At 45.4% G+C, this 62,066-nt stretch overlaps 1 protein-coding gene across 1 annotated transcript; it reads left to right on the top strand.

Moving 5' to 3' along the window:
- The first annotated feature begins 11,688 nt into the window (after positions 1-11,688).
- On the top strand, positions 11,689-47,738 carry LOC145352297 (fibulin-7-like). Its single transcript, XM_080202049.1, has 8 exons — positions 11,689-11,754; positions 31,164-31,320; positions 33,659-33,829; positions 37,902-38,027; positions 41,861-41,989; positions 44,065-44,202; positions 44,549-44,687; positions 47,378-47,738. The coding sequence occupies exons 1-8, from the start codon at positions 11,689-11,691 to the stop codon at positions 47,736-47,738; spliced, it is 1,287 nt and encodes a 428-aa protein (XP_080058175.1).
- Positions 47,739-62,066: the final 14,328 nt, after the last annotated feature.

Consider the following 62,066-nt stretch of genomic DNA (forward strand, 5'->3'; position numbering starts at 1 on the left):
AAAGATGTGCAGGTTTGGGGGAATTGGCCGTGATAAATTGCTCCTCAATGTCCCAAGATGTGCAGGTTAGGTGGATTAGCCATAGTAAATGTATGGGGGTACAGGGATAGGGCAGGAAGGTTTGCCTGGGTAAGATTCTCTTTCAGACAGTCGATGCACTCGATGGGCCAAATGGCCTGTGGGAATTCTATGGTGTTCAACAGTCGAAAGTTTGGGGGCCTTGTTGACTGAGGAGGTCAGAGCTAAAAAAGTAAGATAACAAAAAAGCAGGGGGCTTGATCTTGGCTTCATAATGGTGCAAGTAATCCCAGGATGCATTGTACTGTTTTCGGGATTATAAATTATACATACAACTTCTCAGAACCACAAAAACCTTGGAATTCAAAAGGTAGCTAATTTACATTTCTGCTAGGGAATAGGCTGTGTGGTCACATGACAAAAGAATGAATAATTCAAGTGGAGCTTTGGTTATGCTTTTGTTAATTTATCAGTGTGAGTTTGTTGACAGAAGCATGCAATTCAATGTGGAAACAGGCAAAGACCATTTGGAGCTTTGGTCAAAGTGTGGACTGAAACACTCTGAGGGGGGAGAGGCAAAGGAAATGTTGGCCAGGCAAAATACTATCTTTATCCCTCACCATACAGAATGTAGACAGGGGTTCAACAGTAGAGGATTTTTTGAGGGGAAAAGCAGCTGGAAAATTTGTCTAGTTTAAAGCCAAGGGAAGACATCTACAGTGGTCCTCATAGAGCCTTGTAGCAGAAAGTGGCCAGCTCAAATATTTAGCTTGCCAGGATCCATAACAAAGCTGTGGGAATGGACTGGAAAGAAATCAGTCAATGTACATCCAAAGTCAGGACAAGGACCTGAAGAGTCTGTCGTCACGATGTCTGCAAAGAAAAAATGGAGAATAATACAATCATAGAATCCGTACAGTACAGAAGAGGCCATTCAGCCCATCAAGTCGCATCAACTCCTGGGTGTATCTTGCCCAAGCTCATTCCCTTGCCCAATCCCCATAGCCCCACATATTTCCCACGGCCAATCTATCTAAACTGCACATTTTTGGACTATGAGAAGAAACCGGAGCACCCAGAGGAAACCCACGTAGACACGAGGAGAATGTGCAGTCATCTATAGCCTGAATTGAAGCCGGGTCCCTGGAGCTATGAGGCAGCAGTACTAATCACTTTCACAAAAAATTAATGGGAGGATCTCCGCAATTGCACCTTGAGGAGTAGCTAGAGCACTGAGAAGAATGAAAGTAAATTCCAGGGGGCTGTGGCATACCTTTTGGGTTGGTCTCATGCAAAGTGTTCAAACTTTCGAGATTTTGTAAATGAACCTTGAAGATATTGTTAATTTGGGAATTATTTGATGGGGTACAAGTAAAAAATAAAACTGAGTTTGTAGCATGTGTTTTTCAAATCTATAGTATTAGATTAGTAGCCCTTGCTTTGTTTAGTAGTTTTTATACAGTTAATAACGTTTGTTTCTGTTTAAAAATGTGAAATCTTGTGGCAGAGTTTTGTTGACTTCTGCTATAAACATGAATGGTTTGTAACAGGATCATAACACAATGCTTTAATTCTCTGTCTCCAATGAATGAAGCTTTGCTGTCAACCAATATGTCAAGAGTCATTTTAATTTTAATATGTAACATTTTAATATTCATTGGAGTTTAGAAGCATGAGGGGTATCTCAGAGAAACTTATAAAATTCTAACCAGGTTAGACAGGGTAGATTCAGAAAGCAAAAGAGATAATGCTGGAAAATCTCAGCAGGTCTGGCAGCATCTGTAAGGAGAGAAAGGGGCTGACGTTACGGGTCCAGACAACCCTTTGTCAAAGATTCGGAAAGAATGTCCCTGGGAGTCCAGAACTAGGGGTCATAGTTTGAGGATAAGGGGTAAACCTTTTAGAACTGAGGTGAGGAGATATTTCTTCACCCAGAGGGTGGTGAATGTGTGGAATTCACTACCACAGAAAGTAGTTGAGGATAAAATGTTGCATGATTTCAAGAAGAAATTAAATATAGCTCTTGGCGCTAAAGGGACTAAGGGATATGGGAATAAGGAGGGGATCAGGATATTGAATTTAATGATCAGTCATGATCAGAATGAATGGCGGTGCAGGCTCGAAGGGCCAAATGATCTCCTCCTGCTTGTAGTTTCTATGTTAATTGCAACTCTCAGGAATTCAGGTTCAGCACCTGAAACTTAGTAGCAAACAGAATCCCAATACTTTAAGAGAAGGCTGTCCATTCATTTTTTGATGGGGGAAGAGGTGGACCACACTGGAGAGAAGCAGAAACCTCTGGAGAGGCTGGGCGCTGTCAGGGCACAGAAAACTCACTGAGCTCCAGAGAGTCTAGGAATCCTGGCATGAAGCTACCAGCTAGCTACCCATCACCTCCCGCAGAACAACCCTGATCAGATACAAAGAACAATTTCAAATGTTGGGAGTGAAACTTTGAGGAGAAGATTGCCTTTAGAGGCGGACAGGAGGAAACAAAAGGTGGGGGGGAAATTAGAACCTCAGATCCCCGATTGGAGCCGATGAGGGAGTATTACTTTCTCCCTCCGCCCTGAAGGTGATGACTCCTTGCTGCAGTGGAGGCCTGGTTTTTGAGTGTAATTAAGACAGAGGTAGATATGTTCTGGACTGGTAAAGGGATCAAGGACAATGGGGAAAAGGCGGGAGAATGGAATTGAGAAACATATCAGCCATGATTGAATAGCAGAGTAGACTCGATGGGCTGAATGGCCTATGTCTGCTCCTATATCTTATTGTCTTATGGTCCTCCATCCCGTGCTGTTCCTCCTTCTCCAATATAATGGCTTCCAAGAGTATTCATAGAAACATAGCAGTAGTAGGCCATTTGGCCTTTCGAGCCTGCTCCACCATTCATTTTGATCATGGCTGATCATCGAATTCAATATTCTGATCCCCCATTCCCCATTTCTCTTGATTCCTTTAGCAATATCTAATTTCTTCTTGAAATCAGACGTTTTGGCCTCAACTACTTTCTATGGTAATGAATTCCACACATTCACCACTCTCTGGGTGAAAAAATTTTTCCTCACCTCAGTCCTAAAAGGTTTACCCCTTATTCTCAAACTATGACCCCTAGTTCTGGACTCTCACACCAATGGGAACATTCTTTCTGAATCTACCCTGTCTAACACTGTTATAAGTTTCTGTGAGATCCCCTCTCACTCTTCTAAACTCCAATGAACCTAATCCTAACCGATTTAATGTCTCCGCATATGACAGACCTGCCATCCCAGGAATCAGCCTGGTAAACCTTTGCTGTCCTCCCTCTTTAGCAAGGACATCCTTCCTCAGATAAGGAGACTAAAACTACACACAGTGCTCCAGGTGAGGCCTCACCAACGCCCTGTACAATTGCAGTCAAACATCCCTATGACTATACTCCTATATTCCCATTGCCTCTAGGTAAAGGGTCAGGGATCCCTACATCTGGTGATCCTCTGGGAAGCAAGCCTGGATATGTGCAAGCAGAAATGGTCCCAAAAAAAGCACACTTTAAATAGGCAAGTCCGAGCTACAGAAAGCTTCCTTTCTTGATGCTTGTGATACATTGCTAATGTATGGTAACTGGCGAGATTTGCCCTCCAATTTAAAATTCAAATTTGCACAAATCTGAAGGGGACCATGTCCTCAGATTAAGTTCACCTAAAAGTAAAATTGACCTTGCCTTTCAGCTCTGTGTACTCAAATCCGAAGAGAACTTTGCTTTTAAATTTAACGTCTACCAAATTAAAGTGGACAGTGCTTGGCGAGTGCAACTAAAAGGGACTGCGCCTTTAATTTGAGCTAATGTGGACTATGCCTTTAAACTCAGGGTTCCGAAAGTTGCTAAAAATAAATGGGCTGCATTTTCTTTGAGGAAAATGTCGTGTTTGTTTTGGCCGTGCGGCAGATTGAAAGTTATTCATGAAAGGCTCCTAATGTTAGGTCCGCAGCATATTTTTCCGGAGGTTCATTTTCACTCTGAACATTTCAGAACTGGGAATTATTGTATTTATAACCCACGGACCAAAGCAAAGGTGTAAGCCCCAGCTTAAAACTGTGGTGTACCAGACATCTTACATCTGATGAAAGATAAAATGACCATCTGAGGCTAAGAGCTCAAACAAAAGGAGAAAAAAAAAATCGATTGGCTCATTAAGCTCACTTGTTTCGCAATCTTGGGTTCAAGCTATGTTGGGTTCTCTGCCACCTATCTAATCGGTGCCAGCGTGCTGTAGGTGGCAGTCATGGGTAAGATTCTTACCTCAGACTCAGAAAGTTACATGTTCCATCCCCACTTCAGTGACCTGAGCAGGGAGGTGTTGCACTGGAGTGTTAGTCAGGGTTAGGTGTCCTGGTGTAGCCCTTGAACAGGCAGCCACCTGATACACAGGCAAAAGCAAGGGCAACTAAGCCACTGCCACTGAGCCCTGACCCACAAAGGTCATGACATAACAAGTTTGTCCAAACCCCATGACCTACAGGCCAGTTGAGGTCCACAAAGCTAACTTTTCATGGCTCCTGCAGCCAATGTTCAAAGTGCAGGTAAGACGGGTGAGTGAAATTGCAGCTAAGATAAGGGGTAAGTAAAAAGTCTCACAACACCAGGTCAAAGTCCAACAGGTTTATTTGGTATCATGAGCTTTCGGAGTGCTGCTCCTTCCTCAACTGATGAATGAGCAGCGCTCCAAAAGCTCGTGATACCAAATAAACCTCCTGTTGGACCTTAACCTGGTATTTAGAAATTTCTTACCATGCCCACCTCAGTCCAATATCGACATCTCCACATCAGGAGAAATGTCTTCACCCAGAGAGTGGTAATGTGTGAAGTTCACTACCACAGAACGTAATTGAGGCCAAAATGTTATGATTCCCAGATGGAATTAGCTATAGCTCTTGGGATAAAGGGATAAAGGGATATTGGGAGTCGGTTGGATCAGGGTATTATATAGAACATTGAAGCAGGAGTAAGCCATTCGAGCTTGCTCCGCCATTCATTTTGATCATCAAATTCAACATCCTGATAACACATTCTCTAACCTACTTCAATTCCTTCAGAATAAAATTAACGCTGTACAATTAAAAGTAAAAATTAATATAATTTTCTGTCTGTTTCTTTTACCTCTCTCCTACAGGTGGCACAGTGGCACAGTAATTAGCACTGCTACCTCACAGCATCAGGGACAAGGGTTCGATTCCTGGCTTGGGTCACTGTCTGTGTAGAGTTTGCACTTTTTCCCTGTGTCTGCTTGAGTTTCCTCTGAGCACTTTGGTTTCCTCCCATAGTCCAAAGATGTGCGGGTTAGGTGGTTTGGCCATGGTAAATTCTATTTATTGACTAATAGCTCAGTCTACAACACTATTATTCCCACAAAACTCATCTCCAAACTCCGTGGCCTGGGCTTCAGCACCTCTGCGACTGGATCCTGAACTTCCTAATCCACAGACCACAATCAGTAAGGATAGGCAATAACACCTCCTCCACGATCATCGTCAACACTGGTGCCCCACAAGGCTGTGTTCTCAGCTCCCCACTAGGCTCCTTATACACCTAGGATTATATGGCCAAATCCCCCTCCAATTCAATTTTCAAGTTTGCTGATGACACCACCACAGAGGGTTGGATCTCAAACAATGATGAGACAGAGTACAGGAATGAGATAGAGAATCTGGTGAGCTGGTGCAGCAACAATAATCTCTCCCTCAATGTCAACAAAACAAAAGAGATTGTCATTGAGTTCAGGAAGTGCAAAGGAGAACAGGCCCCTGTCTACACCAATGGGACAAAGTAGAAAGTCGAAAGCTTCAAGTTTTTTGGTGTCCAGATCACCAACAACCTGTCTTGGTCACCCCATGCCGACACAATAGTTAAGAAAGCCCACCAACACTTGTACTTTCTCAGAAGACTAAGGAAATTTGGCATGTCAGCCAAGACTGTCACCAACTTTTACAGATGCATTCTTTCTTATTGTATCACAGCTTGGTATGGCTCCTGCTCTGTCCAAGACTGCAAGGAACTACAAAAGGTTGTGAATGTAGCCCAGTCCATCACGCAAACCAGCTTTCCATCCATTGACTCTGTCTACACTTCCCTCTGCCTCGGCAAAGCAGCCAGCATAATTAACAATCTCACGCACCCCGGACATTCTCTCTTACACCTTTTTCCTTCCAGAAATAGATCCAAAAATCTGAGGTCACGTACAAGTGACTCAAGAACAGTTTCTTCCTTGCTGCTGTCAGATTTTTGAATGGACCTATCTCGCATTAAAGTTGATCTCTCTCTGCACCCTAGCTATGACTGTAACACTACATTCTGCACTCTCTCATTTCCTTCTCTGTGAACGGGATATTTTGTCTTTATAGTGTGCAAGAAACAATACTTTTTACTATATGTTAATACACGTGACAATAATAAATCAAATCAGATCAAATCAAATTGCCCCTTAGTGTTCCCCATAAGGGGGATTAGCTGGTTACATACTTGGGGCTATGGGGTTAGGGCCAGGGTGGGATTGTGGGCAGTGCAGACCCGATGGGCCAAATGGCCTCCTTCTGCACTTCAGGGATTCTATGATCTGTATTTCCTTATCTTTATTTCATTTCCTGTTTTAGATTGTTTGACTCTGTGAGGTAACTTCAGTTAGGTTGGTTGCTAAGCTATTGTGTTGCTTGCCCTGTTTTTGGATGCCACAGATCCCCTGTTGGAAGGTGTTTCTCTGAATCAGATACCCACAGACTGAGAGCCTTCCTGCTGACAGGAAGTGAATTAAAGATAAGGAAATACAGATCATAGAGTTCCTATGGTGCTGAAGGAGGCCATTCAGTCCATCGAACCTGCACCAACCACAATCCCACTCAGGCTGGTTAGATGCATTGGCCATGCTAAATTGTCCCTCAGGGTACCCAAACAGGCATTGAAGTGTGGCGACTGGGGGATTTTCATTGTAACTTCATCGCTGTGTTAATGTAGGCCCTACTTGTGACACTAACTCAACATCCCGACTTTTGGAAACCTTCAGGAAAGTCTTCCTTCCGATTCCTTGTCCACCACCTACAGCAATAAACAGTCCCAAAATCTCTGACTTTACACCCTTTCACTGGGGGGAATGCCTGGATGAATTACTGCCCTCTGGTCTGAGAAAGATTTACTTTATTTCAAAATGTCTTACGGAGGAGCATCTAAGTCTTTGTCGAAATGTTGGGTTAAACACTTTGCCTTTTCACATCAGCCACACGCCATTACGCTTTGGGCTACATTCACAACCTTTTGTAGTTTCATGCAGGAACCAGGACAGGTTGTTGGTGATCTGGACACTGAAAAACTTGAAGCTCTTGACCCTTTCTACTTTGTCCTGTTGGTGTAGACAGGGGCATGTTCTCCTTTGCACTTCCTGAAGTCAATGACAAATATCATATGGCCTTAATCTTCCATTTATACCTCAATTCTTCCTTAGCACCTTTCAAGCTGTCCGTTGCAGATGATTTCCATACTCCCTTTTATTCAATTATCAGCTATTTGTGCCTAGGGCAGTGTGTGGAATCAATACAGTGCAGAAGGAGGACATTTGGCCCATCAGGTCTGCATTGAATCTCTGAAAGAGCGTCTTAGCCAGGCCTGCCTTTCCTATCCCCATAACCCTGTGCACTTAACATGGCCAATCCATCTCATCAATACATCTTTGACTGTATGAGGAAACCGAAGCACCCAGAGGAAACCCACACAGACACAGGGAGAATGTACAAACTCTACGCAGGTAGTTACCCAACGCTGGAATTGAACCTGGGTCCCTGGCGCTGTGAGGCAGCAGTGCTAACCACTGCGCCACTGTGCCACCTGTCATGAGGCCTGCTAATAAATAGCCACAATGGTCATTCAGTGTTGTTTTTTTTGAATTTTTTAACCTATTCTTTAACCCAGTGCTCAGAATAGATGGGGCGAGTCCTTAATCCATCTCCTGCTTGCTCCCAAAACCAATTCAAAATTCACATTGCATCCAATTCATGGCCCCCAAGGGAGACAAACAAGATCCAAGCTGACAAGAAAAGGCATTGAGCCTGATCTTGGGCTGGATTTGACACTTGGGATGGGATTCTCTGACCGTACTCGCTTCAAAACCTGAGCATCCTGCCCGCGATCAATGGACCTTTGCATGGTGCGACCCTCGCCCTCTACAATTCCTATGGCGGGCACGATGGGAGAATTCCGGCCTTGATCTTTGCCAAAAGGTCGATCAGGCTGATGCACTGGGCAACCACTCACTGCAGTTGTATCCAATGTTCCCACATGTGACTAGTGGGTGAGTTTTTCCAGCCTCACTCACCCTGAAACTGGAAAATCTTGCCCAAGGTCAACGGACCTTTCCATGGTTCGACCCTCACCTGCTCCGATTCCCATGGTGGACGGGACAGTAAAATTCCGGTCGATGTATTCAGCAAGCAAGATTTAATTAAAAGTCTAACAAACTCACAGACCACTGGTATCTCTTCCATCAATGGCATTCTGTTCAAACTAATCAACCTTATTGAAGAAAAATGACCTCCCTAGCCCACACAAACATGAAACCTTATGTAATTTCCACTGAAAAGATCTTAAAACATTAATTATATATACTATATACATATATGCATACATATTTCCTATGTATATGTATATGTATGCAGATTCAAAGCCTGTTCCTTAATTGTAAATAGTCCTTATTTCTAACAACATGTAGCATGCTGCTCAGTATCATAGAGTATTAGAATCATAGAAACCCTACAGTGCAGAAGGAGGCCTTTCAGCCCATCGAGTCTGCACCGATCACAATCCCAAGCAAGCCCTATCCCCATAATCCCACATATCGGTGGCATGGTAGCACATGGGCGGCAGAGTGGCACTGCTGCCTCACAGCGACAGAGACCCGGTTTCAAATCCCGGCTTGGGTCACTGTCTGTGTGGAGTCTGCACGTTCTCCCCGTGTCTACGTACTTTTCGGGTGCTCCAGTTTCCTGCCACAATCCAAAAGATGTGCTGGTTAGGTGCATTGGCCATGTTAAATTCTCCTTCAGCATACCCGAACAGGCACCAGAGTGTGGCAACTAGGGGATTTTAACAGTAACTTCAATTCAGTGTTAATGTAAGCCTACCTGTGACTAATAAATTAACTTTAACTTATGTACCCACTAATCCTAACCTATAAATCCTGGAACAATAAGGGGCAATTTATCATGGCCAATGCACCTAAACCACACATCTTTGTTCTCTTTGGATTTTAACTCTTTTTCTATAACTGGGCATAATTCTGGGATGAAGACTTTTAAATTATGAGGATATCAAGGATGAGATTTGGTCCATTGGGATGCCAGATCAAGAAAGTGAATGGTTGGATCTTTGCGGTTTACCATTCCGTTGAATTAAGTGGGAATAGCTTGGCTCATTGATATCATATTTCATTGGAATAAATCAAACAATTAGTCTATTGCCTTTCTGTTGAATTGAGGTAAATTGTAATGGAAGTGGTTTTGCTCCTGTACTAAACTGGGGTCAAGGGAGAGAGATTGATCTAATCGGATTCCATTCAACCGAAGTGAATTGGAGTGGGTTAGTTTCTTGATAGGCTATTGTATTGAGGTTAGTGGGAAGGAGTTGACCTTTGATATCCTATTTAGTTGAGGTTAATGGGAAGGGAGCCACCTATTCAGATTCTACTTCATTGTACTGAATCGGTGGCCCACTGTTCCATTGGAAATCTATTTAATTGGGGTGAACAGGAAGAAAATTGGTACACTGGCATCCTGTTCTTTTGGCGTGAATGGAAAGGTCTACTTCTAGGCTGTTTCATTAACTAGCTACAGACATAGGTATGTGTGCTTTGTCTGTCTCATGTGTCATTAGATGCGGGAAAACCTCCAAGCTTAAGTCTATTCCATTGAAGTGAACCAGAAGGGGAATTAGTCTATTAAATTATGGTGAATGGGAAGGGAATTGCTGTATTAATATTTAGAATAATTGGGTTGCATCAGGATGAATTGATTTAGAATACACCATTTAATTAATCTGAATTGGAAGGGGGTAGGTTTATTGGTATTTGATTAAGTTAGGGTGAAATGGAAGGAATTGGTCTATCGGTGTTCTGTTGAGGCAGATGGGAAGGTGCTTATTCATACTTTATTCATACCTTAGATTTATATATTTAATGTTCAGACATTGGAGGAGGAATGGGGAATGTTTTATTTTACTGGGAACTGCTATCAAACTGAGTCTAAATAGGTGGAAACTCAACTTCAGGCAGAGATTTCTATAGCAAATTGGATTTATTAGGTTGCAATAAATGGAGATTGATCGAATGATTTAATTGAGGTACAAGGAGAGGGTTTGTTTATTGATTTATTTAACTAAGTTTCATGGGACAAAATTGATTTATTAATATTCTACATGTTATAAAATTTATATAGCGCAGAAGAAGCTGTTTGGCCCATCGAGTTTGCACCAGCTCTCTGACAGAGTATCTTACCCTCTCCCCTACCCTATCCCAGTAACCCAACACATTTATCTTAGCTAATCCCCTGATCCGACACATCCTTGGACACTAAGGGGCAATTTAGCATGGTCAATCCACCTAGCCTGCACATCTTTGGACACTAAATGGCAATTTAGCATTGTCAATCCACCTAACCTGCACATCTTTGGACACTAAGGGGCAATTTAGCATGACCAAATCATGTAAGCTGCCCATCTTTGGATTGTGGGAGGAAAGCATGGAAAGTTCCGTTGACCTCGGGTGGAATTTTCCAGTTTCAGGGCGAGCACGGCTGGAAAACCCCACCCTCAGAATCCCAACATTACAGAAGAGGCTATTCGACCCATTGAGTCTGCAACAAAATATCTCACCCAGACCCTCTCTCCCTCACACTATCCAGAATAACTCCACACATTTATCACAGCCAATCCATTTCACTGATAGAGAGAGGGCTTTTATCATTTTTATCCCATCACTCTGGACGTGGGGTCCACTACACAGGATTGCTGTATTTAAAGAGGGGAATTTATGTTGCGGATTTGTACGATTTTAGTTTTAAAAGGTCTTTAGCAAATGTATTTGCTGTCGCACAAGATTTATCTTCTCAATGAATGGTAGAAACATTCATTCCTTAGATTTATATGTTTAATGTTCAGACACTGGAGAAGGAATGGGGAATGTTTTATTTTACTGAGAACTGCTATCCAACTGTGAGAGTCTAAATAGGTGGAAACTCAACTTCAGGCAGAGATTTCTATAGCAAATTTGGTACCATTCCAAAATGTCATAGCGTAGATTCCATGCCTAAAATCACAGCCAAAATCTAACTTTCCTTACTACTTCTATCACACTCCACCCACTACTCCCAGCACACACACAAAGCCCCTTCCAAATGCCAATCAAACTCACAGCATCTAAACCCTTGGCATTCCCAAGTACACACAAGATAAATAACTCGGGCCAGACCAGCTCAGAACTTCGATCCGGAGCTTGGGGAAGAGGAACGTTTAAAAGGGATAACGAAACATTACCAAGAGAGAGGGGGAGAGACTTGTTTGGTTTGCCGGAGTATCCCACACAAGCTGGGTTTGGGCTGTGAGCTAGGAGCTCGCTGGCTTCGACACTGTCTGGGTCACTTTGTCACGCTGTCAGGATGATTCTTGGAGTTTCTGGCTGGCTGCTACTGTGCATTCTGGAACTGGCTTCCAGCGCAGACCAGGTAAGGTAACTAGTACCCTGGACAAACAGCCTGAAGCTACCCTCAAATGTCTCCTTCTGAAGGTGTCTGTATTTCACCCTGAAACTGCGAGGAAAAGAAAGGATTTTTTTTTGCCAATCTTGTCTCTCTGCATTTGAAGTTTGTGAATGATGCAGGAAGTGGGAGAGACAGAGAACAAAACAAGAAAGAGGCAATTGTAACTAATGAATTACAGTTGAAATGTGACAAGTTAGTGGTGAAGTGTATTGATTGGTATTTAAATAGTTGTTGCAAATTGTGGACCTGTCCCTGAAAGTAAATGATTTATCTGGATGAATGAGTTGAAGTGGCAATTTGCCACGCATTTGATAAACCCGTTTATTCGAAGCAGGACTTCTGTGTTTGTGTGTGTGTCCCGGGCGAACCACACTGTCAAATGGGACATGAACAAACGCAGCTCACAGACAATGAAACCCACCTCCGAAAAATACAGCACCACTCCCTCCCGTTTCACTCTAGGGTTTCCTTGTCTCCAGAAATACACCTTGGTGCAAACTTTCAGTCCCTCAGATGGCTGCCTGGAATCTAAATGTAAAATCCCAAACAGTAGCACAATGGTTAGCACTGCAGCCTCACAGCGCCAGGGACGTGGGTTCAACTCCCGCCTTGGTCGCTGTCTGTGTGGAGTTTGCATGCTCTCCCTGTATCTGCGTGGGTTTCCTTTGGGTGCTCCAGTTTCCTCCCATAGTCCGAAAGATGTACTGGTTGGGTGCACTGGCCATGCTAAATTCTCCCTTAGTGCATCAGAACAGGTGCCGGAGTGGGGTGACTTGGGGATTTTCACAGTAACTTCATTGCAATGTTAATGTAAGCCTACTTGTGACAATAATAAATAAACTTTAAGTCTCAATTTTAATCTCTGATACAGGTGTGTGGACAGATTAATTTCTGATAACTTTGATTTGATATGTTATTGTCACATGTATTAACATACAGTGAAAAGTATTGTTTCTGTACAGTATACAGACAAAGCATACCGTTCATAGGAAGGGAAGGAGAGGGTGCACAATGTGGGGTTACAGTCTTAGCTAGGGTGTAGAGAAAGATCAACTTAATATAAAGTAGGTCCATTCAAAGGTCTGATGATAGCAGGGAAGAATGTGTCCTTGAGTCGGTTAGTACTCAAACTTTTTAATCTTTTTCCCAGTGGAAGAGAGAATGTCCGGGTGCGTGGGGTCCTTGATTATGCTGGCTGCTTTGCCGAGGCAGCGGGAAGTGTAGACAGAGTCAATGGATGGGCTGGTTTGCGTGATGGACTGGGTCACATTCACGAACCTTCTGTAGTTTCTTGCGGTCTTTGAATCATAGAATCCTACAGTGCTGAAGGAGGCCATTTGGCCCATCAAGTCTGCACCGACCACAATCCCACTCAGGCCCTATCCCCAGAACCCCATGCATTTACTCTAGCTCGTCCCCCTGACACTAAGGGACAATTTATCATGGCCAATCCACCTAACCTAACCATCTTTATACTGTAAGAGGAAACCGGAGCACCTGGAGGAAACCCATGCAGGCACGGGGAGAATGTGTAAACCTTTCCAGTGTTTGTTGGTGAGATGAGAGAGTGTTTGTTTGCTCAGTGTTGCTCCTTGGTTACTACTTGGTGTTAGCTGGGTACGCACATGTGGAATACACTGACTGCTGTGTGAGAACCCTGCTGAATAAAATTAGTGCATGTACAGGCTAGAGCCGTGTCACACAAACTACACCCATGGCATGGGGAAGGCGATGGCTTAGCGGTATTTTCACTAGACTATTAATCCAGAAACTCAGCTAATGTACTGGGGGACCTGGGTTCGAATCCCGCCACGGCAGATGGAGGAATTTGAATTCAATAAAAAGACCTGGAATTGAGAATCCATGAAACCATTGTTGGAAAAACCCATCTGGTTCAGTAATGTCCTTTAGGGAAGGAAATCTGCTGTTCTTACCCGGTCTGGTCTACATGTGACTCCAGAGCCACAGCAATGTGGTTGACTTTCAACTACAACTAGGGATGGGCAATAAATGCTGGCCCAGCCAATGATACCCGTGTCCCACGAGTAAATAAAAAAATGTAATCCAAGATTGGACAGCACTATTCTTATCCCTACAAAAAGATCTGGCTACCCCTTATCTGACACTTAGTTCACTGGTCGAATGGATGCCCAAGCAGCCCAGCCACTGACCCCCAGTTCCAGCACTCAGCCAATACCTGCAATATAACTGTGTCCAGTGTGGCTTTAGTTGAGTTTCTGTAGATGCACACAGTACACGAGGCCTGTCCAAAAACCTCCAGGTAGTGCCGCATTCTGGAACATTCAAACACAAGAATGAGAGCATTATACCACCGCCAAGTAATTAAAGAGTCGTGTGTTTACATGGAGTTGAAGGCATCATTTATTTTGGCACGTGGAGAAGACTGGAGGTAAAGGAATTCAGAGGCTGCGCTAAACCTATGCAAGTGGGTTCATTGTCCTCAGCTGCAAAGGCATAAAAAGAACTTGCATTTATATAGTGCCTTTCACGACCCCCAAAGTGCTTTGGAATATAAAAATATAGAAAATGGGTGCAGGAGTAGGCCATTTGGCCCTTCAAGTCTACACCACCATACAATATGGGCAGCACGGTGGCACAGTGGTTAGCACTGTTACCTCATAGCGCCAGGGGCCCAGGGTCATTGTCACTGTGGGGAATTTGCACATTGTCCCCGTGTCTGCATGGGTTTCCTCCAGGTGCTCTAGTTTCCTCCCACAATCCAGAGATGTGCGGGTTAGGTTGATTGGCTGTGCTAAATTGCCCCTCATGTTTGGGGATTAGTGGGGCAAATATGTGGGGCTACGGGAATAGGGTCTGAGTGGGATTGTGGTCGGTGCAAACTTGATGGACTGAATGGCCTCCTTCTGTAGTATAGGGATTCTATGATTCTATTCTGTAATTTTAATATGATCACGGCTGATCATACACTTTCAGTACCCCATTCCCCCCTTCTCTCCATACCCCTTGATCCCTTTAGCCGCAAGGACCATGTCCAGCTCCCTCTTGAACATATCTAGCAAACTGGCCCCAACAGCTTTCTGTGGTAGAGAATTCCACAGGCTCACAACTCAGAGTGAAGAAGTTCTTCCTCATCAAGTCTTCACCAACCAAAATTCCACCCAGGCCCTATCCCCATAACCCCATCATTTACCCTATCCAGTCCCCCTGACAATTTCTTGGGTTCTTGGGCAGAGCAGGAGCCATACCAAGCTGTGATACAACCAGAATGCTTTCTGTGGTGCATCTGTAAAAGTTGAGAACTGGCTGCATGCTTTTGCAATCTCGATTTGAAGGCTGCGTGTATCAGGTTTGAAGAGGCTTACAGTATCCAGTCTTCAAATCTGGGGTGGATTATGTACCCCAATTGCTGATCTTACATTGTCAATGGGGGGGCTGGAGTCAGCTGGATACAGTTAGACCCCACCACTGCTGGGGCTTGGGTCTCTCTCTACTGGGCTTTCCGGGGATGATACAACGGAGGTGCAGAAGGTTCAGTGAAGCTACGAACAGATCCTCAATGTTGGCCGATGATGCTGCCAGGGCTCTGGTCTTTTCAAGCACTGGGGATGGTTCCATGGCAGTTTCCTGGCTGACAGATGTAGGACAGACCTGTTCACACTGCCAAAGACAGACACTGCGGCAACAACCCTGAAACAAGTCATTCATAACCCAGATTGTCGCTTTTCCCGACATGTAAACATGTAAACCAACTATCTGAGTAAAGGTTAGAAGCAGGCTTTCGAGAGAGGGAGAACATCATTTTGGACAGGTAAGAGTTTTCGGCACAAATCCAGCCCAACACTGTCCTTTCAGAGGACATGGCCATCATAGAATCATAGAACCCTTACAGTGCAGAAGGAGGCCACCTGGGTCCATCGAGCCTGTATCAACGACGCCAGCCAGGTTCTGTCCTATTCCCCTATTACCTCACATATTTACACTCCTAATCCCCCTGACATGAAGGGGCAATTTAGCATGGCCAATCAACCTAACCCGCACATCTTTGGACTGTGGGAGGAATAGGCTAGATAGGGTAGAGGTAGAGAAATTCTTTCCGCTTAGAAAGGAAAACAGAACTAGAGGGCACAGCCTCAAAATAAGGGAGGGGGGGGGGGTGCAGTTTAGAACAGAATTGAGGAAGAACTTCTTCACTCAAAGGGTAGTGACTCTCTGCCCATTGAAGTGGTGGAGGCTACCTTGTTGAATATATTTAAGTCACGGGTAGATAGATTTCTGGTAGACAAGGGAATTAAGGGTTGTGGGGAGAAAGCGGGAAAGTGGAACTGATCCAATTCAGATCAGCCATGATCTTATTGAATGGCGGGGCAGGCTCGAAGGGCTAGATGGCCTACTCCTGCTCCTATTTCTTATGTTCTTATGTTCTTATGTTCTTAATCCAGAGCACATGGGGAGAATGTCTGTGCGCAGTTTGCACAGTCACCTGAGCCAGGAATCGAATTCAGGTCCCTGGTGCTGTGATGTAGCAGTGCTAGCCATTGTGCCACCAAGCCACCCAGAATTGGAGTGTTGTGTTTGCTATTTCCTCTGATCATAAAATCCCTACAATGCAGAAGGAGACAATTCGGCCCATCAAGTCTGCACTGGCCACAATCCCACCAAGGCCTTATCCCCTAAATTCCGCATATTTACCCAGCTAGTCCATCTAACATACACATCCCAGGACATTAAGGGGCAATTTAACATGGCCAATTTAACCCGCACATCTTTGGACTGTGGGAGGAAACTGGAGCATCGGGAGGAAACCCACGCAGACACAGGGAGAATGTGTGTGTGCAGTTTGCACAGTCACCCGAGCTGGGAATTGAACCCGAGTCCCTGGACCTGTGAGGCAGCAGTGCTAACCACTGTGCCACCGAGCCGTCCCTGTTAAGGACTAATGATCAACTGAATTCAAATCTCATTGTGACAGTTTGAAAATTTGAACTCACTATTGATATACATAAGAACATAAGAAATAGGAGCAGGAGTAGGCCATCTAGCCCTTCGAGCCTGCCCCGCCATTCAATAAGATCATGGCTGATCTGTTGTGGCTCAGTTCCACTTTCCCGCCCTCTCCCCATAACCCTTAATCCCCTCTCTTATCAAGAACCCATCAACCCGCTTCTTAAAAATATTTAGCGAGGCAGCCTCCACCACTTCAACGGGCAGAGAATTCCAGAGATTCACCACCCTTTGAGTGAAGAAGTTCCTCCTCAACTCCGTTCTAAACCACCTCCCCTTTATCTTGAGGCTGTGCCCCCTAGTCCTACTGTCTTTTTTGAGTGGGAAGAGTCTCTCCACCTCTATCCTATCCATCCCATTCATCATCTTATACGTCTCAATGAGATCTCCCCTCATTCTTCTAAACTCTAACGAGTACAAGCCTAGTTTATTCAGCCTCTCCTCATAGCTCAATCCCCTCAACTCCGGTATCAGCCTAGTAAACCTCCTCTGCACTACCTCCAGGGCCAAAATATCCTTGCGCAGGTGCGGCGCCCAAAACTGCACACAGTACTCCAGCTGCGGCCTCACCAATGCCCTATACAGCTGCAGCAAGACCTCCCTACTTTTATATTCAATCCCCCTCGCTATGAAGGCCAGCATCCCATTAGCCTTCCTGACCACCTGCTGCACCTGCAAGCTGGGTTTTTGCGACTCATGCACAAGGACCCCGAGGTCCCTCTGCACCGTCGCCTGCTGCAGTTTTTCGCCACGTAAGTAATAGTCCTTCCTACCATTCTTCCTACCAAAGTGGACCACCTCACACTTGCCAACATTAAATTCCATTTGCCATTTCCTGGCCCATTCGCCCAGCCTATCTAGATCCTTCTGCAGACTCTCCACACCCTCCGCACAATTTGCCTTTCCCCCAATCTTGGTGTCATCAGCAAATTTCGACACCCTGCACTCGGTTCCCTCCTCCAGATCATCTATATAAATGGTAAATAGCTGAGGCCCCAGCACCGACCCCTGGGGCACCCCACTAGTCACCAACCGCCAATCCGAATAGCACCCATTGACCCCCACTCTTTGCCTCCTAAGTTGCTATCAGTAAAAGTGACCAAGAATTTGTTGAATGTCGCTTGAAAACCGTAATTAACTGTTGTAGCTTTCTGTATCCGTTTGTGGTTATGGTAAATACAGAGCAAGGAAAGCTCTGTAGACCACTCTACTACACTCCATCATTTATTTTCTTTAATTATAGCTAGCCTATTTTAAAAGATCTTTCTTGGAATATGGATTTTCCTAGTACTGCCAGCCATCTATCCCACCATATAACAGTAGAAATACTTGGATAAATGGATTTATTGGTGTCACACATAAGCCTACATTAACACTGCAATGAAGTTACTGTGAAAATCTCCGAGTCGCCACACTCTGGTGCCTGTTCGGGTACACTGAGGGAGAATTTAGCGTGGCCAGTGCACCTAGCCAGCATGTCTTTTGGACTGTGGGAGGAAACTGGAGCACCTGGAGGAAATCCATGCAGATGCAGGGAGAATGTGTAGACTGTACAGACAGTGACCCAAGCAGGGAATCAAACCCAGATTCCTGGCACTGTGAGGCAGCAGTGCTAATCCATTGTGTCACCATGTCGCCCATATGTGCTCTGGCCGGAATATTACCACCGTTCGTGCCGGCGGGATTTTCCCACCCTGCTACAGTGAACAAAGATGAGTCTGTGCACCAAATTCTCCAACCTTGCTGCAGTGGGAGCATGGTATGGATGCTCGGTTAAGAGTGTGCCCTTAGAATGGAGTAGCAGTGAAAGACTTTGGCCAGAGTTCTCTGAACTTGTCTGTGGCTGGGATTCTCCAACCCCGCTGCAGTGAATGGAGTATTGGTTGAACGCCAAATTCTCCATTCTCAAAGGCAGTGGCAAAGGGGTGAACAAGACCGGAGAATTCTGCCTGTTATATTGATGTAAGATCTTTTCAGAGTTTAATGCTGACTGCGCACTGACATATCTCTCATCTGCAATGCTTGTGAAACACTGGCAGGATCTTGCAGTGACACAACAGGGTTTAATTACATCTTTCTCTGTGTGATTATATAGAAGTCCAATTAACACATTTGCAGGAACTGCGGATGGCAATTTAGATCAGTGTTGGACTAAAAATAGCACACTCAAGGAACTAACACTTCTGGCAGATTGTAGCTAGACTATCAGAATAGCACTACAGAGTCCAGGTGAGTTTATATTTTAGTGTCACAAGTAGGCTTACATTAACATTGCAATGATGTTACTGTGAAAATCTTCTAGTTGCCACACTCCGGCGCCTGAGGGAGAATTTAGCATGGCTAGTTAACCTAACCAGCACGCCTTTCAGACTGTGAGAGGAAACTGAGCACCCAGAGGAAACCCATACAGATGTGGGCAGACAGTGACCCAAGCCGGGAATCGAACCTGGGTCCCTGGCGCACTGAGGCAGCAGTACTAACCACTGTGTCGCCATGCCACCTAGTGTAATATAGTCCATTTTGCCCATACAAGAAATATTGTGCCACCCTGAGGTCTGTCTACTGACAGAGGGATAGCTCGGTAGTGACACACTGCTCTTCTTACAGCTGCCCTTAGATTATACACTCTTCCTGAGTGTAGCTTGAATGCATGAAGGATATAATCCTACCCTCTAATTTTGTGTGATGTTTGTGGATGTTAGAGGTCTTTCCTGTCGCATAGACATCAGGAATGAGCAGAATCAGAGAGTGTGGTATATTTTCAGCCTTAGAAGGTGCTCTGTGCTCCAGCTAAGATGTTCCAGCTGGAGACGGAAGGAAGATGGAGAGAGAACATCAATCGAAGTTAGCTTCAGTGCGGACTGTAAAATGTCCCCAGTACGTTTGAACTTATACCAATGCTCTGATGTGCATTTCAGGTTAAATTTCTCAAAATATAGCTTGCAATTAGTATTATTTATTCTTTCTTTGGATGTGGGCATCACTGGCTGGGCCAGCATTTCTTGTCCATCCCTAACTGCCCTTGACCTGAGTGGCTTGCTAGGCCATTTCAGAGGGTGGTTAAGAGTTAACCACAGTGCTGTATGTCTGAAACCACATGTAGGCCAGACCAGGTAAAGAGGGCAGATTTCCTTCCCTGAACTGGACAGTTTTTGACAACTATCGACGATGGTTGTCATGATCACCATCACAGAGACAGGCTTTATTTCCCAGCTTTTAATTAAACTTAAATCCCACCAGCCTCCATGATGGGATTTGAACTCATGTCCCCAAGGAATTAGCCTGGGCCACTGGATAATGAGTCCAGCAACATGAGCACAGTGCTTCTGTCTCTCTGACGTGACCATTACTCTTTGGGGCAGTCAGTGTGTGAGACCTCATGACCCCTCAATAGTGGGTTTTAGCTGTATCTCGTTAGGGTAGCATTGTCACCCCTGAATCAGAAGTTTGTTTGTTTACTTGTTTATTAGTGTCATAAGTTGGCTTACATTAACATTGCAATGAAGTTACTGTGAAAATACCCTAGTCGCCACACTCTAGTATCTGTTCGGGTACACTGAGGGAGAATTCAGCATAGCCAATGCACCCAGCCAGCATGTCTTTTGGACTGTGGGAAGAATCCAGAGCACCCAGAGGAAACCCACGCAGACACGGAGAGAACATTCAGACTTCGCACAGACAGTGACCCAAGGCGAAATCAAACATGGATCCCTGGTGTTGTGAAGCAGCAGTGCTAACCAGTGTGTCACCATGCCGCAGGCCCATCCTGGAAACAGTGGCACAGTGGTTAGCACTGTTGCCTCACAACACAGGGACCTGGGTTCAATTCCCAGCTTGAGTCACTGTCTGTGCGGAAGTTTGCACATCCTCCCCGTATCTGCATGGGTTTCCTCTGGGTGCTGCAGTTGCCTCCCACAGTCCAAAGATGTTCAGGTTAGATGGACTGGCCGTGTTAAAATTGACCATTGGTGTCCAAAGATGTGTAGGTTAGATGGATCAGCCATGATAACAGTGTGGAGTTACAGGGACAGGGCAGGGGAGAAGGTGTGGGTAAGAAGCTCTGTCAGTGAGTCAGTGCAGACTCGATGGGATCCGCATTCGATTTCTACCTTGAGTCACTGTCTGTGCGGAGTCTGAATGACCTCCTCCTGCACAGTAAGGATTCTATGATTTTTACAGAAAGTAATTTAATCTATGTAGCGCCTTTCGCTATCTCATGACATTCCAAAGTGTTTGACGTTGAACAAAATACTTTCAAAGTGTAGCCAAGGTTGCAATTTAGACAACACATCAAACACTCGGTTAACAGCAATAGATTCATGACCCGATAATCTGATTTTTGTCGCATTTGTTGAGGGATTAATATTGGCCAGGACAGCACACCGGGAGCAATTTGAATATGCAAATTCCACATGGACAGGCTGGAAATGAACCCAGATCCCTGGTGCTGAGAGGCAGCAATGCTAATCACCGTGCTGCCCATACCAATGACAGCGGGGTCTGAGACAACGTGCTGTAGTCTGTGTACTTGTGCAATCTAAATGGGGTGGGTACTAAAAGCTAACCAAGAAAATACACAAAGGACTCTTACTAAAACTTCCATTGTAAATATTTAGCTTCGTCGCTGTACAGAAAATCAGATGATTCACGGTCAATTTCCACAACTTAGAGAATAATTATGAAATGAGGTCTGTTGGTTCTTCACGTGGGAAGGGTCAGGGAAACGAGTGTTCAACGGGCAGTATTTTACGACCGTGTTGCGCCGTTGCAGGGGGCCCAGTGCCATGGACTGGGAACATTGAGGGTGAGGACAGGGCCAATGGGCTGAGGGGTCTCCTGCCACTCTGCAACGATTGATGGGAGGAGGGTAGCGGGATCGCCATTGCTGGGGGAGGTAAGGGTCTGTGACCAGTCTGGGCGGGAGAAGGGCGGTGGGTTCTGTATCTGGGGCTAAAGGCCCCTGCGATTGCAGAGGCAGGAGTGGGGTGCTGTTTGAGGCAGCCTGCAGCAGCAGGGGCCTAACGGCGCTCTTTGCCTGTCAGACCCCTGCTACTGCTAATGCACATGTGCAGCATCAGAGGCCTGAACGTGCGCACTACCTCCCTCTGCAGGCTTTTGGGTGCATTAAGTCCTGCCCATAGCCCTCTGCAGCAAGCTACAGGCTCACTCAGAATTTTACAGTCAGTATGCATAGGGGAGCAGTCAGTCACCACCACCTCTACTTTAAATCAAGCTGCTCTGTGAGACTAGTACTGGGGGGTGCCTCAATTAGATGAAATTTGGACCTCTGCTTGCTCAGTGACGGGCTGTCCCACCCTCAAAAGCCACAGGGCAACAGCTCAATAGTTCCAGGAGTGACAGAGTAGACACTGCACATACTCCCCAGGAAGGAGGAACATAGATAGGGGACTTGAAGGTAAGTCCAGGTATTTTGGTCAAGGAATGATTGGGATCCCAGCAGGAGGGGCTGGGGGAGGCCACTGAGAAAGGCACAAAGTAGAGGTAGCAATATGGAGCATGCCCCTGATAGGCATAGGGAATCCACCAAAAGATGGTATGACCAACCCCCCCCTTCCTGTCTTTACGCATACAATGAAACCTGCTGGGCAATCCACCTTCCCCAGCCACATGTATTATTGTAGTGGATGTGGAATAAGACCCGTTAGCGGTTAGCTTAACTTTACTGAGTGGCACGATGGCACAGTGGTTATCACTGCTGCTTCATAGCACCAAGGGACCTGGGTTTGATTCCAGGTTTGGGTCATTGTCTGTGTGGAGTCTACACATTCTCCCAGTGTCTGCATGGGTTTCCTCTGGGTGCTCCTAGGGTCATACCACCTTTTGGTGGATTCCCAATGCTGGGTGGGTGCATTGAGCTGAATAAGTACCGGATTGTGCCAACCAGGGGAATGTCACAGTAACTTCATTGCAGTGTTAATGTAAGCCTTACTTGTGACTAATGAACTTTAATTTTACTTTACTTTAATTATTGGCCACTCAGGAACCTCAATAGGCCTAAGAGTGGGCGGGGCTGGCCTTTCCCCCCTGTAATATGGGGGTCCCCTCGGGGTTCAGACAGGCAAAAGGTTTACCAGGAGGTTGCCTGGGAGGGAGGATATTAGCTATGAAGTCAGATTGAATAAACTGGGATTGTTCTCCCTGGAAAGATAGAGGCTAAGGGGCCACCTGATAGAAGTTCATAAAATTGAGAGGTATAGAACAGTTGGAAGGTTTTTCCCAGGACAGAAATGACAATCACAAGGGGACACAAGTTCAAGGTAAGGGGGGAATGGTTCAATGGAGATGTGTGGGGGATGTTTTTTACAGTGTGGTGGGAGCTTGGAATGCCAAGGGAGCTGGTTGAGGCAGATATGTTAACGACATTTAAGACTTACCTGGAAAGACGCTTGAACAAATGGAGAATAGAGGGATATAGGAAGTTGTTCTAGATAAGACAACATGACCAGCACAGGCCTGGTGGCCTGAAGGGTCTGTTCCTGTGCTGTACCGTTCTTTGTTCTATGAACATGGTGGGCTTTCCACCAGTTTCCCTATCCTCGATCACCCCCAAATATGCTAGTGCGTTAGTTGGGGTGGGGCAGGGCCTTAAAATTCCACCCATGTTTGTACAGCCATAAAACATTGATGGGCCTTTTTAGACAAGAATCTTCATCATTCCAATTGAGCTGAGTGTTCAGGCACTCTCGCTCACTCTCCATGGCGATGTTCCCAGAAATGAGAGACCGTTGCTACATTGTTGGAGATGCCATCCTTTGAACAACACATTAAACCAAGCACCCTTCTCGGGTGGATCCAAGAGATCCCATGGCACCATTCTGGAGAAGGGGTGGCGCGGTGGCACAGCTCAGCTGCCTCACAGTGCCAGGGACCCAGGTTCAATTCCCAGCTTGGGTGACTGTCTGTGTGGAGTCTGCACATTCTCCCCGTGTCTGCGTGGGTTTCGTCCAGGTGCTCTGGTTTCCTCCCACAGTTCGAAAGACATTCTGGTTAGGTGCATTGGCCATGCTAAATTCTCCCTCAGTGTACCCAAGTGTGGCAACTAGGGGATTTTCACAGTTACATCATTGCAGTGTTAATGTAAGCTTACTTGTAACACTAATAAATAAAGTTTAAACTTTAAAAAGCTCACGGGAGTTATCCCTCATGCCCAACTCAATATTTATCCCTCAATCAACATTGCCACACCAGATTGCCTGGCCATGGCCACATCGCTGTTTGTGGGAGATTGCTGTGTACAAGTTGTTGTGTTGTCCATGTTGCAGTGGTGACTACACTTAAAAATAAAACTTCCTCCCATTCTCCAGGGTTATCCTGAAATTTGGAAGGTCTGAGTAGGCTTTGGACCTCATTCCTGGCGTGGGGCCCACAAATGCTCTCACAGCATCAGATTATGCCTTTGCCCACAATGGAAAGTCAGTGTTTTGACAAAAGCGTCTTGAATCTGAAGAGTTTCGTTGACCTGTGCCACCCATAGGTACTTTGAGATTTGATACTTGCTAGAATATGAACAAGAGCAGGAGTGGGCCATTCGGCCCTTTAAGCCTGCTCCACTATTTAATAAGGCCACAGCTGCTCTGACAGTAGCCTCAAATCATGGATTCTGTACAATGCAGACGGAGGCCATTCAGCCCATCAAGCCTGCACCAGCTACAATCCCACCCAGTCCCTAACTCCGTAACCCCATGTCTTTACCCTGCTAATCCCCCTGACACTAAGACCAATCCACCTAACTTGCACATCTTTACACTGTGGGACAAACTGGAGTACGCGGAGGAAACCCACGCAGACACAGGGAGAACATGCAGACTCCACACAGACAGTGACCCGAGGCCGGAATTGAACCCTGGCACTGCGAGACAGCATTGCGAACCACTGTGCCACGCATGTACATCCTGCCCGCCACCTCCTTTCCCCAATAACCTATCACCCCCTCGCTCACCAAGAATCTATCCATCCCTGCCTTTAAAATATTCAAAGATTCTGCGTCCACCGTCTTTTCGGGAAGACTCCTAGAGACTCATGATCCTCTGAGTGAAAGGAATTTGCCTCATCTCCATTTTAAATGGGAGATTGATTATTCTTAAACAGTGACCCTTAATTCTGGATTCTCCCATGTCCTCTCTACATTCACCCTGTCAATACCCCTCAGGATCTGAAATGTTCCAATCAAGTTGATAAATTACTGAGTGAGCTAAAGCCTTGGACAAGCATCACTGGGAGTCGAGTATTGAATTCAAATGGATTTTTAGACATCCCTTTCGTTGTCAGTTGGCATCATTATAAGAAGCTCACCATGCCATACAATGTGGTCAACATATACCATCTTGTGGGAAGAGGATTAGACTATTTAACACATTGAGTCTGTTCCGACATTCGGTATAATTATAGAGACAATCTGTCCGAATCCAGCAAAATCTTTAGTAAGGAAGAAAACCATTGCTACATTTGTGTAGCGCCTTTCATACCCGCCGGCCAACACACTGTGCTTCACTGCCAATTAAATACAAGAAACACATTTCAGAATCACCTTGCCCACGTAATAGTATCCAGGCAGAGCAGAACGTGAAATATGTCTGGCGTTTTTTATTGATTCATATTTATAGAATCTGAAGAAGGCCATTCTGCCCATCGAGTTTGCACCAAATCTCTGATTGAGCATCCTACCCGTAACCCCATTCAGTTATCATAGTTAATCCCCCTAACCTACGCATCTTGGGACACTAAGGGGCAATTTAGCATGGCCAATGCTCCTAACCTGTACATCTTGGGACACTAAGAGGCAACTTAACATGGTCAAGCCACCTGGGCAACACGGTGGCATTGCTGCCTTACAGTGCCAGGGACCTGGGTTCAATTCCCAGCTTGGGTCAGTCTGTGCGGAGTTTCCACATTCTCCCCGTGCCTGCGTGTTTCCTCCGGATGCTCCGGTTTCCTCCCACACTCCAAGGATGTGCAGGTCAGGTTGATTGGCCATGCTAAATTGCCACTCAGTTTCAGGGGGACTAGCAGGGTAAATACATAGGGTGACAGGGATAGGGAATGGGTGAGATTGTGAAAGGTGCAGACTCAATGGGCCGAATGGCTTCTTTATGCATTGTAAGGCTTTTAACCTGCACATCTTTGGACTGTGGGAAGAAACGGGAGCACCCAAAAGAAACCCACACAAACATGGGGAGAATGTGCAGACTCCACAGTCCACTTAAGCCGGGATAATAATGCTCTTCAATTTAACCTATATGGTAGATTGCCCCTTAGTGTCAGGAAGAACTAACTAGGATAAATGCATTGAGTAATGGGAATAGGGCTTGGGTAGAATTGTGTTCGGTGCAGACTCGATGGGCTGAATGGCCTCCTTCTACACTGTAAGATTCTACTTCCTCTGACTGTGAGCCCTGGTTCTGGGCTCTCCCGCCATTGGGAACATCCTCCCTGCATCTATTAGAATTTTATAGGTTTTTAGGAGATCTCTCCTCATTCTTCTGAATTCCAGTGAATATAATCCTTAGCAACTCAATCTCTCCTCATATGTCAGTCCCATGGCCCAGGAATCAGTCTGGTAAGCCTTCACTGTACTCCCTCTATAGCAGAAACATCCTTTCTCAGATGAAGAAATCTAAATTGCACACAATATTTAAGATGTGGCCTTACCAAGGCCCTGTATAGTTGCAGCAACACATCTCTGCTCCTAAACTCAAAACCTCTCGCAATGAAGGCAATATGCCATTTGCCTTCTACACCGCCTGCTGCACCTGCATGCTTACCTTCAGTGACTGGTGTACCAGGACACCCATGTCTCATTGTACATTCCTCTCTAAAGCCATTCAGATAATCTGCCTCCCTGTTTTTGCTACCAAAGTGGATAACCTCACATTTATCCACATTATACTGCATCTGCCAGGCATATGCTCACTCATTCAACTTGTCCAGATCACACTGAAGCACTTCTGCGTCCTCCTCACAGCTCACCCTCCTGGCCAGCTTTGCATCATCTGTAAATTTAGAGATATTACATTTAATTCCCTCAGCTAAATCATTAATATGCATTATGAATAACTGGTGTCCCAATACCAATCCCTGTGGCACCCCACTAGTCACTGCCTGTCAGTTTCATTTCCAAAGTAAACTAATACCCTCTCATCTATATAATTTTCCAGTCTAATTCCATACTAATTATGGGCTTACATTAAAACAGTTTTAGTATTTTATGTACTTGAAGCGCACTATTATCAAACCTTTAATTAAGTCAGGGTTGAGTCAAGTTGCTGTGGGTGTGTCTATATGTTTGAACGTATTCCTCAGGCACCTTTTTCAAAAAGCTGTCAGCTACTCCCCTCTTTATTCATCATCATGAACTGTGCATTTCCAATCATTGTGAAACTGAGCTAAGAAGAAACAACAGAGGCGCAAGAGCTTCTGCAGTGTCCATGCACAGTGAGTGAAAATTAACAGCATTCCCTTGATGGGGCTGCAGAATGGTTAGCACTGCAACGTCACAGCACCAGTAACAAATATGTTTAAACTCCATATCAAAGAGCTTTCAATACTAGTGTTCTAGAACTCAAGAAATGTTTACAAATGAAACCTGAAGCAAAGAGCCACTATTGAACATTTACAATTAGAACTTTCTCTAGCAATTGGTTTAATATCGGCAACTCAATCAAAATAACACCTTTACATTTGCATTTCACTTCTTATTCCAAGCTTGGGTCCCTGTCTATGCGGAGTCTGCACATTCTCCCCATGTCTGTATAGGTTTCCTCCCACAGTCCGAAAGACGTGCTGGTTAGGTGCATTGGCCGTGCTAAATTCTCCCTCAGTGTACCTGAACAGGCACCGGAATGTGGCGACTAGGGGATTTTCACAGCAACTTCATTGCAGTGTTAATGTGAGCCCACTTGTGACACTAATAAATAAACTTAAAACTTAAATTATGATTAGCGCCTTCGCATTATGCATAGTCTATTATTGTGTCATATTGTATATACATTTGATACATATATTCAAATTGCCGCTCTGCTACCATTACTAATGGTGAATCAGGGGTTATAAGAACATAAGAACATAAGAAATAGGAGCAGGAGTAGGCCATCTAGCCCTTCGAGCCTGCCCCGCCATTCAATAAGATCATGGCTGATCTGTCGTGGCTCAGTTCCACTTTCCCGCCCTCTCCCCATAACCCTTAATCCCCTCTCTTATCAAAAACCCATCAACCCGCTTCTTAAAAATATTTAGCGAGGCAGCCTCCACCACTTCAACGGGCAGAGAATTCCAGAGATTCACCACCTTTTGAGTGAAGAAGTTCCTCCTCAACTCCGTTCTAAACCGCCCCCCTTTATCTTGAGGCTGTGCCCCCTAGTCCTACTATCCTTTCTGAGCGGGAAGAGTCTCTCCACCTCTATCCTATCCATCCCATTCATCATCTTATACGTCTCAATGAGATCTCCCCTCATTCTTCTAAACTCTAACGAGTACAAGCCTAGTTTATTCAGCCTCTCCTCATAGCTGAACCCCCTCAACTCCGGCATCAGCCTAGTAAACCTCCTCTGCACTCCCTCCAAGGCCAAAATATCCTTGCGTAAGTACGGCGCCCAAAACTGCACACAGTACTCCAGCTGCGGCCTCACCAATGCCCTATACAGCCACAGCAAGACCTCCCTACTTTTATATTCAATCCCCCTCGCTATGAAGGCCAGCATCCCATTAGCCTTCCTGACCACCTGCTGCACCTGCAAGCTGGGTTTTTGCGACTCATGCACAAGGACCCCGAGGTCCCTCTGCACCGTCGCCTGCTGCAGTTTTTCGCCACGTAAGTAATAGTCCTTCCTACCATTATTCCTACCAAAGTGGACCACCTCGCACTTGCCAACATTAAATTCCATTTGCCAGTTCCTGGCCCATTTGCTCAGCCTATCTAGATCTAGATCTAGATACGAAAGGCTTTCATTTTATTTTTCGGAGGAAGTATGTGCGTCGAGGCTCCGGAGATGAATCAGAATGCTGTTGGCTGCTCTTTCTCATCAGAAGAACGGCAGTGTGTTTTCTGCATCGGGTCACTCTGTGACAAGCTGGACAGCTGAATGTAGTGAGCACAATCTCAGTGCAGAAGAATCGTTTGACCGGAATTTTACCTTCCCGCCCACCAGCGGAATCAGAGTGGGTGAGGGGAAAGGCCCATTGACCTCAGGCGGGATTTTACAGTTTCAGAACGAGCGAGGCTGGAAAATCCTGCCTATGCATTTGGCCCAAGTTGACATCCATTCAGAGAAACCACAAGCTGTTGAGGGAATTGAGTTAGCACAGTAAGGCACGTGAAATCATAGAATTGTTGAATCCTTATAGTGCAGAAGGAGGCCATTCAGCCCATCGAGCCTGCACCGACAATGATCCCACCCATCCCCTATCCTTGTAGCCCCACTTATTTGCCCTGCTAGTCCCCCTGACACTAAGGGGCAATTTAGCACGGCCAGTCAACCTAATCCGCACATCTTTTGGACTGTGGGAGGAAACTGGAGTGCCTGAAGGAAACCCACACAGACACGGGGCGAATGTGCAAACTCCATACAGTCACCTAAGACCGGAATTGAACCCGGGTCCCTGGCGCTGTGAGGCAGCCATGCTAGCCACTGTGCCATCATGCCGACCATGATACGTTGCAGTACTGGAATGATAGAAAGAGTTGGAGTCATCACTTGAATGAACTGTTGGAATGGAATGTCCAAAGATGTGAGGGTTAGGTTGATTAGCTGTGCTAAATTGACCCTAGTGTCAGGGGATTAGCTGGGTAAATATGTGGGGTTACAGAAATATAGGATTGTGGTCAGTGCAGGCTTGATGGGCCGAATGACCTCCTTCTGCGCTGTAAGGGTTCTATGGATTCTATGAATGGAAGGAGTTATATTCCACACCTAATTACACTGTTTCTGGAGCTGGAGGGGGGTGCCTGATATAACTGAAATAAGAATTTGGTCCATTTTTACAGTATTAACAACCCCCAACCTGATGACCATGGTAAAGTGATAATGACTAGTGCTTTAACGATGTGATTGAGGGATGATTATTGATCAGAACAATGGTCTTAATCTAATACCTTGGGTGGAATTCTCTAACTTCCCCCATGGCTGGGGTTCTCCAGTCCCGCTGCAGTGAATGGAGTTTTGGCTGAGCGCCAAATTCTCCGTTCTCACTGGCATTTGTGATGGGTAAACAAACTTGGAAAATCCCGGCCCTTGTCTGAAAGATGACACAACCAACAAGACCACGTTTGGTGTAGGTCTATATCTTGTGCTCGGATCTCTGGAACCTGAGCCTTCAGATTCTGAAACAGCAATGTTATCAACCAACCCATGACTGACACTTAATAGGTGAGTATGTCAGTAAAGTGACACTTTTGCTAGGCATGCCAGCAAGACTCTTCATGATAGCCCCTTTTAGCAAGTGGCTTATATTGGCAGAAATAAAATATTTTGGTTCTCCTTAGATTTGGTGATTGAGAGTTCACCACACCCTGCAAGTCCTTTGACAAGGTCTCTTCTTGCTGAATTTGTGTTCAAAGTGGATGTGCAAGAAGTAACATATTGCACCCATTGTTAGAAACCATTTTAGAAACTGTTAGGTATGTTATGAATCCAGACTAGATCCCAACAATTTTCTATTTTGGCTTTAATGTGAGGATAGGATGATTTTACTCCGGGAATGATTCTACTGATAAACTAGAAAGTTTTTATCAAAACAAACTTTATTTAATAATGCAGTTTAACTATAACAAATGAATTAGCTTAACTTTTAACCACTGAACAATACTTCAACTTGACAAGACGCAGTACTTGATTGTTAACTGTGAGTTCCAATCAAGCAATATTTCTCTTACAGACTTAAACCTCTCTTTAAAATTAATTAGCAAACCACAGCCATACTTGCTTTGACTTAGGTAACCAGGCATGGATCTTTCAGAAAGCCTTTGTAGATAGAGAGAGAGGGAAAGACAGAGAGACACTGCTTTATTCTGGCAGCTGTAGGCAGCAACCGCTTGTATTTTAAAATGAAAATGAAACTGTTTTATTCCTGCAAGCTGAGCTCCTCCCATTAACTGCATGTCTCTGTCAGCATACCTATTCGAAAAATCACAGGACTTTCCATATCTAGTCTAAAATCACAGAACTTAAATAAACAAAAGGTACATTAGCGCTCCAAAGTAACACATTCTGAGTGAAAATCAAGTATTAGCTTGCATTCTTAGTATCTGCTGTAGGTTTCCAAGACAAAACAATGCTTATAGCAAAACATTGCCTCTTAAAGCTGCCCACTTTAAACACAAAAAATATGGCAAATGGCTCAGTATCGTCACGTTATACCATGGTTTCTTCTTGCAGAGCTGCCCCAGCAAGCATCAGGTATTGAGTGCCATTCGGCAGATGCAGAAACTGCTCTCCACTCAGGAAGCCCAGTACACACAAGGGATGCGCATGATGAAGAGAAAGCTCAGCCTCCTGCAGAACACAGTGAACAAGCAGGCTTCCAAGCACAACGGTAAGTGCACAAAGTAAGACTAGGCCCCAGAGCGAGGAGATCCCTTCTCCAGGCCTCAGACCCTCTCTATTAGGAAGAGGCCACTTAGTCCCTGAGGTCTGTTCTGCTATTCAGTAAGACCATGGCTGACTTGTGTCCTGACTTATTACATGCCTTGGTTTTGTGACTCTTGCCTAGCAAAAATCTCAGTTTTGAAGCATTCGATTTGACAAAGCCTCATCAGTTTTGTTGCTGATGAAATTCCACATTCCAAATACCCTTTTGTGTGAGGAAGTAACATCACCTCCTAATAGGCAGGGCCTAGATTTAATGTTCTGGCACTCATTATGAGGTGATGGCCTAGTGGTGTTATCACTAGACAATTAATCCAAAACTCAGCTAATGTTCTAGGGACCCAGTTTCGAATCCCGCCATAGCTGATGGTGGAATTTGAATTCAATTTAAAAAAAATCTGGGATTAAGAATCTTCTGATGACTATGAACCATTGTCAATTGTCAGAAAATCCCATCTGGTTCACTAATGTCCTTTAGGGAAGGAGATCTGCCGTCGTTACCTGGTCTGGCCTACATGTGACTCCAGAGCCACAGTAATGCGGCTTCAGGCAACTAGGGATTGGTAGTAAATGCTGACCCAGCCAGTGACACCCAAGTTCCATGAATGAATAATAATAAAGAGTGAACTTCTCTGCCAGAGGACACAGTGTCACCCTCTCTACCATATAGATTCCTTTAATCATAGAATTCCTACAGAGCAGAAGGAGGCCATTCGGCCCATCAAGTCTGCACCGACAACAATCCCACACAGGCCCTCTTCCCTTCGTTACACTCCTAATCCCTCTAACCTATCACATCCTGGGACACTAAGGGTTAATTTAGCATGCCCAATCAACCTCACCTGCACATCTTTGGACTGTGGGAGGAAACCCTAGCATTCGGAGGAAACCCACGCAGACACGGGGAGAATGTGCAAACTCCACACAGTGACCCAAGTCAAGAATTGAACCCAGGTCCCTGGCGCTGTGAGGCAGCAGTGCTAACCACTGTGCCACCCTCACGTGAAACACTTCAATTTGCTCACCTTAATCTTTAATACTCAGTTTAGTCTCTTGTTTGTTCTTTCATGGCAGTTCTTTCTGCAATCTGTCTCAATAATGTAACCCTTACTTAAATAGGCACTCCTTAATTCATATTTGAGGGCTGTGGAAGTTTGGTCATTTTGTACGGTTGAAGCAGATATTGATTAGATTTCTGATTTACAATAGTGTAAAGGGGCATAGTGTGGGTAAAAAACATTGTCTCTGGCCTATGAATTTAAACCTTGCCTAGACCAACCCTTCCAGTCAGTTAAGGTACACACGCATATAGTGACAGATCTGGAGAAGAATTAACTTTTGTTCTATTTAGCCTTACCCACACAATTACAATTCCTTGAGTATCACAATATATACAATCTCTAACCCACCTGATCTCCTGAAAAAGGCAAGGAAAGATTTATTTTTTTTAATTAAGGGGGGAAATGTCAGAAAACATTTGGGGAGTTCCTCTCTGCCAGTTCGCTACGGCAATCAAAGCTAGTTCAGAAGATTACCCTGGTCCTGAATTCATGTGAGGGAGATGCCTAAGGTAAACTTAAGACCTTCTCAATCCAGCTGCTTTTATTTTCATTCATTCTTCGGATTGTCGGTGGAAGGCTGGCCTTTGATGCCCACTTTTAATTGCCAAGTGGTATGTAACAACTGAGTGGCATTCTAGGCCTTCTCAGATGACCATTAAGAGTCAACCACATAGGTGTGAGATGGGAGCCTCATGTGGGCCAGACCAGGTAAGTCCAGTAGCTTTCTTTTCCTGGAGGACATGAGTGAACCAGATGGATTTGTGTGACATAAAAACCTGCATGTCCACTTTTATTATAACTAGCTCTTATTTCCATTTGAAAGATGTGTAGGTTAGGGAGATTGACCATGCTAAATGACCCATTGGGGTCCCAAGATGTGTAGGTTGGATGTGATACGAAGTAGGGTTCTCCCAGTGCTCTGGGCAATCGTTATCGTCCAAACAACATCATTTAAAGTGGATTGGTTGATCATTTACCTCATTCTTTCTTGGACTTTGCTGTGTGTGAATTGGTTGCTCGAATTCCTACTTCCCAGCAGTGAATACAGTGCCCAAAATGAGGTATTTAATTAGCTTGGAAGCATTTTGTGAGGGTGTGAAAATTGTCACATCAAGTTCTTTCTTAAGCCATGACTCTGACCAGAGGTGACCCTTCGCTGATTGTGTAGCTCCCAGTTCTTGGCTGTCCTTCGACTTTCACTGTCTATGTGTTTTACTCCCACAGAAACATGTCCCAAACTCCAGGCCCCGAGCAATGGGAAGAAATTTGGGAGCAGATATTTAGTTGGCCACGAGGTGCACTTTGCTTGCGATCCTGGCTTTGTATTGGTGGGGTCCAACAGCCGAGTGTGCCTGAAAGACAAGAGTTGGAGTGGACAGCTGCCTTTCTGTAAAAGTAAGTGTGTGTGCGGCATGGGAGTCAGGGAAAGAGTAAATGGGCTGAATTTATCCATTCCACTCGCCACGGGAATCAGAGCAGGTGAGGGGCAGATCATGGATAGTCCGGTGGCCTCAGGTGGGATTTTCCAGTTTCAGGGTGCGTGCGGCTAGAAAATCCCGCCCAGTAACTGTACTGCTAGCCAGCAACATCGGCTCATCCATGTTGGGCGGCACGGTAGCACAGTGGTTAGCACTGCTGCTTCACAGCTCCAGGGTCCTGGGTTCGATTCTCAACTCGGGTCACTGTCTGTGTGGAGTTTGCACATTCTCCTTGTGTCTGCGTGGGTTTCCTCCGGGTACTCCGGTTTCCTCCCACAGTCCAAAGATGTGCGGGTTAGGTTGATTGGCCGTGCTAAGAAATTGCCCCTTAGTGTCCAGGGTAGAGGGATTAGTGGGTATATTAGGTAGGGATATGGGGGTAGGGCCTGGGTGGGATTGTGTTAGGTGCAGACTCAATGGGCCAAAGGGCCTCTTTCTGCACTGTAGGGTTCTATGGTTTAAAGCATTAACCACTGGAGCATTCCAGCTGTATTGACAATGGAATTTTATCGATCATTCCTGCTCCATTATGGCAATCCACAACATCCTTGTGCAGCAATTTCTTTACAACTGCTGGGATCCTCAGTTTAACTCTACCCAGTTTGAAGGCCTTTTTTTGAACTGAAATAGCCCATGTTATTCTCCTGATTTTCAAGCGCAGACCAGCTTCATACTTGTTTCTGCAGCTGCTTAAGCGTTTGATCTTTTTGAATTACTTTGTGAATGTAATGTTTTGGTAAGCTCTCGCCTCCCATTGCGATGTCTCACTTCAGTAAGCCTCTAATTGGAGTAACTGTCTTCATAACATGACCTAACTAATATTAAAAATTCTCTCATGGGATGTGGGCATTGCTGGCAAGACCAGCATCTGCTGCCCATATAATGCCCTTGAACTTGAGTGTTTTGCTGGACAGACTATGGTGGCACAGTGGTTGGCACTGCTGCCTCTCAGTGCCAGGGACCAGGGTTCAATTCCGGTCTTGGGTCACTGCCTGTGTGGAGTTTGCATGTTCTCCCTCTGTCTGCGTGGGTGCTCCAGTTTTCTCCCCTAGTCCAAAGATGTGCGGGTTAGGTTGATTGGCCATGTTAATTTGCTCTTAATGTCCCAAGATGTGTAAGTTAGGAGGATCAATGGAGGTTAGGGGGATTAGTGGGGTAAATATGGGGTGCCACAAGGATAAGTGGGGTAAATACATAGGGTTACGGTGATTAGTGGGGTAAATACATGGGGCTACGGGAATAGGTTCTGGTGCAGACTCAATGGGCTGAATAGCCTCCTTTTGCACTGCAGGGATTCTATGATTTCATAGGCAACTGTAGGGTAGATTTGGTGTAGTTTTCAGTGCAGAGTCAATGGGCCGAAGGGCCTCTTCTGTACTGTATGACCCTATAACTGCATTGCTGTGGGTCTGGAATTACATAGACCAGACCAGGTGAAGATGGGAGATTTTCCTTCTCTGAGGGACATTAGTGAATCAGATGGGTTTTGTTTCTATAAGAATCAATGATACTTGCGTGGTTCCATTCGTGAGATTTTCTGGGCAGGATTTTCTCCCTGCGGCATAGACACAGGGAGACATACATGTTTGGGGAGGTATGAATCTGTAGATGGTAAAAAGTTAAAAATAAAGTTTATTTATTGGCGTCACAGGCATGCTTATATTAACGCTGCATTGAAAATACTGTGAAAATCCCCTATTTGCCTTACTCTAGCACCTGTTCAGGAACACTGAGGGAGAATTTAGCATGGCCAATCTACCTAGCCAGCATGTCTTTCAGACTGTGGGAGGAAACCGGAGCACCCGAAGGAAACCCACGTGGACACAGGGAGAACATGCAGACTCCGCACAGACAGTGACCCAAGCCAGGAATTGAACCAGGCCCCTGGCGCTGTGAGACAGCAGTGCTAACCATTGTGCCGCCATGCCACTGCAGGGTAGAGGTTAGAGTGAAGTATTACTGTCCATCCCATTGCTCTAATGGTAACACTCACTCGTCTGGGTCCTGGGTTGAAATCCCAAACCAAAAACTTGAACACAGAATCTAGACGCACTCCCTCTGCTCACCTGAGGGGGTGCTGCACTCTTGGCAGTGCCATCTTTCAGATGTGAAAGACGCCAGTGGCACTTTGTGAAGAAGGGCAGTGGGGAGCTCTATACCCTCCTCCAGAACTGATCAACATTGACCCATCAAGTGACATCACTAAACTAATCTGGTTATTGATACAGTGCCATTCGTGGGATCTTGCTGTGCGACTCAGGAACAGCTTCTTCCCTGCTGTCGTCAGATTTTTGAACGGACGTACCACATATTAAGTTGATCTTTCCCTTCAGCCTAGCTATGACTGTAACACTACATTCCGTACTCAATATTTCTCCCCTATATCTATGGTAAGCTTTGTCTGTATAGTGTGCAAGAAACAATATTTTTCACTGTATCCCGATACATGTGACAATAATAAATCAAATCAAATTAAATCCCTTATCCGGTGCCATTTTTCCTTATATTACAGGATTAATGCACTTTGAAAGTATTTTGATTGTCTGTAAAGAACTTTGCGATGCCCAGTGATTGTGAAAGGTTCATAGACAAAGGGTGTAATCTTCCCATCCCGCCCACCACAGGAAGTGTAGCAGGTGGCACACGGACCATGCAGAGGTGCATTGACCTTGGGTGGGATTTTCTGGCCTTGGCGCAAGTGCAGCTGGAAAGTCCCGCCCATAAAATTATTCTTCAATTAAATTGCTGAAGCTTCTGGATTGCAGCAGACTTCCCCACCACCCACCCCCCCCATGCCCACTCCTTCATGAAGTTAGCGCTGGCACATGACTTGTTCTGCACTGTCAGGCCTAACGTCAACCACAAAATTGTGGTTGGCGATTTTCTCGGAGCCCGTTCTACTCCATCGCTTTAACTTTTTCCTTAAATGTGGGAGAGTCCTCGTTTGCTGGTGTGTAATGGAAGGAACGAGAAAAGGCCTGGCTGAGTCCCAGCCTATATCTTAGACCTAACTACTCGCACCTTCTTTTATCTCCTGATTGAGAGTCTGCTCGGGCCCAGGTGCTCATAGAGTATCCCATCCTCTCTCTGGGACATCCAAGGTTGGATATCTCCCCTTTCCCCATTGTTTCCACGCAATTGTGACTTGACTTCTGCCCTCTTTCCCCAGGAGAAAACCTTTGGGCCTATTCTTTCCAGCTGTATTGGTGAATGAATTTTGAGAGTCACACAGTCGCCCAGACCCATTCATCTATCTTCTCCTCCTGTTTTGCTTAGCTGCATTTCCAGTTCTTGGGTTAGAGTTATAGAGGTTTACAGCATGGAAACAGTCCCTTCAGTCCAACTTGTCCATGTTGCCACAAAGCTAGCCCCAATTGCCCGCATTTGGCCTCTAGATCCATCTTACCCATTTAACTGCCTAAATGCTTTTCAAAAGACAAAATTGTACCAGCCTCTACTACTGCCTCTGGCAGCTCATTTCAGACACTCACCACCCTTTGTGTGAAACAATTGCTCCTCTGGACTCTTTTGTATCTCTCCCCTCTCACCTTAAACCTACGCCCTCTAGTTTTAGACTCCCTCACATTTGGGAAAAAAATGTTGACTATCTAGCTGATCTGTGCCCCTCATTATTTAAAGTCCAGGTCTAGCAAGTCCACCACGCCTCTCATTCTTTTCTTTAGGTTTGCAACCCTCCTGGATCTCTGCGCTCTTCCAATGTTTGCTTCCATTTGTTTACGGATTGTTCCTTTAACTATCTGACCATCAGTTGATGAAAGTTCCTCCTTTAACTATCTCTCCCCTTTTAAAATGGATCTCATCTGTCCAAATGTCGCCTTCAGAGCCAATTCTCTCCTGTGAATTTCCGGTGTTTGTCTTTGCTACATCAAGGATGCCGCAGTACTGCAAGTTGTTGTTTACCAGTTCAAGAGTACAGTGCCAGCTTCAGTTCTAATGCAATGCCCATTGCTTACACCTTCTCTCCTCAGATATAAATGAGTGTGCCAGCAGCCCATGTCTCAATGGTGGGACCTGCGTGGATGATGTAAACCGATATGCCTGTCTCTGTCGCAGTGGCTGGACTGGCTATAACTGCCAACTTGCCTCAAACTCACGTAAGTCTTGCAAGATTGTTCAACCCCGGCACACCTCCCAATCCCCGAGACTCGTGGGAAGAGAGCAGAGTGCAAATTCCGGGCTGTAACCCAATGCGGCACCGAGGGAGTGCTGCACTGCCATTGGTGCCATCTTTTGGATGAACTGGATCTCTGGGGTGGCACGGTGGTTAGCACTGCTGCCCACAGTATCAGGAACCATTCCTGACTTGGATCACTGTCTGCGTGGAGTTTGCACATTTTTCCTGTGTCTGCGTGGGTTTCCTCCGGGTGCTCCGGTTTCCTCCCACAGTCCAAAGACATGCTGGTTAGGTGCATTGGGCATGCTAAATTCTCCCTCAGCGTACCCGAACAGGCGCTGGAGTGTGGCCACGAGGGGATTTTCACATTAACTTCATTGCAGTGTGAATACAAGCCTACTTGTGACACTAATGAATAAACTTTAAATTTTAAAAGAATTATATTCAGATCGACAATGATAGCTGTCACCACAAGCTTATGAAATCATTTAAAATCAGTTACCAGAAAATGCCATAAATAAATAAACTTTAAAATGTGACATGAAGCAGAGTTGAAAGATGCGTGATGTGAACTACCCTCTGTAGCGATGGCAGGCAGTGCTAACTCTTAGTTTAAACAATTGGTATAACTCAGCTTCTACCAGGCAGTAAGTCCAGCACACGGTGTACAGTTTTGGATTAGGAATTCTTGCTGCTTTTAGCAGCGTTCTCTGTGGGAATGGGAGAATGTTACCAGGCTGATTTCTATGCGGGAATGCAAGTCCTGTCTAATGCTAACTATCTCAATCACTTGGGATTGATCCTGAGGTATCTCCAGCCACAATGGGAGCCCTGTTCCCTTCAGAGAAAGAGAGCCCGCTCGCTGTTCGGGGGGCAGAGATCAGTTACAGCCACAAAGGATGGAACGTAACGAGTGAATAACACAGCGGAGAGATAAATCGCTTCCAGCCTCTCTGTCATCTCCTTCTCGCATTGATCTGTCACATATTATGTGGGAGACAACCAGTCACGGAGTTTAATCGTGACTCCCAGTGACCAGGCCATTTTTTGTGACAGTTTTAATTTTTCAGTGACTGAAGACGCCCTGTTCAAAAAAAAAGCAGAAAGAGAGACGAGCAGAACAGTGACTTGCATATACATTATATATTTCATGTCCTTTGATTCAATTTATTATTGTCACATATATTGGCAGACAATGCAAAGTATTGATTCTTGAGCGCTAGACAGACGAAGCATATCATTCATAGAGTACATAGGGGAGAAGGAAAGGAGAGGGTGCAGAATTTAGTGTTACAGTCATAGAAAGATCAGCTTAATATAAGTAGGTCCATTCAAAAGTCTGATGGTAAGCGTTCATGAGTTGGTTGGTACGTGACCTCAGACTTTTGTATCTTTTTCCTGACGGACAGGGGTGGAAGGGAGAATGTCCGGGGTGCGTGGGATCCTGAATCACGCTGGCTGCTTTGCCGAGGCAGTAGGAAATGTAGGCAGAGTCAATGGATGGGAGGCTGGTTTGAGTGATGCACTGGGCTACATTCACGACTTTTTGTAGTTCTTTGCGTTCTTGGTCAGAGGAGCCATCCCAAGCTGTCTTACAACCAGAAAGTATTTTACAACCACTTAAATACATTTTTGAAATACAATCACTGCAATATAGAAAAACTAGCGGCCAATTTTCAAACAGCAATGTCCCAGAAACAGCAACAAGATAATGACTCGATTATGCGTTGGTTGAGGGATAACTATTGACCAGGACACAAGGGAGAAACCTCCATCTCGCCTCCGAACAAAATACCCACGGGATCTTTTACGTTCAGACAGGGTCTTGGTTGAATGTTTCATTCAAAAGATGGCATTTCTGACAGCGCAGCACTCCCTCAGTACAGGACTGAGGCACAGGTCCAGGTTATATCCTCTAGTCTCTATTGAGTGGGTTTTGAACCTGTAACCTTCAGATGTGAAAGGGAGAGTGCAACTCTGAGCCATATCTAACATTCCATATTGTATCCTTTTAGAAATACATGGACATTTCCTCTGGGAGACAACCAGGCCTATAAATTGGTTAGTTGCTTCTAACAAGGGGTGGCATGATGGCACAGTGGTTAGCACTGCTGCCTCACAGTGCCAGTGATCCCAGCTCAATCCCAGCCTTGGGTGGCTGTGTGGAGTTTGCACTTTTGTCCTGTTTCCATGTGGGTTTCCTCTGGATGCTCCTCCAGTTTCCTCCCACACTCCAAAGATGTACAGGTTAGGTAGATTAACAGATTGAGGGAGAGCTGTTACGGAATTTGTAACATTGAAAATACAATTGGCATGGCATCTGTTGCTATGATAGCTCCTGTGCAAGCACAGTACACTGGGAATAAAGGAGTTGGGCAGGATTTTCCAGCCGTTCTTTGTAGGTGGGATCTTCCAGTCCCACCAATGGTGACCCCCCCCCCGCCTCTCCCCCCACCCACCCCATCAAGGGTTCTCCAGCAGCAGAGGGTGTGAACAGTGGGTAACCCGGTTGACAGTGGCAGGACTGGAAGATGCCACCACACTGGCCAATGACAGTCCACACAAGACACACCGCGGGGAAGGGGGATGGTGGAAAATCCCGCCCCTTGTTCTTAAAATGCTATTGGCTTGTCTGTGCCTCAGTTTCAAGTGTTTTGCACTTGACAGTTCCCACCAGAGATTACTTTGCCTCTTGGTGGTTCCGTTGTAGTTTTGTGTCAGTTTCAGCTCCTGACTGTTCTGAATGAGGTAGCAGGGAACACCCTCCTACATCATGGCAAAATTGGGCTCATGGGTTCCCTAGTGTATGTAAAGGAAAAAAATAGAAGTTGTGTTTATATAGCGCCTTTCACAACCTCAGGATATCTCAAAGCGCTTTAAAACCACTGATGTACTTTTGAAGTGTAGTCACTGTTGTAATGTGGTCTGTGGATCTGCACAAAGCTAACTCCCACAGCTATACAATAGTGACTAGATAATCGCGATGCTGGTTCGAGGGATGAATGTTGGCCAAGACATCAGAAGAATTGTCTTGTTCTCCTTCAGACAGTGCCATGGGATCTTCTGCGTCCACTGGAGATTTATTTTGCTCCCTCCTCATTTTCCTTCTGTGGTATTGAGCGTTTGGGCAGTATTTTACCAACTTTTGTCTGAGTGTTAGATGGGATCTTTTTGTGTTCAGCTGAGAGGGCAGGCCGATCAGGGCTCCATTGCCCTCCCCCCACCGATCATGGCTACACTTCCCTCCCACCACCAACCTTGGCCCCTCTACTCTTCCCCCCTCTCCCCGATCATGGCCCTGCTTGCCCTCCCCCACCCCACCCCCCCCACCAATCGCTGCAGAATGGCAGCTAGCCCCTCCCCCATTAGCCCTGCAATGCCCAGGTACCGGGGTGGCACTGCCAGTCTGGAACTGCCCAAGGGGCAACTAGTCCTCAGCCTCCAGAGGAGGCCTCAGTGGCCTCTGGTTCCACCAGTGAGGCCAAGTTGACTGCTTCCTGTTCATGGGGGGCATATCTGTTCCTCGCCACCGTAAACCTTTCCAGGCAAAGTGATAAAGGATGAGCCTTGACGATTGAGTGCCAGGCTCACGAAGTAGATATAAAACAGTATTGAATAAATTTACATACATTAACCTGCCTCCCGCCCATTTCCGGCTCATAAAATGGAGCCAATCTGGCTGAGCACTTGGATCACAATGGAACACAGTACTCCAGGCGAGGCCTAACCAAGAATCTGTGAATGTTCGGCATCTCTTCCACGATTTTTTATTCTCTTCCATTACTGACTCAAATCTCCCCTTCCTGTTGACAGAGTGGACTGCGTCGCAGAGTGACCCCTCCTACAGTCGCCAGCCACGTTGCACAGACATTCAGGGCTCACAGCATTGCAGCTGTGAGCCAGGCTTCCGGCTCAGTGGAAACGATGCTCGACAGTGTCGAGGTAAGGTGGCATCTGTTGCGTTAGATATTTAAAAAGAACTGCAGGTTGCTTTAAGAGCTGATCACACGATTTGAAGGCGATGTCATTAGGGTGTTGCCACTGGCTGCTGTTTCACTTTCAGTTTTGTATTCTGTGCAGTGCAGAGAACATCTCTCTCAATAAAACTTGATGTGTGTTAGTTTGAACCTACACGTGAAAACCGGATTTTTTTTTAACATAGTTAGGACATTACCTATTGTAATTGTAGCTGAAGTTCTTCACTCAGCCCAGTTCACAATGTGAGAGTGGTTCTTTGTGTGAATTTCAAATTGCTCACCATCACCCAGTTCACCTTGGACTAGTCACCAATTTACATAGCACCTTCTATGTGGTGCATCATAGGGGGGCACGGTGGCACAGCATTGCCACCTCACAGTGCCAGGGATCTGAGTTCAATTCCGGCTTTGGGTCACAGACTGTGCGGAATTTGCAAATTCTCCCCATGTCCACATGGGTTTCCTCCGAGCGCTCCGGCTTCCTCCCACTGTCCAAAGATCTGAAGGTTTTGTGGATTGCCATGCTAAATTGCCCCTTAGATCCTGATTTTACTGGCATCGATTTGAAATCAGAGTGGGCAAGGTTTGCAGAATGGCATTGGCCTCAGGTGCGATCTTATGAGCCTTAGGCAGGCGTGCCAGTAAAATCCCAGTACTAGTGCCCAAAGGTATGTAAATTAGGAGAGTTAGGGTAAATACATGGGTTACGGGGATTGGGCCTGGATGGGATCTCTTGCGAGAGAGTTGGTGCTGACTCGATGGGCCAAATGGCCTCCTTCTACACTGGAGGGAATCTATGAAAACAACCCATGTAAGGAGGAGTTAGAATTGGTGAGCAAGTATTGGGTTTTAAGGGGATGCAGAGAGGTTCAAGGGTGGGGGGGGCGATGGGTGGTTTTCAGAGCTGAAGACATAGTTATCAATATCGGAGTGATGAAACTGAGGATGTGCAAGAGGTCACTGTTGGAGTGTTCACAGATCCTGCAGGGGATTGGGGTGGAGGAGGTTGCAGGCATTGGGAGAGGAGAGGACATGGAAGAATCTGGAAAGAAGCCTGAGAGTTTTTGAATCAATGTAGGTCAGCGAACACAAGAGGAGATGAGTAAGCGGGACTTGCTACCATTGTGCCCTCCACTCTGGTACAGCGGGCACATGGAGCCAAATGGCTGACTCTTATTCTTAGTTCTTAAGATCATTGGTTAGGTGCAGGCCATCGATCACTACTGAATGATATTGATATATTGCTTTAAGAGCTGATCACATGATTTGAAAGTGATGTCGTTAGGGTGTTGCCACTGGCTGCTGTTTCACTTTCAGTTTTGAATTCTGTGTGGTCCAATAAAACCTGGTGTGTGTTAGTTTGAATCTGTCGGAGGGAAAAAAGGAGGATCTTTGAGTCCGTGTCAGGCTCCAGTAAAAAGGTTTTATTTCCACACGCATGAGGGAGAATCAGCCTGGATCCAGTGAAGTCCGATCTGTATCTAGACCGATTCTGAAGATACAAAGGTTGTACACATTACTTACACTGTTCTTTAGGGTCCAGAGTATTATAACACAGAATATCATTGATACAAATAGCTTGAATTGATTATAGTTGATCACATTAGGCAGGTCCATTGTCCTGACAACTTCATGTTAACTGGTGTGTCCGGCTATCCTTGTCTATCTGTTTTATGATACAAAAGTGATGTGTGTGAGTAAATAGGTTTCGATGGTGTGATAACCATCCCATCTCCCAGTTTCTGAGAACAATGGCTCCTCTAGACTCTGGGGCCTTGCTAATCAGAATTGAGCCTGCATTGTTCGCCAAGGCCTTGAAATGATTTCACCTGTAAAGTATCTATGTTGGCAGTCTGATTGGGTATGTCTGCTCGCAGTTACAGCGGACCCTGCGTTTTAACCCTTTCTTAGACGGTCCTTTTCCTGCTGTTATATGCACACCCCGGATTTGCCCCGATATTGGATTTTGCCCTACTACAGAATCTGCATCTGTTCAATATTTTTACTGATTTACTGTCCCTGGGTGTGTCTCGCTTTCAGATGTGGATGAATGTGAGCTGTTTCAAACAGGCCGCTTGGCCCGTCTTTGCGTACACTCCTGCGTGAACACGCCAGGTTCATATCAATGCGTGTGTCCCTCTGGATACAACCTACTGGAGGATTCACGGGCCTGTGAAGGTAAGAACACCTGATGTTCCGTCCCACCTCCGGGTACCTCACTATTACCTGCCCATTGTACTCGATGTAACTCGCTATTGCCTGTCTTATTCTAAGTTTTAGCCATGATATGGTGGTGCTGGCATTGGACTGGGGCGGGCACAGTAAGGAGTCTCACAACACCAAGTTAAAGTCCAACAGGTTAACTTCATCAGGTGATGAAGGAGCTTGAGGCTCCGAAAGCTCGTGATTCCAAATAAACCTGTTGGGCTTTAACCTGGTGTTGGGAGACTTCTTACTATCCTAAATGTGACTGTGCCAGCTATACATTATCGCCTATTTCATTACTGTTACTTTGCTCCTACAGATATAAATGAGTGTACAAGCAATCAGCACAACTGTACCAGAGAGGAGACTTGTATTAATATACATGGAGGATTCCACTGTGTCTACCCAGAGTGTCCAAAGTCTCGCCTCAATGCTAGCTACGTAAAAACATCACAATTGTAAGTGCTGGTGCTTCTAAAGATCTCGAGCGGACACAAGGGATTGGCATTGGATTGCTACGTTTCAGTGAGAGAAAGCAGATATTTAAGCACAGGGGCAGCACAGTGAGGAATCACTTAACTGACCCCCTCTATCTGAGATATAGGAAACAAGAGAAGTGGACTTCTGGACCCAAACGTTAGCCTCTGAGGAGAGATATCATTGTTGAGAGTCTTGGTTCAGGTTGATTAGAATCCCTACAGTGCAGAAGGAGGCCATTCAGCCCATTGATTCTGCACCAGCAGCAAACCAAGACCCTATCCCCATAACCTCACATATTTACCCCCTGACACTAATTTTAACATGGCCAATCCACCTAACCCACACATCTTTGGACCAATAGGGACGACTGGAGGCAAGGCTTTTGATAAACTTTATCTTTCGTTAAACATTCTTCTCCCTAAATCCAGACTAGGTTTAGCAGGAGGATTCACACACTATCATCCCTCATATAGCTCTACCGGTCAGGTAGTCTTTTATCACTGATATTGTAGACCTTATTTAACACTAACCCCCTTATGCTCTCCATCCCACAATGAAGTCTCTGACAATATTTGATGTGTTATTTACATTACCCTACACTCCATCCGCCCCCTTCCCACCCCATCACTCTATTAAATACATTTACATCATCTCACATCTCCCCTCAAAGTCATCCCTGGTTCAGCATCATGTAGCACAAGGACTTTAGGGGGTGGCATAGTGGCACAGTGGTTAGCACTACTGCCTCACAGCGCCGGGGATCCGGGTGCGATGCCCGGCTTGGGTGACTGTGTAGAATTTGCACGCTCCCCCCGTGTCCGCGTGGGTTTCCTCTGGTTGCTCTGGTTTCTTCCCACAGTCCGAAAGACTTTCTGGATAGGTGCACTGGCCATGCTAAATTCTCCCTCCATATACCTGAACAGGTGCTGGAGTGTGACCACTCGGGGATTTTCACAGTAACTTCATTGCAGCGTTAATGTAGGCTTTGTGACATTTACAAAAAAATAATATCCCGAAGCCTAATTTTTGGCCTAATTCCTTTCTAGGTGTTTGAAAGTCCCTGACAGAACATAAGAACATAAGAAATAGGAGCAGGAGTAGGCCATCTAGCCCTTCGAGCCTGCCCCGCCATTCAATAAGATCATGGCTGATCTGTCGTGGCTCAGTTCCACTTTCCCGCCCTCTCCCCATAACCCTTAATCCCCTCTCTTATCAAGAACCCATCAACCCGCTTCTTAAAAATATTTAGCGAGGCAGCCTCCACCACTTCAACGGGCAGAGAATTCCAGAGATTCACCACCCTTTGAGTGAAGAAGTTCCTCCTCAACTCCGTTCTAAACCGCCTCCCCTTTATCTTGAGGCTGTGCCCCCTAGTCCTACTGTCTTTTTTGAGCGGGAAGAGTCTCTCCACCTCTATCCTATCCATCCCATTCATCATCTTATACGTCTCAATGAGATCTCCCCTCATTCTTCTAAACTCTAACGAGTACAAGCCTAGTTTATTCAGCCTCTCCTCATAGCTCAACCCCCTCAACTCCGGTATCAGCCTAGTAAACCTTCTCTGCACTCCCTCCAAGGCCAAAATATCCTTGCGCAGGTGCGGCGCCCAAAACTGCACACAGTACTCCAGCTGCGGCCTCACCAATGCCCTATACAGCTGCAGCGAGACCTCCCTACTTTTATATCCCTCTCGCTATGAAGGCCAGCATCCCATTCGCCTTCCTGACCACCTGCTGCACCTGCAAGCTGGGTTTTTGCGACTCATGCACAAGGACCCCGAGGTTCCTCTGCACTGTCGCCTACATGTGGAAGATGCTGTTCTAATCTCCGAAACTGCTTGCAATCCAGCCTCTTGCTGTAGTTATAGAGGGTGCACGCCTGAAATGTTATCACAGAATCATAGGATCCCTACGGTGCAGAAGAAGGCAATTTGGCCCATTGAGTCCACACCGCCCACAATTCCACCCAGGCCATAGACATAAGACATAGGAGCAGAATTAGGCCACTCGGCCTATCGAGTCTGCTCCGCCATTCAATCATGGCTGATATTTTTCTCACCCCCATTCTCCTGCCTTTTCCCCAAACCCCTGATCCCCTTATTAATCAAGAACCTATCTATCTCTGTCTTAAAGACACTCAATGCCCTGGCCTCCACAGCCTTCTGCGGCAAAGAGTTCCACAGATTTACTACTCTCTGGCTGAAGAAATTCCTCCCCATCTCTGTTTTTATAGGATTGTCCTTTAGCCTGAGGTTGTGCCCTCTGGTTCTAGTTTTTTTCTACTAATGGAAACATCCTCTCCACATCCACTCTATCCAGGCCTCGCAGTATCCTGTAAATTTCAATAAGATTCCCCTTATTCTTCTCCAATGAGTAGAGACCCAGAATCCTCAACCATTCCTCATACGACAAGCTCTTCATTCTAGAGATCATTCTTGTGAACCTCCTCTGGACACTTTCCAAGGCCAGTCCATCCTTCCTTAGATATGAGGCCCAAAACTAGTCACAATACTCCAAGTGGGGCCTGACCAGATTCCTATTCTCATAACCCCATATATGTACCCTGCTAATCCCCTTGACACTAGGGTTAATTTAGGATGGCCAATCTATCTAGCCTGTACATCTTTGGACTTGTCTCTAACTCTTACAATTTTCCCTTTTCTTCACAGCAAATGTGAGAGAAACCCGTGTCTGATGGACAACAAGGTGTGCGCAAATGCGGCCTACTCCATTACCTTTCATTACCTCACCTTAACCTCCAACCTTCGAACCCCAAGAGCCCTGTTCCGGATGACGAGCAGCCGATTCACGGGCGATACCATGCGCTTCAGCATCGTAGGGGGCGTCGGGCAGAACCATTTCACCATCCAGCGCTCCGACAGGCAGACGGGGGAGCTGGTGCTGGTGCACCCTATCCAAGGCCCTGCCACCTTGGAGGTTGAGATGGAGATGACGGAACTCTCTGGAAAGACGGTCCTGACCAAGCACGTCTCCAAGGTCACCATCTTCGTCTCCCGATACAATTTCTAGACGGCATCATCTTCTGGTGTGACTCCTGCTTCTGTTTTTTTTTTGAAAAAAAAGAGAACCAAGATAAAGTGTGTATGTAACCAGTTAGAGAATTAAAACGCTTTTTAAAAAGAGACGATTAGAATATAAAGCTACACCGCTGCGCGCACACGTTAGTGCCTCAGAAGGAAGAGAGAAGCCCACTGAGGAAAAAGGCTGAAGATCTGTGGAGAGGGAGGGAGAGTCTGATGGTTGTATTAGTTCCATGGGAGCAGAGTCAGCTCTATATTAAGGACCCTGCATTTGCGAATGTTTCTTCATTGTCCCCAAAGACTCCCCCCTACTCTCCCTGTCACCTTGAAGGACACTTTTCAGCCACGCTTGCCCCAAGGCTGGAAAATCCCACCTGAGGTTAACGGACCTTTTGTACGGTCTCCCCCCACTTCCTCCAATCCCTTACAATTCCCATGGCAGGTGGGGCTGTAAAGTTCTGCCCGTTATCTTTAATCCTTGTTAGCCTGGTATGGGAATGTTTGAGTGGTGTTAGCCACTGGTGTAACAGTTACATCAACAGTTCTAAGTGAGTTTCCATTCCCTCCCCTTCCCCACCCACCTGCCACTAGGAGATGCGTGGAAGGGGCTCTGGGGGGGGTAGCTAAATAGCTTCACCAACCGTCCTCTGTTCTACGGCTTTTCGTGGCTATTTTTTTAATTTTGCACTGTGTCCCGGCATGGTTTCTGCTGTTTGCCCAGTATTTCTGGGAGAGAGACTGGAAAACTCTCAGCCATGGGGAGGAGAAGGAGACGGGCTGGCCAATCTCCTGAGGAGAGAAAACAAGAAGCAAAATTCAACTTAACTAATCTTTTTAAACGACCGTTCTAAAAACTTGGCGCTGTCTTATAGAAATCTCAATTCAGTTGACTTATCCTTTCCCTCACGTTGAAAACATGGCCACATGTCAGTGTGGGAAGGGAAGCTACTCCAGACTGAGCTTGGCCCTAAGTTCCCTCACTATCCCTCACACCTGTGGGACTGGCCTCCTCGTCTGTCCTCCAAGACTAGCCCTGTTTCCCCTGGTTCCTACCCATCAACCCTCATCAACCTGTCGCTAAAAGTAGCTCGGGCCTCCTGACTCACTCCACCCCACTTTGGCACCAGCTTCCCCCTGCAAACCTAGCCCTGGGTGACCCACTCCTCTCTCCTCCAACATTGCCTCTCTCTGATCACCCCCCCCCCCCCCCCCCCACCCCCCCGGCCCCCTCCACTCCCTCAACCAAAAAGCCTCTTGTTCTTTTTCCTCAGAGTTTGTCACCCTGAACTTTACATTTTGTTAGTGCCACAGCTAAGTTATCATACAGGGAGCAGAATAGGGGCAAAAGCATTCTGGGAGAGTTTTCCATTGCCTTTGTCTCAGTGTGTGCATCCCCTTCCCATCAGTGCCATTAAGAAGACCATGGCTTTTAGTGTCTGGAGGAGAAATGTGACGAAACTTGAACCATCAGTGTTTGTTAGTGTTATTTCATGAGCTTGGTTTAGGACTGTTTTGACCAAGCGGTAAACATGTCTCTCGCTTGAGATAGGGCTGGATATTAAATCACCAGGTAACTCCAGCACTTGTGATATTACGTTAATAATAGCATTTCTTTTTGGTGAAATACGTATTGGGATTTATTACACAAACACTTGTTAGCTTTTGGACATCTTTTGAATGTTCCCTCTTTCCTCCCCCATACTCAATGTGTCACACAGTAATTATTTCACACAGATTCAGCCATCCAGTTTCTTTTGACAGTGAGTGATTTGAACTAACTGTTGTGCCAAATCTACACACCTGGAGGAACAGTTTTGAATTCTATCTCACTGTCTGATTGTGCTGTTGAAATAGTTCCATTTGAACTTGTGTGTGTTAAGAAAGTTGCACAGTACATTATCTTCATGATCCTATAGAACAATTGTTGGTGATATCTTTTTTCCAACTCTCTGCTGCAATCATCACATCTATCATCTCCCTTAATAGCAACATTATTATTGTCATCTCATCACCATTCCATCATCATTGGTATCTCATTATCATATCATCCCATTACCATCATCTCATTACCATTCCATCTCATTATCATATCATTACCATCATATCATCCCATTACCATCATCTCATTACCATCTCAACTCATTATCATATCATTACCATCATATCATCTCATTATCATATCATTACCATCATACCATCCCATTACCATCATTATCACCTCATTACCATCCCAACTCATTATCATATCATTACCATCATATCATCTCATTATCATATCATTACCATCATACCATCCCATTACCATCATTATCATCTCATTACCATTCCATCTCATTATCATATCATTACCATCACATCATCTCATTACCATTCCATCTCATTATCATATCATTACCATCATACCATCCCATTACCATCATTATCATCTCATTACCATCCATTACCATCATTATTATCTTATTGCCATTCATCTCATTATCATATTGTCATCACACCATCCCATCACCATCATTATCATCTTATTATCATCTCTTCACCATTCCATCATCATTACTATCTCATTATCATATTACCATTCTATCATCAGTATCATTGCATTGTCATCTCATTACCATCCATCAATATTACCATCTTATTATCATATCATTTCTATCCTATCTCAATATCATCTCATTACCATTCCATTTTCATTGTCATCTCATTATCATAATACCACCCCATCACCATCATAATTACCATCTCATTATCGTATCATTTCTTTTCCATCATCGTTATCATCTCATTTTCTTTCTATGAAATGTGGGTGTCTCTGGCTGGGACAGCATTTATCGCCAATCTCCAAAGGTATTAAATAGCCAACCAATTGCTGTGGCTCTGGAGTCACATGTAGGCCAGACCGGGTAAGAATGACAAATTTTCTTCCCTAAAGGACATCAGTGAATGAGGTGGGTTTTTACAATGAGTGACAATGGTTTTATGGTCATCAATAGACTTTTAGTTCCAAATCTGCCGTGTTGGGATTTGAACCCGGGTCCCTAGAGCACTACGCTGTATGTGTGGATTACTCGTCCAGTGACAATCCCATTAAGCCACTGCCTCATATCATTCCATCACCATTATTATACCATCTCATCACCACCATTATCATTTCATTGTCATCTCATTACCATCCCATTATTATTATCATTGCCATCCCAGAACCATCATTGCTATCGTATCATGAACAGTGCTGAGGCCAACAATGCTTCTCCTGCTTTGAAAATCAATTGATTTCTCAAAGGTCAAGAAATGAAAATATGACCCATATGGGTGACATGAATACTTTTCCTTTTGTCAATGCTATGTTAATGAGCTGGTGCAATGGAGTAGGACCTGGGGTTCTGTACGGCCAAGGAGTTTGACATGTTCTTGTGTCCAGTGGACATGTGATTTCCCCATAACTAATCAAACCCTGCCAATCTGGTATGCATCAGATTTAAATTGTCTAACTACTGTATGTCGTTATTATTATGTCAACAATTTTACCATCAATGTCAACATTGCACCATTTTCATCCAAGTCACCTCTATCACCCACTCCATCTTCATCACCTCCATCTCGTGGTTATGTTTATCTCATCACCTTCCTATCACCACTCCATCCCATCTCATTCTTCATCCCATCACTAACTTAGTACATCATTATCAACTAAGACTCATCATCGCATCATTCATCTGGGGTGCCACAGTGGTTAGCCCTGCTGTCTCACAGCGCCAGGGACCAAAGTTTAATTCCAGCCTCGGAACACTGTTTTGAGTTTGCATGTTCTTCTGCATGGGTTTCCTTTGGGTGCTTTTGTTTCCTGCCACACTCCAAAGATGTGCAGGTTAGGTTGATTGGCTATGGTAAGTTGACCCTCGTGTACCCTATCAGGGTAATTATGTGGGGTTATGGGAATAGAGCCTGGGTGGGATTGTGGTCTGTGTAGGCTCGATGGACTGAATGGCTTCCTTCACTGTAGGGATTTTATGATTCTATGATCTGCCCACCATCACAAAGCCCACCTCAGCATACCATTGCCTCCACCCTAACCTCTCCATTCCAACATCATCTCCATCTTCACCACATTCTGAAGTCCACCACCATTTGCTCACCACCTCTATCGCAACAGTTTAATTTCCATCTTATCATCTCCAACTCAACATTTATTCCATCAAAATTTCCACCCCTTCACTTCCCTCTTCATCACATCATCTCAGGTCCAATCTTCATTATCTGTCTCAAATTCCTCATGACCCAACTCATACCATCGACGTTAGTTGACTGTTATCTTTATCTCAATCATGTATAACATTACCTTCATCATATCTCCTCTCTGTATACATCCCCTCCTCCTTCATCGCTACATCTCCATGGTTAGGAAACAAAATAAGTCAAAACATGTTCAGCTGTTTTCTACTTTGACCAGTGCGGGTTGATCTTCCTTGAAGGACGCCTGTTTGAGTTTCTGTCATGCTGCAATATTCCCATAAATATTCATGAAGTATTTGTCCCAATTTTCCTCTTAACTTCAGGTGCAACTCCTGAACTGTTCTTATTCCTGTGCTTCTGTTCATTTGCAGCAAAGGACCAGAATAAGTTTCATGATGGGTAGCACGGTGGCACAGTGCTTGGCACGGCTGCCTCACAGGGTCAGGGACCCGGGTTTGATTCCCGACTTGGGTCGCTGTCTATGTAGAGTTTGCACATTCTCCCCATATCTGCATGGGTTTTCTCCGGGTACTCCAATTCCCTCCTATAGTCCAAACGACGGGCTGGTTAGGTGCATTGGCCATGCTAAATTCTCCCTCAGTGTACCCTTACTGGCACTGGATTTTCACAGTAACTTCATTGCAGTGTTAATGTAACCCTGCTTGTGACGCTAATAAATAAGCTTTAAACTTTATGGAAATTCTACCCTCCATATCTTATTAGCCTCACAGTCAAAACTGTGACCACCAGAATTGCAATATTTCCTTGAAGCCCTTTAAATCATCAGAGTATTTTTCTTTCAAAGTCTTTATCTGTTTAGTTTGGATCCTTCTATCAAGTAATGTGCCAATGTGAGGAAAAAAAAGAAAGTGAACACCCCAAATTGGCACGAGGTAATGGACATCATGTTAGCCCAACATGTTCAGCAAAGATTATGGGCAGTGGTGCGGTCCTGGTCTCCGTCATGTTTCTGTTGACCACTAATATGTGGGGATCAGCCATCTTCCCACGAGGGGAAAGGGCTAATGGGGGAGAGTCAATGCCAAACCTCTCCAGTGAAATAATTGTGAGCAGGGCTTGGTGTACTCCTGGGAACAGGACATTCATTTTGCTCCAGGATTGGCCAAGCTAAATTGCCCCATAATGTCAGGGGGACTAACAGGGTCAATAAGTGGGGTATGGGGATAGGGCTGGGAGGGATTGTGGTCGGTGCAGATTCAATGGGCCAAATGGCCTCCTTCTGCACTGGAGGAATTCTATGAATCTAAGGACAAGGATTCGGTTAGCATCGGGTGGGAGGGATTTTTAGAAGACTGAGACAGTGCCTGAAATACCCTTCTATTTGCCCTGTGCTGGGGTGGGCTATTTCCCCAGATATCATGAATAGAACAACCAATGTAGTTTGTACCCTGGCATCCTCAGTAGGTAGTCCGTTGAGAGCATGAGAAGCAACAAAGAAATGAAAGACTTTTGAATATTTTTATAAGCAATAAATTTCTTATTTGAGTTTTATATTTTGCTGTTATATCGGTCAATAATTTATCTTACTGGAGTTTACTGAATGAATGTAAACTATATTGTTTCAACCATTATTAAAGTGTCAAACCATTGAATATGAGTTAAGGTGAATCTGTTCCACAATGCATACAGTGACGATGCAATTTGCAGAGTTTCTCACATCTCACCTATGGTTCAATGCTTGTACTCCCCCCATTCTCAAGCTGGAAAACCATGGGCTTCACAAAATTAAAAAGTCTAGACATCTTTGAAGGTTATGCTTATCTTGAGTTGGCATGGCTTTATTTTATGTGGATCGAGACATATGCCAACACATGGGATAGCATGGTGGCACAATGGTTAGCACAGTGTCTCTATCTTATGATCAAGTCAGATCCTAGAGTGAAAGCTGGCTTGGTCGATCCTAATGTTGTTTATTTCAGAAACAGTGAAGATCAGTTACTGAACACATTCACAAGAGCGAGAGTAGAGTCGTAGCATCGTAAAGACGTAGAGGTTTACAGCATGGAAACAGGCCATTCGGCCCAACTTGTCCATGCCACCCTTTTCTTTAAACCCCTAAGCTAGTCCCAATTGCCTGCATATGACCCATATCCTTCTATACCCATCTTATCCATGTAACCGTCTAAATGCTTTATGAAAGACAAAATTGTACCCGCCTCTACTACTACCTCTGGCAGCTTGTTCCAGACACTCAGAACCCTCTGTGTGAAAAAATTGCCCTGCTGGACCCTTTTGTATCTCTGCCCTCTCACCTTAAACCTATGCCCTCTAGTTTTAGACTCTTACCTTTGAGAAAAGATATTGACTGTCTAGCTGATCTATGCCCCTCATTATTTGGTCGATCTCTGTAAGATCACCCCTCCTATGCTCCACAGAAAAAAGTCCCAGTCTATCCAGCCTCTCCTTATAACTCAAACCATCAAGTCCCGGTAGCATCCTAGTAAACTTTTTCTGCACCCTTTCTAGTTTGATAACATCTTTTCTATAATAGGGTGACCAGAACTGTACACAGTTTTCCAAGTGTGGCCTTACCAATGTCTTGCACAACTTCAACAAGAGGTCCCAACTCCTGTTTCAACGTTCTGACCAATGAAACCAAGCACATCCTCCCCATATCTGCATGGGTTTCCTCCGGGTGCTTCGGTTTCCACCCACAGTCCGTAGATGTGCGAGTTAGGTGGATTGGCCACACTAAAATTGCCCCTTGGTGTCAGGGGGACTAGCTAGGGTAAATCCTGGGTTACGGGGCTAGGGCCTGGGTAGAATTGTGGCCAGTGCAGGCTTGATGGGCCGAATAGCCTCCTTCTACTCTGTAGGATTCTATGCGGTCTCTGGATTTTGTAGGCTGTTGTCGAAATGACTAGGCAATTAATACAGAAATTTAACCTGATTCTGAACCAGCCTTCCAATATTGTCCACATCTTACGCAGGTCCTTTGGTTCTTCTTCTGTTAATCCTGATGTGTTCAGCCTGTGTAAATAATTGCGAGGTGAATTTTTATGGCTTGCTTCCCTGATTTAGGCACACGCTGAAACAAAAACCCATACTTCGGTCAGCTGTTTAAATATTTTGAATTTGGATAGTAGGTCAACTTGCGGGCATCCCATTTCCAACTGGGGAATCTTTCAGACAATTTCCTTCTGACTATCCTGGGCTGAGTGGAAAAGCCCACAGAAATGGCTCCAGTTACAAAGTTCTGCCCACAAAGTTAAGCTGCGGCAGCAATGCAGCATGGAGTAATGGCATCGTTGCTTTTCGTTCAGTTTAGAGTCATAGGCTCCCTGCAGTGCAGAAGGAGGCCATTCGGTCCATCAAGTCTGCACCGACAACAATCCCACCCAGGCCTTATCCCCGTAACCCCACCTATCTACCCTACCAATCCCCCAACACTTAAGGACAATTTAACATAGTCAATCAACCAAAACCACTCATATTTGGAGTGTGAGAGAAACCGGGACACGCGGAGGAAACCCACACAGGCATGGGGAGAACATACAGAATCCACACAGATGGTGACCCTAGACCGGAATTGAACCGAGGTCCCTGGCACTGTGAGACAGCAATGTTAACCACTGTGCCCCCATGCCACCCATTCAGCAAATCCCTGAGCCAGTCATTATAATTGCAAACTTCGGATAAAAGCAAAATGCTGGAATCTGAAACAAAACCAGAAAATGCTGGAGAATCTCAGCAGGTCTGACAGCACCTGTGGAGAGAGAATGGAGCCAATGTTTCAAGTCTGGATGACCTTTCGCCCAAGGGTCATCCAAACACGTTCAGAGTCTGGATGAAGGGTCACTCCAGACTCGAAACGTTGGCTCTATTCTCTCTCCACAGATGCTGTCAGACCTGCTGAGATTTTCCAGCATTTATTGGTTTTGTTACTGCTTCAAAGGCTGTGTAAAGACATTACATTATTTTCTATCTAAACCAACTGAACCCCTCGATTAGATTCTAGTCTGTAATTCACTCCTGGATATCTTGATTAGATTCCAGTCTGTAACTTACTCCCAGGTATCCATTATTCTATATAAAAATCATCTGAACCCCTCGATTAGATTCCAGTCTACAACTCACTCCCAGATATTCATTATTTTATATATAAACCATCTGAACCTCTCAATTAGATCCCAGTTTGTAACTCACATCCATTATTTTATATATAAACCATTCAAAACCCTCAATTAGATTCCAGTCTGTAACTCACTCCCGGGTATCCAATATTCTACATATAAACCATCTGAACCCCTCGATTAGATTCCAGTTTGTAACTCATTCGCATGTATTCATTATTCTATATATAAACATGTGAAGCCTTTGATTAGGCACCAGTCAGTAACTTATTCCTGTGTATTTGTTATTCTATATATAAACCACCTGAACCCCTCGATTAGATTCCAGTCTGTCACTCACTCTGGGTATCCATTATTCTATACATAAACCATCTGAATCCCTGGATTTGATTCCAATCTGTAACTCATTCCCAGGTATCCATTATTCTATATTTTAACCATCTGAACCCCTCGATTAGATTCTAATCTGTAACTCACTCCCAGGTATCCATTATTCTATACATAAACCATCTGAATCCCTGGATTAGATTACAATCTGTAACTCATTCCCAGGTATCCATTATTCTATATATAAACCATCTGAACCCCTGGATTAGATTCCAGCCTGTAACTCACTCCCAGGTATCCATTATTCTATATATAAACCACCTGAACCCCTGGATTAGATTCCAGCCTGTAACTCACTCCTGGATATCTGTTATTCTATGTATAAGGCATCTGAACCTCTCAGATAGATTCCTGTGAGCCTATAGCTCATTCTCCTCATATGTTTTTGCAGAGCCACCTTCTCTGAGTCCAATTTTGATTGATGTAACTAAATCAACAGTTGCAGCACGTTGGGTAGAAAAATATTTTTCAGCTAAGCCGCCGTTGGAATTCTAATTCTTTGTGGTGGGGTTTGAATGTTCAACAGGAACTGCCTAGGTATCTGAATGTTTGATTAAGTGCCTGAAATGGGCACAGGAACAAACAAAAATAGCAATTAGATATCCTGAACGGAAACAGTTTCAGAACTAACTTTAGGAAAAGAAGTTGTGTTGCGTTTCGGAGGTATTTGCTCTTAAAGCCTTGGCCTTGGCTCTCTGTATTTTGCAGTGTAAAAGTTTACTATTTAACCCACTTTGCAACAAAGGTAGCTCTGAGTGAATCCGGCATTTACAAATACCACAAAACCATGAAGCTCGGCGCACATAACTGTGCCATTGAGAGTGGCTGGCGCAGCCTGATGTGATCAAAAGCTACATAAATGTTAGTTATGTAGTGGCAACATCAGTCGGAGTAAAAGTCCTATCTTCAGATCTTCTCTATTCTGCCTCCCCCTTAAGTTATCAAGATCTTCACGTGGAGATTTTATTTTAAATGCCTTTTAATTCCATAGAATCTTAGAATCCCTACAGTGCAAAAGGGGCCATTCGGCCCACTGAGCCTGCACTGACAACAATCCCACCCAGACCTTATCCCCATAGCCTCACATATTTACCTTGCTAATCCCCCTGACACTTAGGGGCAATTTAGCACAGCTCACCCGTACAACTTTGGAGTGTGGGAGGAAACCAGAGCACCCAGAGGAAGCCCACTCAGAAACGGGGAGAATGTGCATAATACTGACCCAGACTATTTAGTCTCCCTTGATGGGATAACCCTCTCTGAATTAATCTGGTGAATCTGGTTTAGACTACTTCCAATGTTACTGTATTTTTTTTAGATAAGGGGACCAAAACCATACACAGTATTCCAAGTGAGGCTTCACTAACACCCTGTAAATTGCAACAAATTTCCCTGTTTTTAAACGCCAACCTCTTTGCAATAAAGGTCAAAATGTCATTTGCCTTCTTAACTACTTGTTGGACTTACCTACTAGCTTTTTGTGATTCATTCACTACAACGACTAGATCCCTTTGTACCAATCCCTACAGTGCAGAAGGAGGTCATTTGGCCCATCGAGCCTGTACTAACAACAATCCCACCCAGGCCCTATACCCATAATCCCACATATCTACCCTCCTAATCCCCCTGACACTAAGGGGCAATTTAGTGTGGCCAATCAACCCAACCTGCACATCTTTAGAGAGTGGGAGCAAACCGGAACACCCGGAGGAAACACATCCATACATGGGGACAGTACACATAGTGACCTGAGACCAGGAATCAAACTCAGGTCCCTGGCGCTGTGAGGCAGCAGTGCTAACCACTGTGCCACTGTGTCGCCCTAACTTCACTTGGACACCTTGCGCATAGAAGTCTAGAGTTAAAGCAGGTTTTTTTCATTCTTTCATGGGACGTGAGCAAGGCCAGTATTTGTTGCCCATCCCTGTTTGCCTTCAAGCTCAGCTGCTTGCTCGGAAGGCAGTTAAGATTCAACCACATTCTTGCCGATTCAGAGACGTGTGGAGCCCAGACAGCCGATTTCATTCCACCGAAGGGCCTTAGTGAACCAGATGGGTTTTCACAACAGCAGACGATGGTTTCATGTTGTGGGATTTTCCATTCCCGCTGCGGAGGCTGAGGCAGCCTGCCATTGGCAACCAGCGAGATCTTCCTGTCCCACCACCGTCACCGGAGTTTCCCATTGTTCACACCCTCCGCTGCCAGGGAGCCCGTGTCTGGGGTGGCGGTGGCGGGGGTGGTGGGGGAGGGGGTTGCTGTAGCTGGGAGCAGAACATCTCACTGGCAGGAATGGTTGGAAAATCCCACCCTGTGGCTATCGTTACTGAGGCTAGCTTCCATTGCTAGATTGTTGTCAACTGACTTAAAGTTCCAATAGTTGTTGCCACGTTGGGATTTGGACCCCAGAGCATTAATTAGACCTTTGCATTAATGGTTGCCTCTGGATACACGACCAGGCTGCCATTATCTCCCTCCCTCCAGAAGGCCCCTTCATGGCTCATCATAGAATCCCTACTGTGCAGAAGGAGGCCATTCAGCCCATCGAGCGTGTGTCTTAATTTCCTCTAGTTGCCATGGCTCTGTAATAACCATCAAAAATCTCTCAACCTCAGACTTGAAGATCTCAGTTGAGCCTCGACAGCTATTTTGAGGGAGAGAGTGCCAAAGTTTCATTAAATGCTTCCCTAACTTCACTCCTCAACGACCCAACACCAATCTTAAGGTTAGCCACCTTGATTTCCCCACCTGAGTTTTTAACTTGATCTAACCTCTCCTTTTACCAATTTAAAAACCTCGACCACATCATCTCTCAATCCTCTGAACTCAAGGGAATGAAAGCCAACTTGTGCTTGGCAACCTTACCCTGGTGTTTCTTTGGTGACATTGGCCAGAACTCTACTACCTTACCCGCCACAGAATTGGCGCGGGTGAGTGACTTGACAACAGGAATCTCCGTTGACATTGAGTGAGAATTCTGGTCTTGCTTGAGCGAGGCTGTAAAATCTGTGCCACTCACATTTGTCACTTTGTGCTCGAGTTGATGTTTTATCCTATGGCCCTGGTATATTGTCAGGAGCTGAGTGACTCGCCCAAATGGCTGCTCTTTATCCATGGAATCCAGGCAGCATGTCCCAGGTCTGTATCCCATCATCCACCCATACCATCCTTATGGTCCCGTCAGTTTGCACTGAAAGGCAGCAACACCACCTGAATTATCATCCTCTCTGTCTCTGCAGAGTTAACCCCTGGGCCCCGCCTCAGTTCTTATGGAGGGATGGAGCCCTCTTGGAATGTGTAGAGTTATCGTCATATTCATAGAGTCATTGGTTGGAATTTTACCGCCTCGCTCACCCCAGAACCAGAGTGGGCACGGCTCGCAGTACGCAATTCTCTGTTGGCCTCGGGTGGGATTTTATCCCGAGCGAGGTCGTAAAATTTTGGCCATGGAGTTTTACAGCACGGAAAGAGGCCCTTCGGCCCATTGTGTTTGCACTAGCCATCAAGCACCTATCTGTTCTAATCCCGTTTTTCAGCACTTGTTCCATGCCCTTTCACACTGTGGCATTTCAAGTGTTTATCTAAATGCTTCTTAAATGATGTGAGGGTTCCTGCCTCGAGCACCCATTCATGCAGTGACTTCCATCACTCTCTGGGTGAAAATCCTCAAATCCCCTTTAAATCTCCCACCCCTTACATTAAATCTGTCCCCTCTCCCGGTTATTGACCCCTCTACTAAGGGAATGTTTCTACCACCTCGATGTCCCTCATAATTTATATACACTTCAATCAGGTCTCCCCTCAGCCTCTCTGCTGGAAGGAAAACAATCCCAGCTTCTCTTCATAGCTGAAACCGCTCATCTTTGAATATTTTCCAGGGAAATGTTGTGTCTGCCTGAGAGGGTCAATGGGGCCCCAAATTTAACACAGAATCATACAATCCCCACAGTGCAGAAGGAATCCATTCAGCCCATCGAGCCTACACTGACAACAATCCCACCCTATCTCCATTACCCCATGTGTTTCCCGGCTTGGGTCGCTGTCTGTGTGGAGTTGGCACATTCTCCTCATGTCTGCGTGGGTTTCCTCCGGGTGCTCCAGTTTCCTCCCACAGTCCAAAGATGTGCAGGTTAGGTTGATTGGCCATGCTAAAATTGTCCCTTAGTGTCCTGAGATGCGTAGGTTAGAGGGATTAGTGAGTAAACATGTAGGGATATGGGGGTAGGGCCTGGGTTGGATTGTGGTCGGTGCAGACTCGATGGGCCAAAGGGCCTCTTTCTGCACTGTAGGGTTCTATGATTCTGTCTATTTATTCTACTAATCTCCCTGTCACTAAGGGGCAATTTAACATGGTCGATACAACTAACCCGCACATCTTCTGAGCATGGGAGGAAGCCGGAGCACTCGGAGGAAACCCACGCAGACACGGGGAGAATGTGCAAATTCCATATGGACGGTCTTCCGAACCAGGGATCGAACCCTGGTCCCTGGTGCTGTGAGGCCGCAGTGCTAACCACTGTGTTACCGCGTCAGAGGAAACCGCCAAACCATGCGGCGGTGCCACAGAACCACACTGGAGTGTCAACCTGTATTCTCGTGCTGACGAATTCCACTGAGGGGTCTTGAACCCAAGGGTCTTTGACTCGTAGGCAAGAGTGTTAACCACTGCGCCATGGCTGACGCCCAAGCCGGTGCTTGTTGCAACTATTCAGGTCAACCTTGAATGCCGCCAAGCATGAATCACTCATTTGTGCAGAGCGAGAGGTGGTGAATGGAAGCGAGGCAGAAACACTGAGGAGCTTTCAATGAACTGCTCTTACTTTGGGCTTGTTGATTTATAAACTCAGAGATATTTCCTCTGGGGCCTAGCTTACACGACTGGAGCCAGAGAAGCAAAACAGGCAGACTGGCCACGATCCCCCCCCTTTAAAAAGCTGCCGACATTCAGTGAATCCCACAGGATTGTAGGAAATGTGTAAAACAGCGTCAAAGGAATGTCGTGGGAGAGGATTATATTTGATTCCGGACAACACAGGGCAGGTTAAAGAGGTCCTTCTGCACCTGAAAGGGGTTGGGAGAACCCGAGGTTGATTGTGTTTTGCATGTGAGGGAGAAGATGGCCGCCAAAGGAGTGTTGCATTGTGGGAAACATTATCTGTTTGGATCAGAAGTTAACTCTGAGACCTCATCTGCCGTCTCTGGTGAATGTTCGAGATTCCCAGTCACCACTTTAAGGAAGAGAGGCATGCCAGACAATATTTGTTCATAGATTCATAGAAGTATGGGACCCTTATAGTACAGCAGGAGGCCATTTAGCCCATCGAGTCTGCACTGACTCTCCGACAGAGCATCTTATCCCCGTAATCCCACATATTTACCCCACTAATCACCCTTACCTACACTTCTTATGTTTTTCCTTAAGGTTATTTATTGGTGTCACAAGTAGGCTTACATTAACACTGCAATGAAGTTACTGTGGAAATCCCCTAGACACCACACTCCTGTTTGGGTACACTGAGGGACAATTTAGCATGGTCAATGCACCTAACCAGCATATGTTTCGGAGTGTGGGAGGAAACCTGAGCACCCGGAGGAAACCCACGCAAACA

This window comes from Carcharhinus amblyrhynchos, chromosome 14 (genome assembly GCF_965287045.1).
Source record: "Carcharhinus amblyrhynchos chromosome 14, sCarAmb.v2.hapA, whole genome shotgun sequence".
Classification (NCBI taxonomy): Eukaryota; Metazoa; Chordata; class Chondrichthyes; order Carcharhiniformes; family Carcharhinidae; genus Carcharhinus; species Carcharhinus amblyrhynchos.

Excerpts from the sequence above, each read along its gene's own strand:
- LOC145352297 (XM_080202049.1), top strand. The coding sequence starts at position 11,689 with ATGATTCTTGGAGTTTCTGGCTGGCTGCTACTGTGCATTCTGGAACTG. Across the intron at positions 11,755-31,163 it reads TGGCTTCCAGCGCAGACCAG|AGCTGCCCCAGCAAGCATCA; the intron begins GTAAGGTAACTA and ends TTCTTCTTGCAG. Across the intron at positions 31,321-33,658 it reads GCAGGCTTCCAAGCACAACG|AAACATGTCCCAAACTCCAG; the intron begins GTAAGTGCACAA and ends TTACTCCCACAG.